The sequence below is a fragment of the Ovis canadensis genome, chromosome 25 (genome assembly GCF_042477335.2).
Source record: "Ovis canadensis isolate MfBH-ARS-UI-01 breed Bighorn chromosome 25, ARS-UI_OviCan_v2, whole genome shotgun sequence".
In the NCBI taxonomy this organism is placed as follows: domain Eukaryota; kingdom Metazoa; phylum Chordata; class Mammalia; order Artiodactyla; family Bovidae; genus Ovis; species Ovis canadensis.
This window is the reverse complement of record NC_091269.1, coordinates 17,082,949-17,155,037: the sequence shown is the minus strand read 5'-3', so window position 1 is coordinate 17,155,037 and position 72,089 is coordinate 17,082,949.

The window sequence follows — 72,089 nt, the reverse complement described above, 5'->3', positions numbered from 1 at the left end:
CCCCACGGGGAAATCACGAGAGCCCCCAGGGGAAATCACGTGGGACCCCAGGGGAAATCACGTGGGCCCCACGGGGAAATCACGTGGGCCCTCAGGGGAAATCACGTGGGCTCCACGGGGAAATCACGTGGGCCCCACGGGGAAATCACGTGGGCCCCACGGGGAATTCACGTGTGCCCCCAGGGGAAATCACGTGGGCCCCACGGGGAAATCACGTGTGCCCCCAGGGGAAATCACGTGGGCCCCCTGGGGAAATCACGTGGGCCCCACGTGGAAATCACGTGGGCCCCCAGGGGAAATCACGTGGGCCCCCAGCGGAAATCACGTGGGCCCCAGGGGAAATCACGTGGGCCCCACGGGGAAATCACGCGGGCCCTCAGTTGAAATCACGTGGACCCCACGGGGAAATCACGTGGGCCCCACCCGGAAATCACGTGGGCCCCACGGGGAAATCACGTGGGCCCCACGGGGAAATCACGTGGGCCCCACGGGGAAATCACGTGGGCCCCACCCGGAAATCACGTGGGCCCCACGGGGAAATCACGTGTGCCCCCAGGGGAAATCACTTGGGCCCCCTGGGGAAATCACGTGGGCCCCACGGGGAAATCACGTGGGCCCCCCGGGGAAATCACGTGGGCCCCCAGCGGAAATCACGTGGGCCCCCGGGGAAATCTCGTGGGCCCCCCGGGGAAATCACGTGGGCCCTCAGTTGAAATCACGTGGACCCCACGGGGAAATCACGTGGGCCCCACGGGGAATTCACGTGGGCCCCACGGGGAAATCACGTGGGACCCCAGGGGAAATCACGTGGGCACCATGGGAAAATCACGTGGGCCCCATGGGGAAATCATGTGGGCCACACGGGGAAATCACGTGGGACCCCAGGGGAAATCACGTGGGCCCCACCCGGAAATCACGTGGGACCCACGGGGAAATCACGTGGGCCCAACGGGGAAATCACGTGGGCCCCACGGGGAAATCACGTGAGCCCCCAGGGGAAATCACGTGGGCCCCACGGGGAAATCACGTGGGCCCCACCCGGAAATCACGTGGGCCCCACTGGGAAATCACGTGGGACCCACCCGGAAATCACGTGGGCCGCACGGGGAAATCACTTGGGCCCCCAGGGGAAATCACGTGGGCCCTCAGGGGAAATCACTTGGGCCCCACGGGTAAATCACGTGGGCCCCACCCGGAAATCACGTGGGCCCCACGGGGAAATCACGTGGGCCCCACCCGGAAATCACGTGGGCCCCACGGGGAAAACACGTGGGCCCCCAGGGGAAATCACGTGGGCCCCACGGGGAAATCACGTGGGCCCCACGGGGAAACCACGTGGGCCCCACGTGAAAATCACGTGGGCCCCACCCTGAAATCACGTGGGCCCCACGGGGAAATCACGTGGGCCCCCAGGGCAAATCACGTGGGCCCCACGGGGAAATCACGTGGGCCCCACCCGGAAATCAGTTGGGTCCCACGGGGAAATCACGTGGGCCCCACCCGGAAATCACGTGGGCCCCACGGGGAAATCACGTGGGCCCCCAGGGGAAATCACGTGGGCCCCCAGGGGAAACCACGTGGACCCACGGGGAAATCACGTGGGCCCCCAGGGGAAATCACGTGGGCCCCCATTGGAAATCACGTGGGCCCCACGGGGAAATCACCTGGGCCCCCAGGGGAAATCACGTGGGCCCCACGGGGAAATCACGTCGGCCCCCAGGGGAAATCACGTGGGCCCCACGGGAAAATCACGTGGGCCCCCAGGGGAAATCACGTGGGCCCCATGGGGAAATCACGTGGGCCCCACGGGGAAATCACGTGGGCCCCACGGGGAAATCACGTCGGCCCCCAGGGGAAATCACGTCGGCCCCCAGGGGAAATCACGTGGGTCCCCAGGGGAAATCACGTGGGCCCCACGGGGAAATCACGTGGGCCCCACGGGGAAATCACGTGGGCCCCACGGGGAAATCACGTGGGCCCCCTGGGGAAATCACGTGGGCCCCATGGGGAAATCACGTGGCCCCTCAGGGGAAATCACGTGGGCCCCCAGGGGAAATCACGTGGGCCCCACGGGGAAATCACGTGGGACCTCAGGGGAAATCACGTGGGCCCCACGGGGAAATCACGTGGGCCCCACCGGGAAATCACGTGGGCCCCACGCGGAAATCACATGGGCCCCACGGGGAAATCACGTGGGCCACACCCGGCAATCACGTGGGCCCCACGGGGAAATCACGTGGGCCCCCAGGGGAAATCACGTGCGCCCCCAGGGGAAATCACGTGGGCCCCCAGGGGAAATCACGTGGGCCTGCAGGGGAAATCACGTGGGCCCCACGGGGAAATCACGTGGGCCCCCAGGGGAAATCACCGGGGCCCCCAGGGGAAATCACGTGGGCCCCACGGGGAAATAACGTGGGCCCCCAGGGGAAATCACGTGGGCCCCCTGGGGAAATCACGTGGGCCCCATGGGGAAATCACGTGGGCCCCACGGGGAAATCACGTGGGCCCCCAGGGGAAATCACGTGGGGCCCCAGAGGAAATCACGTCGGCCCCACCCGGAAATCACATGGGCCCCACCCGGAAATCAGGTGGGCCCCACGGGGAAATCACGTGGGCCCCACGGGGAAATCACGTGGGCCCCCAGGGGAAATCACGTGGGCCCCACGGGGAAATCACGTGGGCCCCCAGTGGAAATCACGTGGCCCCCACCCGGAAATCACGTGGGCCCCACGGGGAAATCACGTGGGACCCACCTGGAAATCACGTGGGTCCCACGGGGAAATCACGTGGGCCCCCAGGGGAAATCACGTGGGCCCCACGGGGAAGTCACGTGGGCCCCGAGGGGAAATCACGTGGGCCCCCGGGGGAAATCACGTGGGCCCCACGGGGAAATCACGTGGGCCCCACGGGGAAATCACGTGGGCCCCACGGGGAAATCACGTGGGCCCCACACGGAAATCACGAGGCCCCACCCGGAAATCACGTGGGCCCCACGGGGAAATCACGTGTGCCCCCAGGGGAAATCACGTGGGCCCCACGGGGAAATGACGTGGGCCCTCAGGGGAAAAGACGTGGGCCCCACGGGAAAAACACGGGGGCCCCCAGGGGAAATCACGTGGGCCACACGGGGAAATCACGTGGGCCCCACGGGGAAATCACGTGGGCCCCACCCGGAAATCACGTGGGCCCCACGGGGAAATCACGTAGGCCCCACGGGGAAATCACGTGGGCCCCACGGGGAAATCACGTAGGCCCCACGGGGAAATCACGTGGGCCCCACCCGGAAATCACGTGGGCCCCACGGGGAAATCACGTGGGCCCCCAGGGGAAATCACGTGGGCCCCACGGGGAAATCACGAGGGCCCCACCCGGAAATCACGTGGGCCCCCAGGAGAAATCACGTGGGCCCCCAGGGGAAATCACGTGGGCCCCCAGGGGAAATCACGTGGGCCCCACGGGGAAATCACGTGGCCCCTCAGGGGAAATAACGTGGGCCCCCAGGGGAAATCACGTGGGCCCCACGGGAAAAACACGGGGGCCCCCAGGGGAAATCACGTGGGCCACACGGGGAAATCACGTGGGCCCCACGGGGAAATCACGTGGGCCCCACCCGGAAATCACGTGGGCCCCACGGGGAAATCACGTAGGCCCCACGGGGAAATCACGTGGGCCCCACGGGGAAATCACGTGGGCCCCACGGGGAAATCACGTGGGCCCCACGGGGAAATCACGTGGGCCCCCGGGGGAAATCACGTGGGCCCCAGGGGGAAATCACGTGGGCCCCCGGGGGAAATCACGTGGGCCCCACCCGGAAATCAGGTGGGCCCCACGGGGAAATCACGTGGGCGCCACCCGGAAATCACGTGAGCCCCACCCGGAAATTACGTGGGCCCCACGGGGAAATCAGGTGGGCCCCACGGGGAAATCACGTGGGCCCCCAGGGGAAATCACGTGGGCCCCCTGGGGAAATCACGTGGGCCCGCAGGGGAAATCACGTGGGCCCCACGGGGAAATCACGAGAGCCCCAAGGGGAAATCACGTGGGACCCCAGGGGAAATCACGTGGGCCCCACGGGGAAATCACGTGGGCCCTCAGGGGAAATCACGTGGGCTCCACGGGGAAATCACGTGGGCCCCACGGGGAAATCCCGTGGGCCCCACGGGGAAATCACGTGGGCCCCACCCGGAAATCACGTGGGCCCCACGGGGAAATCACGTGTGCCCCCAGGGGAAATCACGTGGGCCCCCTGGGGAAATCACGTGGGCCCCACGTGGAAATCACGTGGGCCCGCAGGGGAAATCACGTGGGCCCCCAGCGGAAATCACGTGGGCCCCAGGGGACATCACGTGGGCCCCACGGGGAAATCACGCGGGCCCTCAGGGGAAATCACGTGGACCCCACGGGGAAATCACGTGGGCCCCACCCGGAAATCACGTGGGCCCCACGGGGAAATCACGTGGGCCCCACGGGGAAATCACGTGGGCCCCACGGGGAAATCACGTGGGCCCCACCCGGAAATCACGTGGGCCCCACGGGGAAATCACGTGGGCCCCACGGGGAAATCACGTGGACCCCACGGGGAAATCACGTGGGCCCCACGGGGAATTCACGTGTGCCCCACGGGGAAATCACGTGGGACACCAGGGGAAATCACGTCGGCACCACGGGAAAATCACGTGGGCCCCATGGGGAAATCACGTGGGCCACACGGGGAAATCACGTGGGCCCCCAGGGGAAATCACGTGGGCCCCACCCGGAAATCACGTGGGACACACGGGGAAATCACGTGGGCCCCACGGGGAAATCACGTGGGCCCCACGGGGAAATCACGTGAGCCCCCAGGGGAAATCACGTGCGCGCCCAGGGTAAATCACGTGGGCCCCACCCGGAAATCACGTGGGCCCCACCCGGAAATCACGTGGGCCCCACGGGGAAATCACGTGGGCCCCACCCGGAAATCACGTGGGCCGCACGGGGAAATCACTTGGGCCCCCCGGGGAAATCACGTGGGCCCTCAGGGGAAATCACTTGGGCCCCACGGGTAAATCACGTGGGCCCCACCCGGAAATCACTTGGGCCCCACGGGGAAATCACGTGGGCCCCACCCGGAAATCACGTGGGCCCCACGGGGAAATCACGTGGGCCCCCAGGGGAAATCACGTGGGCCCCACGGGGAAATCACGTGGGAACCACGAGGAAACCACGTGGGCCCCACGTGAAAATCACGTGGGCCCCACCCTGAAATCACGTGGGCCCCACGGGGAAATCACGTGGGCCCCCAGGGCAAATCACGTGGGCCCCACGGGGAAATCACGTGGGCCCCACCCGGAAATCAGTTGGGTCCCACGGGAAAATCACGTGGGCCCCACCCGGAAATCACGTGGGCCCCACGGGGAAATCACGTGGGCCCCCAGGGGAAATCACGTGGGCCCCCAGGGGAAACCACGTGGGCCCCACGGGGAAATCACGTGGGCCCCCAGGGGAAAACACGTGGGCCCCCAGGGGAAATCACGTGGGCCCCACGGGGAAATCACGTGGGCCCCCAGGGGAAATCACGTGGGCCCCACGGGGAAATCACGTCGGCCCCCAGGGGAAATCACGTGGGTCCCCAGGGGAAATCACGTGGGCCCCACGGGGAAATCACGTGGGCCCCACGGGGAAATCACGTGGGCCCCACGGGGAAATCACGTGGGCCCCACGGGGAAATCACGTGGGCCCCACGGGGAAATCACGTGGGCCCCCAGGGGAAATCACGTGGGCCCCATGGGGAAATCACGTGGGCCCCACGGGGAAATCACGTGGGCCCCACGGGGAAATCACGTCGGCCCCCAGGGGAAATCACGTGGGTCCCCAGGGGAAATCACGTGGGCCCCACGGGGAAATCACGTGGGCCCCACCCGGAAATCACGTGGGCCCCAAGGGGAAATCACGTGGGCCCCAGGGGGAAATCACGCGGGCCCCCGGGGGAAATCACGTGGGCCCCACCCGGAAATCAGGTGGGCCCCACGGGGAAATCACGTGGGCGCCACCCGGAAATCACGTGAGCCCCACCCGGAAATTACGTGGGCCCCACGGGGAAATCAGGTGGGACCCACGGGGAAATCACGTGGGCCCCCAGGGGAAATCACGTGGGCCCCCTGGGGAAATCACGTGGGCCCGCAGGGGAAATCACGTGGGCCCCACGGGGAAATCACGAGAGCCCCAAGGGGAAATCACGTGGGACCCCAGGGGAAATCACGTGGGCCCCACGGGGAAATCACGTGGGCCCTCAGGGGAAATCACGTGGGCTCCACGGGGAAATCACGTGGGCCCCGCGGGGAAATCACGTGGGCCCCACGGGGAAATCACGTGGGCCCCACCCGGAAATCACGTGGGCCCCACGGGGAAATCACGTGTGCCCCCAGGGGAAATCACGTGGGCCCCCTGGGGAAATCACGTGGGCCCCACGTGGAAATCACGTGGGCCCGCAGGGGAAATCACGTGGGCCCCCAGCGGAAATCACGTGGGCCCCAGGGGAAATCACGTGGGCCCCACGGGGAAATCACGCGGGCCCTCAGTTGAAATCACGTGGACCCCACGGGGAAATCACGTGGGCCCCACCCGGAAATCACGTGGGCCCCACGGGGAAATCACGTGGGCCCCACGGGGAAATCACGTGGGCCCCACGGGGAAATCACGTGGGCCCCACCCGGAAATCACGTGGGCCCCACGGGGAAATCACGTGGGCCCCACGGGGAAATCACGTGGACCCCACGGGGAAATCACGTGGGCCCCACGGGGAATTCACGTGGGCCCCACGGGGAAATCACGTGGGACACCAGGGGAAATCACGTCGGCACCACGGGAAAATCACGTGGGCCCCATGGGGAAATCACGTGGGCCACACGGGGAAATCACGTGGGCCCCCAGGGGAAATCACGTGGGCCCCACCCGGAAATCACGTGGGACCCACGGGGAAATCACGTGGGCCCCACGGGGAAATCACGTGGGCCCCACGAGGAAATCACGTGAGCCCCCAGGGGAAATCACGTGCGCGCCCAGGGTAAATCACGTGGGCCCCACCCGGAAATCACGTGGGCCCCACCCGGAAATCACGTGGGCCCCACGGGGAAATCACGTGGGACCCACCCGGAAATCACGTGGGCTGCACGGGGAAATCACTTGGGCCCCCAGGGGAAATCACGTGGGCCCCAGGGGAAATCACTTGGGCCCCACGGGTAAATCACGTGGGCCCCACCCGGAAATCACGTGGGCCCCACGGGGAAATCACGTGGGCCCCACCCGGAAATCACGTGGGCCCCACGGGGAAATCACGTGGGCCCCCAGGGGAAATCACGTGGGCCCCACGGGGAAATCACGTGGGAACCACGAGGAAACCACGTGGGCCCCACGTGAAAATCACGTGGGCCCCACCCTGAAATCACGTGGGCCCCACGGGGAAATCACGTGGGCCCCCAGGGCAAATCACGTGGGCCCCACGGGGAAATCACGTGGGCCCCACCCGGAAATCAGTTGGGTCCCACGGGAAAATCACGTGGGCCCCACCCGGAAATCACGTGGGCCCCACGGGGAAATCACGTGGGCCCCCAGGGGAAATCACGTGGGCCCCCAGGGGAAACCACGTGGGCCCCACGGGGAAATCACGTGGGCCCCCAGGGGAAAACACGTGGGCCCCCAGGGGAAATCACGTGGGCCCCACGGGGAAATCACGTGGGCCCCCAGGGGAAATCACGTGGGCCCCACGGGGAAATCACGTGGGCCCCACGGGGAAATCACGTGGGCCCCACGGGGAAATCACGTGGGCCCCACGGGGAAATCACGTGGGCCCCCAGGGGAAATCACGTGGGCCCCATGGGGAAATCACGTGGGCCCCACGGGGAAATCACGTGGGCCCCACGGGGAAATCACGTCGGCCCCCAGGGGAAATCACGTGGGTCCCCAGGGGAAATCACGTGGGCCCCACGGGGAAATCACGTGGGCCCCACCCGGAAATCACGGGGGCCCCACCCGGAAATCACGTGGGCCCCAGGGGGAAATCACGCGGGCCCCCGGGGGAAATCACGTGGGCCCCACCCGGAAATCAGGTGGGCCCCACGGGGAAATCACGTGGGCGCCACCCGGAAATCACGTGAGCCCCAACCGGAAATTACGTGGGCCCCACGGGGAAATCAGGTGGGCCCCACGTGGAAATCACGTGGGCCCCCAGGGGAAATCACGTGGGCCCCCTGGGGAAATCACGTGGGCCCGCAGGGGAAATCACGTGGGCCCCACGGGGAAATCACGAGAGCCCCCAGGGGAAATCACGTGGGACCCCAGGGGAAATCACGTGGGCCCCACGGGGAAATCACGTGGGCCCTCAGGGGAAATCACGTGGGCTCCACGGGGAAATCACGTGGGCCCCACGGGGAAATCACCTGGGCCCCACGGGGAAATCACGTGGGCCCCACCCGGAAATCACGTGGGCCCCACGGGGAAATCACGTGTGCCCCCAGGGGAAATCACGTGGGCCCCCTGGGGAAATCACGTGGGCCCCACGTGGAAATCACGTGGGCCCCCAGGGGAAATCACGTGGGCCCCCAGCGGAAATCACGTGGGCCCCAGGGGAAATCACGTGGGCCCCACGGGGAAATCACGCGGGCCCTCAGTTGAAATCACGTGGACCCCACGGGGAAATCACGTGGGCCCCACCCGGAAATCACGTGGGCCCCACGGGGAAATCACGTGGGCCCCACGGGGAAATCACGTGGGCCCCACGGGGAAATCACGTGGGCCCCACCCGGCAATCCCGTGGGCCCCACGGGGAAATCACGTGTGCCCCCAGGGGAAATCACTTGGGCCCCCTGGGGAAATCACGTGGGCCCCACGGGGAAATCACGTGGGCCCCCAGGGGAAATCACGTGGGCCCCCAGCGGAAATCACGTGGGCCCCAGGGGAAATCTCGTGGGCCCCACGGGGAAATCACGTGGGCCCTCAGTTGAAATCACGTGGACCCCACGGGGAAATCACGTGGGCCCCACGGGGAATTCACGTGGGCCCCACGGGGAAATCACGTGGGACCCCAGGGGAAATCACGTGGGCACCATGGGAAAATCACGTGGGCCCCATGGGGAAATCATGTGGGCCACACGGGGAAATCACGTGGGACCCCAGGGGAAATCACGTGGGCCCCACCCGGAAATCACGTGGGACCCACGGGGAAATCACGTGGGCCCAACGGGGAAATCACGTGGGCCCCACGGGGAAATCACGTGAGCCCCCAGGGGAAATCACGTGGGCCCCACGGGGAAATCACGTGGGCCCCACCCGGAAATCACGTGGGCCCCACTGGGAAATCACGTGGGACCCACCCGGAAATCACGTGGGCCGCACGGGGAAATCACTTGGGCCCCCAGGGGAAATCACGTGGGCCCTCAGGGGAAATCACTTGGGCCCCACGGGTAAATCACGTGGGCCCCACCCGGAAATCACGTGGGCCCCACGGGGAAATCACGTGGGCCCCACCCGGAAATCACGTGGGCCCCACGGGGAAAACACGTGGGCCCCCAGGGGAAATCACGTGGGCCCCACGGGGAAATCACGTGGGCCCCACGGGGAAACCACGTGGGCCCCACGTGAAAATCACGTGGGCCCCACCCTGAAATCACGTGGGCCCCACGGGGAAATCACGTGGGCCCCCAGGGCAAATCACGTGGGCCCCACGGGGAAATCACGTGGGCCCCACCCGGAAATCAGTTGGGTCCCACGGGGAAATCACGTGGGCCCCACCCGGAAATCACGTGGGCCCCACGGGGAAATCACGTGGGCCCCCAGGGGAAATCACGTGGGCCCCCAGGGGAAACCACGTGGACCCACGGGGAAATCACGTGGGCCCCCAGGGGAAATCACGTGGGCCCCCATTGGAAATCACGTGGGCCCCACGGGGAAATCACCTGGGCCCCCAGGGGAAATCACGTGGGCCCCACGGGGAAATCACGTCGGCCCCCAGGGGAAATCACGTGGGCCCCACGGGAAAATCACGTGGGCCCCCAGGGGAAATCACGTGGGCCCCATGGGGAAATCACGTGGGCCCCACGGGGAAATCACGTGGGCCCCACGGGGAAATCACGTCGGCCCCCAGGGGAAATCACGTCGGCCCCCAGGGGAAATCACGTGGGTCCCCAGGGGAAATCACGTGGGCCCCACGGGGAAATCACGTGGGCCCCACGGGGAAATCACGTGGGCCCCACGGGGAAATCACGTGGGCCCCCAGGGGAAATCACGTGGGCCCCATGGGGAAATCACGTGGCCCCTCAGGGGAAATCACGTGGGCCCCCAGGGGAAATCACGTGGGCCCCACGGGGAAATCACGTGGGACCTCAGGGGAAATCACGTGGGCCCCACGGGGAAATCACGTGGGCCCCACGGGGAAATCACGTGGGCCCCACGCGGAAATCACGTGGGCCCCACGGGGAAATCTCGTGGGCCCCACCCGGAAATCACGTGGGCCCCACGGGGAAATCACGTGGGCCCCCAGGGGAACTCACGTGCGCCCCCAGGGGAAATCACGTGGGCCCCCAGGGGAAATCACGTGGGCCTGCAGGGGAAATCACGTGGGCCCCACGGGGAAATCACGTGGGCCCCCAGGGGAAATCACCGGGGCCCCCAGGGGAAATCACGTGGGCCCCACGGGGAAATAACGTGGGCCCCCAGGGGAAATCACGTGGGCCCCCTGGGGAAATCACGTGGGCCCCATGGGGAAATCACGTGGGCCCCACGGGGAAATCACGTGGGCCCCCAGGGGAAATCACGTGGGGCCCCAGAGGAAATCACGTCGGCCCCACCCGGAAATCACATGGGCCCCACCCGGAAATCAGGTGGGCCCCACGGGGAAATCACGTGGGCCCCACGGGGAAATCACGTGGGCCCCCAGGGGAAATCACGTGGGACCCACGGGGAAATCACGTGGGCCCCCAGTGGAAATCACGTGGCCCCCACCCGGAAATCACGTGGGCCCCACGGGGAAATCACGTGGGACCCACCTGGAAATCACGTGGGTCCCACGGGGAAATCACGTGGGCCCCCAGGGGAAATCACGTGGGCCCCACGGGGAAGTCACGTGGGCCCCGAGGGGAAATCACGTGGGCCCCCTGGGGAAATCACGTGGGCCCCACGGGGAAATCACGTGGGCCCCACGGGGAAATCACGTGGGCCCCACGGGGAAATCACGTGGGCCCCACACGGAAATCACGAGGCCCCACCCGGAAATCACGTGGGCCCCACGGGGAAATCACGTGTGCCCCCAGGGGAAATCACGTGGGCCCCTCGGGGAAATGACGTGGGCCCTCAGGGGAAAAGACGTGGGCCCCACGGGGAAATCACGTGGGCCCCCGGGGGAAATCACGTGGGCCCCCAGGGGAAATCACGTGGGCCCCACGGGGAAATCACGTGGGCCCCACCCAGAAATCACGTGGGCCCCTCGGGGAAATCACCTGGTCCCCCAGGGGAAATCACGTGGGCCCCCAGGGTAAATCACTTGGGCCCCCAGGGGAAATCACGTGGGCCCCACAGGGAAATGACGTGGGCCCCCAGGGGAAATCACGTGGGCCCCACCCGGAAATCACGTGGGCCCCCAGGGGAAATCACGTGGGCCCCACGGGGAAATCAGGTGGGCCCCCAGGGGAAATCACGTGGGCCCCACGGGGAAATCACTTGGGCCCCCAGGGGAAATCACGTGGGCCCCCAGGGGAAATCACGTGGGCCCCACGGGGAAATCACGTGGGCCCCCAGGGGAAATCACGTGGGCCCCACGGGGAAATCACGTGGGCACCACGACGAAATCACGTGGGCCCCACGGGGAAATCACGTCGGCCCCCAGGGGAATTCAAGTGGGCCCCACCCGGAAATCACGTGGGCCCCACCCGGAAATCACGTGGGCCCCACGGGGAAATCACGTGGGCCCCCAGGGGAAATCACGTGGGCCCCCAGGGGAAATCACGTGGACCCCACGGGGAAATCACGTGGGCCCCACCCGGAAATCACGTGGGCCCCACGGGGAAATCACGTGGGCCCCCAGGGGAAATCACGTGGGCCCCCAGGGGAAATCACGAGAGCCCCCAGGGGAAATCACGTGGGACCCCAGGGGAAATCACGTGGGCCCCACGGGGAAATCACGTGGGCCCTCAGGGGAAATCACGTGGGCTCCACGGGGAAATCACGTGGGCCCCACGGGGAAATCACGTGGGCCCCACGGGGAAATCACGTGGGCCCCACCCGGAAATCACGTGGGCCCCACGGGGAAATCACGTGTGGCCCCAGGGGAAATCACGTGGGCCCCCTGGGGAAATCACGTGGGCCCCACGGGGAAATCACGTGGGCCCCCAGGGGAAATCACGTGGGCCCCCAGCGGAAATCACGTGGGACCCAGGGGAAATCACGTGGGCCCCACGGGGAAATCACGTGGGCCCTCAGTTGAAATCACGTGGACCCCACGGGGAAATCACGTGGGCCCCACGGGGAATTCACGTGGGCCCCACGGGGAACTCACGTGGGCCCCCAGGGGAAATCACGTGGGCCCCACGGGGAAATCACGTGGGCCCCACGGGGAAATCACGTGGGCCACACGGGGAAATCACGTGGGCCCCCAGGGGAAATCACGTGGGCCCCACCCGGAAATCACGTGGGACCCACGGGGAAATCACGTGGGCCCCACGGGGAAACCACGTGGGCCCCACGGGGAAATCACGTGAGCCCCCAGGGGAAATCACGTGGGCCCCACGGGGAAATCACGTGGGCCCCACCCGGAAATCACGTGGGCCCCACGGGGAAATCAAGTGGGCCCCACCCGGAAATCACGTGGGCCGCACGGGGAAATCTCTTGGGCCCCCAGGGGAAATCACGTGGGCCCTCAGGGGAAATCACTTGGGCCCCACGGGGAAATCACGTGGGCCCCACCCGGAAATCACGTGGGCCCCACGGGGAAATCACGTGGGCCCCCAGGGGAAATCACGTGGGCCCCACGGGGAAATCACGTGGACCCCACGGGGAAACCACGTGGGCCCCACGTGAAAATCACGTGGGCCCCACCCTGAAATCACGTGGGCCCCACGGGGAAATCACGTGGGCCCCCAGGGCAAATCACGTGGGCCCCACGGGGAAATCACGTGGGCCCAACCCGGAAATCACGTGGGTCCCACGGGGAAATCACGTGGGCCCCCAGGGGACATCACGTGGGCCCCCAGGGGAAATCACGTGGGCCCCACGGGGAAATCACGTGGGCCCCACGGGGAAATCACGTGGGCCCCCAGGGGAAATCACGTGGGCCCCACGGGGAAATCACGTGGGCCCCACGGGGAAATCACATGGGCCCCACGGGGAAATCACGTCGGCCCCCAGGGGAAATCACGTGGGTCCCCAGGGGAAATCACGTGGGCCCCACGGGGAAATCACGTGGGACCCACGGGGAAATCACGTGGGCCCCACGGGGAAATCATGTGGGCCCCACCCGGAAATCACGTGGGCCCCATGGGGAAATCACGTGGGCCCCCAGGGGAAATCACGTGGGCCCCACGGGGAAATCACGTGGGCCCCACGGGGAAACCACGTGGGCCCCACGTGAAAATCACGTGGGCCCCACCCTGAAATCACGTGGGCCCCACGGGGAAATCACGTGGGCCCCACCCGGAAATCACGTGGGCCCCACCCGGAAATCACGTGGGCCTCACGGGGAAATCACGTGGGCCCCCAGGGGAAATCACGTGGGCCCCCAGGGGAAACCACGTGGGCCCCACGGGGAAATCACGTGGGCCCCCAGGGGAAATCACGTGGGCCCCCAAGGGAAATCACGTGGGCCCCACGGGGAAATCACGTGGGCCCCCAGGGGAAATCACGTGGGCCCCACGGGGAAATCACGTGGGCCCCACTGGGAAATCACGTGGGCCCCACGGGGAAATCACGTGGGCCCCATGGGGAAATCACGTGGGCCCCACGGGGAAATCACGTCGGGCCCCAGGGGAAATCACGTGGGTCCCCAGGGGAAATCACGTGGGCCCCACGGGGAAATCACGTGGGCCCCACGGGGAAATCACGTGGGCCCCACGCGGAAATCACGTGGGCCCCACGGGGAAATCACGTGGGCCCCCAGGGGAAATCACGTGGGCCCCATGGGGAAATCACGTGGCCCCTCAGGGGAAATCACGTGGGCCCCCAGGGGAAATCACGTGGGCCCCACGGGGAAATCACGTGGGACCTCAGGGGAAATCACGTGGGCCCCACCCGGAAATCACGTGGGCCCCACGGGGAAATCACGTGGGCCCCCAGGGGAAATCACGTGCGCCCCCAGGGGAAATCACGTGGGCTCCCAGGGGAAATCACGTGGGCCTGCAGGGGAAATCACGTGGGCCCCACGGGGAAATCACGTGGACCCCCAGGGGAAATCACCGGGGCCCCCAGTGGAAATCACGTGGGCCCACGGGGAAATAACGTGGGCCCCCAGGGGAAATCACGTGGGCCCCCTGGGGAAATCACGTGGGCCCGATGGGGAAATCACGTGGGCCCCACGGGGAAATCACGTGGGCCCCCAGGGGAAATCACGTGGGGCCCCAGAGGAAATCACGTCGGCCCCACCCGGAAATCACATGGGCCCCACCCGGAAATCAGGTGGGCCCCACGGGGAAATCACGTGGGCCCCACGGGGAAATCACGTGGGCCCCCAGGGGAAATCACGTGGGCCCCACGGGGAAATCACGTGGGCCCCCAGTGGAAATCACGTGGCCCCCACCCGGAAATCACGTGGGCCCCACGGGGAAATCACGTGGGACCCACCTGGAAATCACGTGGGCCCCACGGGGAAATCACGTGGGCCCCCAGGGGAAATCACGTGGGCCCCTCGGGGAAGTCACGTGGGCCCCGAGGGGAAATCACGTGGGCCCCCTGGGGAAATCACGTGGGCCCCACGGGGAAATCACGTGGGCCCCACGGGGAAATCACGTGGGCCCCACCCGGAAATCACGAGGCCCCACCCGGAAATCACGTGGGCCCCACGGGGAAATCACGTGTGCCCCCAGGGGAAATCACGTGGGCCCCACGGGGAAATGACGTGGGCCCTCAGGGGAAAAGACGTGGGTCCCACGGGGAAATCACGTGGGCCCCCAGGGGAAATCACGTGGGCCCCACGGGGAAATCACGTGGGCCCCACCCGGAAATCACGTGGGCCCCTCGGGGAAATCACCTGGGCCCCCAGGGGAAATCACGTGGGCCCCCAGGGGAAATCACGTGGGCCCCCAGGGGAAATCACGTGGGCCCAACGGGGAAATCACGTGGGCCCCCAGGGGAAATCACGTGGGCCCCACGGGGAAATCACGTGGGCCCCACCCGGAAATCACGTGGGTCCCACGGGGAAATCACGTGGGCCCCACCCGGAAATCACGTGGGCCCCACGGGGAAATCACGTGGGCCCCCAGGGGAAATCACGTGGGCCCCCAGGGGAAACCACGTGGGCCCCCAGGGGAAATCACGTGGGCCCCCAGGGGAAATCACGTGGGCCCCCAGGGGAAATCACGTGGGCCCCACGGGGAAATCACGTGGGCCCCCAGGGGAAATCACGTGGGCCCCACGGGGAAATCACGTGGGCCCCACTGGGAAATCACGTGGGCCACACGGGGAAATCACGTGGGCCCCCAGGGGAAATCACGTGGGCCCCCAGGGGAAATCACGTGGGCCCCCAGGGGAAATCACGTGGGCCCCCAGGGGAAACCACGAGGGCCCCACGGGGAAATCACGTGGGCCCCATGGGGAAATCACGTGGGCCCCCAGTGGAAATCACGTGGGCCCCACCCGGAAATCACGTGGGCCCCACGGGGAAATCACGTGGGCCCCCAGGGGAAATCACGTGGGCCCCTTGGGGAAATCACGTGGCCCCTCAGGGGAAATCACGTGGGCCCCCAGGGGAAATCACGTGGGCCCCACGGGGAAATCACGTGGGACCTCAGGGGAAATCACCGGGGCCCCCGGGGAAATCACGTGGGCCACACGGGGAAATCACGTCGGCCCCCAGGGGAAATCACGTGGGCACCACCCGGAAATCACGTGGGCCCCACGGGGAAATCACGTGGGCCCCCAGGGAAAATCACTTGGGCCCCCAGGGGAAATCACGTGGGACCAACGGGGAAATCACGTGGGCCCCATGGGGGAATCACGTGGGCCCCACGGGGAAATCACGTGGGCCCCCAAGGGGAAATCACGTGGGCACCACGGGAAAATCACGTGGGCCCCCTGGGGAAATCACGTGGGCCCCACGGGGAAATCACGTGGGCCCCCAGGGGAAATCACGTGGGCCCCCAGGGGAAATCACGTGGGCCCAACGGGGAAATCACGTGGGCCCCCAGGGGAAATCACGTGGGCCCCACGGGGAAATCACGTGGGCCCCACCCGGAAATCACGTGGGCCCCACGGGGAAATCACGTGGGCCCCCAGGGGAAATCACGTGGGCCCCACGGGGAAATCACGAGGGCCCCACCCGGAAATCACGTGGGCCCCCAGGTGAAATCACGTGGGCCCCCAGGGGAAATCACGTGGGCCCCCAGGGGAAATCACGTGGGCCCCACGGGGAAATCACGTGGCCCCTCAGGGGAAATAACGTGGGCCCCCAGGGGAAATCACGTGGGCCCCACGGGAAAAACAAGGGGGCCCCCAGGGGAAATCACGTGGGCCACACGGGGAAATCACGTGGGCCCCACGGGGAAATCACGTGGGCCCCACCCGGAAATCACGTGGGCCCCACGGGGAAATCACGTAGGCCCCACGGGGAAATCACGTGGGCCCCACGGGGAAATCACGTAGGCCCCACGGGGAAATCACGTGGGCCCCACCCGGAAATCACGTGGGCCCCAAGGGGAAATCACGTCGGCCCCAGGGGGAAATCACGTGGGCCACCGGGGGAAAACACGTGGGCCCCACCCGGAAATCAGGTGGGCCCCACGGGGAAATCACGTGGGCGCCACCCGGAAATCACGTGAGCCCCACCCGGAAATTACGTGGGCCCCACGGGGAAATCAGGTGGGCCCCACGGTGAAATCACGTGGGCCCCCAGGGGAAATCACGTGGGCCCCCTGGGGAAATCACGTGGGCCCCCAGGGGAAATCACGTGGGCCCCCAGGGGAAATCACGAGAGCCCCCAGGGGAAATCACGTGGGACCCCAGGGGAAATCACGTGGGCCCCACGGGGAAATCACGTGGGCCCTCAGGGGAAATCACGTGGGCTCCACGGGGAAATCACGTGGGCCCCACGGGGAAATCACGTGGGCCCCACGGGGAAATCACGTGGGCCCCACCCGGAAATCACGTGGGCCCCACGGGGAAATCACGTGTGGCCCCAGGGGAAATCACGTGGGCCCCCTGGGGAAATCACGTGGGCCCCACGGGGAAATCACGTGGGCCCCCAGGGGAAATCACGTGGGCCCCCAGCGGAAATCACGTGGGACCCAGGGGAAATCACGTGGGCCCCACGGGGAAATCACGTGGGCCCTCAGTTGAAATCACGTGGACCCCACGGGGAAATCACGTGGGCCCCACGGGGAATTCACGTGGGCCCCACGGGGAAATCACGTGGGCCCCCAGGGGAAATCACGTGGGCACCACGGGAAAATCACGTGGGCCCCATGGGGAAATCACGTGGGCCACACGGGGAAATCACGTGGGCCCCCAGGGGAAATCACGTGGGCCCCACCCGGAAATCACGTGGGACCCACGGGGAAATCACGTGGGCCCCACGGGGAAATCACGTGGGCCCCACGGGGAAATCACGTGAGCCCCCAGGGGAAATCACGTGGGCCCCACGGGGAAATCACGTGGGCCCCACCCGGAAATCACGTGGGCCCCACGGGGAAATCAAGTGGGCCCCACCCGGAAATCACGTGGGCCGCACGGGGAAATCACTTGGGCCCCCAGGGGAAATCACGTGGGCCCTCAGGGGAAATCACTTGGGCCCCACGGGGAAATCACGTGGGCCCCACCCGGAAATCACGTGGGCCCCACGGGGACATCACGTGGGCCCCCAGGGGAAATCACGTGGGCCCCACGGGGAAATCACGTGGACCCCACGGGGAAACCACGTGGGCCCCACGTGAAAATCACGTGGGCCCCACCCTGAAATCACGTGGGCCCCACGGGGAAATCACGTGGGCCCCCAGGGCAAATCACGTGGGCCCCACGGGGAAATCACGTGGGCCCAACCCGGAAATCACGTGGGTCCCACGGGGAAATCACGTGGGCCCCCAGGGGAAATCACGTGGGCCCCCCGGGGAAATCACGTGGGCCCCACGGGGAAATCACGTGGGCCCCACGGGGAAATCACGTGGGCCCCCAGGGGAAATCACGTGGGCCCCACGGGGAAATCACGTGGGCCCCACGGGGAAATCACATGGGCCCCACGGGGAAATCACGTCGGCCCCCAGGGGAAATCACGTGGGTCCCCAGGGGAAATCACGTGGGCCCCACGGGGAAATCACGTGGGACCCACGGGGAAATCACGTGGGCCCCACGGGGAAATCACGTGGGCCCCACGGGGAAATCACGTGGGCCCCCAGGGGAAATCACGTGGGCCCCCTGGGGAAATCACGTGGGCCCGCAGGGGAAATCACGTGGGCCCCACGGGGAAATCTCGAGAGCCCCCAGGGGAAATCACGTGGGACCCCAGGGGAAATCACGTGGGCCCCACGGGGAAATCACGTGGGCCCTCAGGGGAAATCACGTGGGCCCCACCGGGAAATCACGTGGGCCCCACGGGGAAATCAAGTGGGCCCCACGGGGAAATCACGTGGGCCCCCAGGGGAAATCACGTGGGCCCCATGGGGAAATCACGTGGCCCCTCAGGGGAAATCACGTGGGCCCCCAGGGGAAATCACGTGGGCCCCACGGGGAAATCACGTGGGACCTCAGGGGAAATCACGTGGGCCCCACCCGGAAATCACGTGGGCCCCACGGCGAAATCACGTGGGCCCCCAGGGGAAATCACGTGCGCCCCCAGGGGAAATCACGTGGGCCCCCAGCGGAAATCACGTGGGACCCAGGGGAAATCACGTGGGCCCCACGGGGAAATCACGTGGGCCCTCAGTTGAAATCACGTGGACCCCACGGGGAAATCACGTGGGCCCCACGGGGAATTCACGTGGGCCCCACGGGGAAATCACGTGGGCCCCCAGGGGAAATCACGTGGGCACCACGGGAAAATCACGTGGGCCCCATGGGGAAATCACGTGGGCCACACGGGGAAATCACGTGGGCCCCCAGGGGAAATCACGTGGGCCCCACCCGGAAATCACGTGGGACCCACGGGGAAATCACGTGGGCCCCACGGGGAAATCACGTGGGCCCCACGGGGAAATCACGTGAGCCCCCAGGGGAAATCACGTGGGCCCCACGGGGACATCACGTGGGCCCCACCCGGAAATCACGTGGGCACCACGGGGAAATCAAGTGGGCCCCACCCGGAAATCACGTGGGCCGCACGGGGAAATCTCTTGGGCCCCCAGGGGAAATCACGTGGGCCCTCAGGGGAAATCACTTGGGCCCCACGGGGAAATCACGTGGGCCCCACCCGGAAATCACGTGGGCCCCACGGGGAAATCACGTGGGCCCCCAGGGGAAATCACGTGGGCCCCACGGGGAAATCACGTGGACCCCACGGGGAAACCACGTGGGCCCCACGTGAAAATCACGTGGGCCCCACCCTGAAATCACGTGGGCCCCACGGGGAAATCACGTGGGCCCCCAGGGCAAATCACGTGGGCCCCACGGGGAAATCACGTGGGCCCAACCCGGAAATCACGTGGGTCCCACGGGGAAATCACGTGGGCCCCCAGGGGAAATCACGTGGGCCCCCAGGGGAAATCACGTGGGCCCAACGGGGAAATCACGTGGGCCCCACGGGGAAATCACGTGGGCCCCCAGGGGAAATCACGTGGGCCCCACGGGGAAATCACGTGGGCCCCACGGGGAAATCACATGGGCCCCACGGGGAAATCACGTCGGCCCCCAGGGGAAATCACGTGGGTCCCCAGGGGAAATCACGTGGGCCCCACGGGGAAATCACGTGGGACCCACGGGGAAATCACGTGGGCCCCACGGGGAAATCACGTGGGCCCCACGGGGAAATCACGTGGGCCCCCAGGGGAAATCACGTGGGCCCCCTGGGGAAATCACGTGGGCCCGCAGGGGAAATCACGTGGGCCCCACGGGGAAATCTCGAGAGCCCCCAGGGGAAATCACGTGGGACCCCAGGGGAAATCACGTGGGCCCCACGGGGAAATCACGTGGGCCCTCAGGGGAAATCACGTGGGCCCCACCCGGAAATCACGTGGGCCCCACGGGGAAATCAAGTGGGCCCCACGGGGAAATCACGTGGGCCCCCAGGGGAAATCACGTGGGCCCCATGGGGAAATCACGTGGCCCCTCAGGGGAAATCACGTGGGCCCCCAGGGGAAATCACGTGGGCCCCACGGGGAAATCACGTGGGACCTCAGGGGAAATCACGTGGGCCCCACCCGGAAATCACGTGGGCCCCACGGCGAAATCACGTGGGCCCCCAGGGGAAATCACGTGCGCCCCCAGGGAAAATCACGTGGGCCCCCAGGGGAAATCACGTGGGCCTGCAGGGGAAATCACGTGGGCCCCACGGGGAAATCACGTGGGCCCCCAGGGGAAATCACCGGGGCCCCCAGGGGAAATCACGTGGGCCCCACGGGGAAATAACGTGGGCCCCCAGGGGAAATCACGTGGGCCCCCAGGGGAAATCACGTGGGCCCCATGGGGAAATCACGTGGGCCCCACGGGGAAATCACGTGGGCCCCCAGGGGAAATCACGTGGGGCCCCAGGGGAAATCACGTCGGCCCCACCCGGAAATCACATGGGCCCCACCCGGAAATCAGGTGGGCCCCACGGGGAAATCACGTGGGCCCCACGGGGAAATCACGTGGGCCCCCCGGGGAAATCACGTGGGCCCCACGGGGAAATCACGTGGGCCCCCAGTGGAAATCACGTGGCCCCCACCCGGAAATCACGTGGGCCCCACGGGGAAATCACGTGGGACCCACCTGGAAATCACGTGGGCCCCACGGGGAAATCACGTGGGCCCCCAGGGGAAATCACGTGGGCCCCACGGGGAAGTCACGTGGGCCCCGAGGGGAAATCACGTGGGCCCCCTGGGGAAATCACGTGGGCCCCACGGGGAAATCACGTGGGCCCCACGGGGAAATCACGTGGGCCCCACCCGGAAATCACGAGGCCCCACCCGGAAACCACGTGGGCCCCACGGGGAAATCACGTGTGCCCCCAGGGGAAATCACGTGGGCCCCACGGGGAAATGACGTGGGCCCTCAGGGGAAAAGAGGTGGGCCCCACGGGGAAATCACGTGGGCCCCCAGGGGACATCACGTGGGCCCCCAGGGGAAATCATGTGGGCCCCACGGGGAAATCACGTGGGCCCCACCCGGAAATCACGTGGGCCCCTCGGGGAAATCACCTGGGCCCCCAGGGGAAATCACGTGGGCCCCCAGGGTAAATCACGTGGGCCCCCAGGGGAAATCACGTGGGCCCCACAGGGAAATGACGTGGGCCCCCAGGGGAAATCACGTGGGCCCCACCCGGAAATCACGTGGGCCCCCAGGGGAAATCACGTGGGCCCCACGGGGAAATCAGGTGGGCCCCCAGGGGAAATCACGTGGGCCCCACGGGGAAATCACTTGGGCCCCCAGGGGAAATCACGTGGGCCCCCAGGGGAAATCATGTGGGCCCCACGGGGAAATCACGTGGGCCCCCAGGGGAAATCACGTGGGCCCCACGGCGAAATCACGTGGGCACCACGACGAAATCACGTGAGCCCCACCCGGAAATCAGGTGGGCCCCACGGGGAAATCACGTGGGCGCCACCCGGAAATCACGTGAGCCCCACCCGGAAATTACGTGGGCCCCACGGGGAAATCAGGTGGGCCCCACGGGGAAATCACGTGGGCCCCCAGGGGAAATCACGTGGGCCCCCTGGGGAAATCACGTGGGCCCGCAGGGGAAATCACGTGGGCCCCACGGGGAAATCACGAGAGCCCCCAGGGGAAATCACGTGGGACCCCAGGGGAAATCACGTGGGCCCCACGGGGAAATCACGTGGGCCCTCAGGGGAAATCACGTGGGCTCCACGGAGAAATCACGTGGGCCCCACGGGGAAATCACGTGGGCCCCACGGGGAAATCACGTGGGCCCCACCCGGAAATCACGTGGGCCCCACGGGGAAATCACGTGTGCCCCCAGGGGAAATCACGTGGGCCCCCTGGGGAAATCACGTGGGCCCCACGGGGAAATCACGTGGGCCCCCAGGGGAAATCACGTGGGCCCTCAGCGGAAATCACGTGGGCCCCAGGGGAAATCACGTGGGCCCCACGGGGAAATCACGCGGGCCCTCAGTTGAAATCACGTGAACCCCACGGGGAAATCACGTGGGCCCCACCCGGAAATCACGTGGGCCCCACGGGGAAATCACGTGGGCCCCACGGGGAAATCACGTGGGCCCCACGGGGAAATCACGTGGGCCCCACCCGGAAATCACGTGGGCCCCACGGGGAAATCACGTGTGCCCCCAGGGGAAATCACTTGGGCCCCCTGGGGAAATCACGTGGGCCCCACGGGGAAATCACGTGGGCCCCCAGGGGAAATCACGTGGGCCCCACCCGGAAATCACGTGGGCCCCACGGGGAAATCACGTGGGCCCCCAGGGGAAATCACGTGGGGCCACAGAGGAAATCACTTCGGCCCCACCCGGAAATCACATGGGCCCCACCCGGAAATCAGGTGGGCCCCACGGGGAAATCACGTGTGCCCCCAGGGGAAATCACGTGGGCCCCCTGGGGAAATCACGTGGGCCCCACGGGGAAATCACGTGGGCCCCCAGGGGAAATCACGTGGGCCCCCAGCGGAAATCACGTGGGCCCCAGGGGAAATCACGTGGGCCCCACGGGGAAATCACGTGGGCCCTCAGTTGAAATCACGTGGACCCCACGGGGAAATCACGTGGGCCCCACGGGGAAGTCACGTGGGCCCCACGGGGAAGTCACGTGGGACCCCAGGGGAAATCACGTGGGCACCACGGGAAAATCACGTGGGCCCCATGGGGAAATCACGTGGGCCACACGGGGAAATCACGTGGGCCCCCAGGGGAAATCACGTGGGCCCCACCCGGAAATCACGTGGGACCCACGGGGAAATCACGTGGGCCCCACGGGGAAATCACGTGGGCCCCACGGGGAAATCACGTGAGACCCCAGGGGAAATCACGTGGGCCCCACGGGGAAATCACGTGGGCCCCACCCGGAAATCACGTGGGCCGCACGGGGAAATCACTTGGGCCCCCAGGGGAAATCACGTGGGCCCTCAGGGGAAATCACTTGGGCCCCACGGGTAAATCACGTGGGCCCCACCCGGAAATCACGTGGGCCCCACGGGGAAATCACGTGGGCTCCACCCGGAAATCACGTGGGCCCCACGGGGAAATCACGTGGGCCCCCAGGGGAAATCACGTGGGCCCCACATGGAAATCACGTGGGCCCCACGGGGAAACCACGTGGGCCCCACGTGAAAATCACGTGGGCCACACGGGGAAATCACGTGGGCCCCCAGGGGAAATCACGTGGGCCCCCAGGGGAAATCACGTGGGCCCCCAGGGGAAATCACGTGGTCCCCCAAGGGAAACAACGTGGGCCCCACGGGGAAATCACGTGGGCCCCCAGGTGAAATCACGTGGGCCCCCAGGGGAAATCACGTGGGCCCCACGGGGAAATCACGTGGGCCCCCAGTGGAAATCACGTGGGCCCCACGGGGAAATCACGTGGGCCCCCAGGGGAAATCACGTGGGCCCCACCCGGAAATCACGTGGGCCCCACGGGGAAATCACGTGTGCCCCCAGGGGAAATCACGTGGGCCCCCTGGGGAAATCACGTGGGCCCCACGGGGAAATCACGTGGGCCCCCAGGGGAAATCACGTGGGCCCTCAGCGGAAATCACGTGGGCCCCAGGGGAAATCACGTGGGCCCCACGGGGAAATCACGCGGGCCCTCAGTTGAAATCACGTGGACCCCACGGGGAAATCACGTGGGCCCCACCCGGAAATCACGTGGGCCCCACGGGGAAATCACGTGGGCCCCACGGGGAAATCACGTGGGCCCCACGGGGACATCACGTGGGCCCCACCCGGCAATCCCGTGGGCCCCAAGGGGAAATCACGTGTGCCCCCAGGGGAAATCACTTGGGCCCCCTGGGGAAATCACGTGGGCCCCACGGGGAAATCACGTGGGCCCCCAGGGGAAATCACGTGGGCCCCCAGCGGAAATCACGTGGGCCCCAGGGGAAATCACGTGGGCCCCACGGGGAAATCACGTGGGCCCTCAGTTGAAATCACGTGGACCCCACGGGGAAATCACGTGGGCCCCACGGGGAATTCACGTGGGCCCCACGGGGAAATCACGTGGGACCCCAGGGGAAATCACGTGGGCACCACGGGAAAATCACGTGGGCCCCATGGGGAAATCACGTGGGCCACACGGGGAAATCACGTGGGCCCCCAGGGGAAATCACGTGGGCCCCACCCGGAAATCACGTGGGACCCACGGGGAAATCACGTGGGCCCCACGGGGAAATCACGTGGGCCCCACGGGGAAATCACGTGAGACCCCAGGGGAAATCACGTGGGCCCCACGGGGAAATCACGTGGGCCCCACCCGGAAATCACGTGGGCCGCACGGGGAAATCACTTGGGCCCCCAGGGGAAATCACGTGGGCCCTCAGGGGAAATCACTTGGGCCCCACGGGTAAATCACGTGGGCCCCACCCGGAAATCACGTGGGCCCAAGGGGAAATCACGTGGGCTCCACCCGGAAATCACGTGGGCCCCACGGGGAAATCACGTGGGCCCCCAGGGGAAATCACGTGGGCCCCACGGGGAAATCACGTGGGCCCCACGGGGAAACCACGTGGGCCCCACGTGAAAATCACGTGGGCCACACGGGGAAATCACGTGGGCCCCCAGGGGAAATCACGTGGGCCCCCAGGGGAAATCACGTGGGCCCCCAGGGGAAATCACGTGGTCCCCCAAGGGAAACAACGTGGGCCCCACGGGGAAATCACGTGGGCCCCCAGGTGAAATCACGTGGGCCCCCAGGGGAAATCACGTGGGCCCCACGGGGAAATCACGTGGGCCCCCAGTGGAAATCACGTGGGCCCCACGGGGAAATCACGTGGGCCCCCAGGGTAAATCACGTGGGCCCCCAGGGGAAATCACGTGGGCCCCTTGGGGAAATCACGTGGCCCCTCAGGGGAAATCACGTGGGCCCCCAGGGGAAATCACGTGGGCCCCACGGGGAAATCACGTGGGACCTCAGGGGAAATCACGTGGGCCCCACGGGGAAATCACGTGGGCCCCACGGGGAAATCACGTGGGCCCCACGCGGAAATCACGTGGGCCCCACGGGGAAATCACGTGGGCCCCAACCGGAAATCACGTGGGCCCCACGGGGAAATCACGTGTGCCCCCAGGGGAAATCACGTGCGCCCCCAGGGGAAATCACGTGGGCCCCCAGGGGAAATCACGTGGGCCTGCAGGGGAAATCACGTGGGCCCCACGGGGAAATCACGTGGGCCCCCAGGGGAAATCACCGGGGCCCCCGGGGAAATCACGTGGGCCCCACGGGGAAATCACGTGGGCCACACGGGGACATCACGTCGGCCCCCAGGGGAAATCACGTGGGCACCACCCGGAAATCACGTGGGCCCCACGGGGAAATCACGTGGGCCCCCAGGGAAAATCACGTGGGCCCCCAGGGGAAATCACGTGGGACCTACGGGGAAATCACGTGGGCCCCACGGGGGAATCACGTGGGCCCCACGGGGAAATCACGTGGGCCCCCAGGGGAAATCACGTGGGCACCACGGGAAAATCACGTGGGCCCCCTGGGGAAATCACGGGGGCCCCACGGGGAAATCACGTGGGCCCCCAGGGGAAATCACGTGGGCCCCCAGGGGAAATCACGTGGGCCCAACGGGAAAATCACGTGGGCCCCCAGGGGAAATCACGTGGGCCCCACGGGGAAATCACGTGGGCCCCACCCGGAAATCACGTGGGCCCCACGGTGAAATCACGTGGGCCCCCAGGGGAAATCACGTGGGCCCCACGGGGAAATCACGAGGGCCCCACCCGGAAATCACGTGGGCCCCCAGGTGAAATCACGTGGGCCCCCAGGGGAAATCACGTGGGCCCCCAGGGGAAATCACGTGGGCCCCACGGGGAAATCACGTGGCCCCTCAGGGGAAATAACGTGGGCCCCCAGGGGAAATCACGTGGGCCCCACGGGAAAAACACGGGGGCCCCCAGGGGAAATCACGTGGGCCCCCAGGGGAAATCACGTGGGCCCCACGGGGAAATCACGAGGGCCCCACCCGGAAATCACGTGGGCCCCCAGGTGAAATCACGTGGGCCCCCAGGGGAAATCACGTGGGCCCCACGGGGAAATCACCTAGGCCCCACGGGGAAATCACGTGGGCCCCACGGGGAAATCACGTAGGCCCCACGGGGAAATCACGTGGGCGCCACCCGGAAATCACGTGGGCCCCAAGGGGAAATCACGTGTGCCCCCAGGGGAAATCACTTAGGCCCCCTGGGGAAATCACGTGGGCCCCACGGGGAAATCACGTGGGCCCCCAGGGGAAATCACGTGGGCCCCCAGCGGAAATCACGTGGGCCCCAGGGGAAATCACTTGGGCCCCACGGGGAAATCACGTGGGCCCTCATTTGAAATCACGTGGACCCCACGGGGAAATAACGTGGGCCCCACGGGGAATTCACGTGGGCCCCACGGGGAAATCACCTGGGACCCCAGGGGAAATCACGTGGGCAGCACGGGAAAATCACGTGGGCCCCATGGGGAAATCACGTGGGCCACACGGGGAAATCACGTGGGCCCCCAGGGGAAATCACGTGGGCCCCACCCGGAAATCACGTGGGACCCACGGGGAAATCACGTGGGCCCCACGGGGAAATCACGTGGGCCCCACGGGGAAATCACGTGAGCCCCCAGGGGAAATCACGTGGGCCCCACGGGGAAATCACGTGGGCCCCACCCGGAAATCACGTGGGCCCCACGGGGAAACCACGTGGGACCCACCCGGAAATCACGTGGGCCGCACGGGGAAATCACTTGGGCCCCCAGGGGAAATCACGTGGGCCCTCAGGGGAAATCACTTGGGCCCCACGGGTAAATCACGTGGGCCCCACCCGGAAATCACGTGGGCCCCACGGGGAAATCACGTGGGCCCCACCCGGAAATCACGTGGGCCCCACGGGGAAATCACGTGGGCCCCCAGGGGAAATCACGTGGGCCCCACGGGGAAATCACGTGGGCCCCACTGTGAAACCACGTGGGCCCCAGGTGAAAATCACGTGGGCCCCACCCTGAAATCACGTGGGCCCCACGGGGAAATCACGTGGGCCCCCAGGGCAAATCACGTGGGCCCCACGGGGAAATCACGTGGGCCCCACCCGGAAATCAGGTGGGTCCCACGGGGAAATCACGTGGGCCCCACCCGGAAATCACGTGGGCCCCACGGGGAAATCACGTGGGCCCCCAGGGGAAATCACGTGGGCCCCCAGGGGAAACCACGTGGGCCCCACGGGGAAATCACGTGGGCCCCCAGGGGAAATCACGTGGGCCCCCAGGGGAAATCACGTGGGCCCCACGGGGAAATCACGTGGGCCCCCAGGGGAAATCACGTGGGCCCCACGGGGAAATCACGTCGGCCCCCAGGGGAAATCACGTGGGTCCCCAGGGGAAATCACGTGGGCCCCACGGGGAAATCACGTGGGCCCCACGGGGAAATCACGTGGGCCCCACGCGGAAATCACGTGGGCCCCACGGGGAAATCAAGTGGGCCCCCAGGGGAAATCACGTGGGCCCCACGGGGAAATCACGTGGGCCCCATGGGGAAATCACGTGGGCCCCATGGGGAAATCACGTGGGCCCCACGGGGAAATCACGTGGGCCCCACGGGGAAATCACGTGGGCCCCACCCGAAAATCACGAGGCCCCACCCGGAAATCACGTGGGCCCCACGGGGAAATCACGTGTGCCCCCAGGGGAAATCACGTGGGCCCCACGGGGAAATGACGTGGGCCCTCAGGGGAAAAGACGTGGGCCCCACGGGGAAATCACGTGGGCCCCACCCGGAAAGCACGTCGGCCCCATGGGGAAATCACGTGGGCCCCCAGGGGAAATCACGGGGGCCCCCAGGGGAAATCACGTGGGCGCCACGGGGAAATAACGTGGGCCCCCAGGGAAAATCACGTGGGCCCCCTGGGGAAATCACGTGGGCCCCATGGGGAAATCACGTGCTCCCCACGGGGAAATCACGTGGGCCACACGGGGAAATCACGTGGGCCCCCAGGGGAAATCACGTGGGCCCCCAGGGGAAATCACGTGGGCCCCCAGGGGAAATCACGTGGGCCCCCAGGGGAAACCACGTGGGCCCCACGGGGAAATCACGTGGGCCCCCAGGTGAAATCACGTGGGCCCCCAGGGGAAATCACGTGGGCCCCACGGGGAAATCACGTGGGCCCCCAGGGGAAATCACGTGGGCCCCACGGGGAAATCACGTGGGCCCCCGGGGGAAATCACGTGGGCCCCACCCGGAAATCAGGTGGGCCCCACGGGGAAATCACGTGGGCGCCACCCGGAAATCACGTGAGCCCCACCCGGAAATTACGTGGGCCCCACGGGGAAATCAGGTGGGCCCCACGGGGAAATCACGTGGGCCCCACGGGGAAATCACGTGGGCCCCACCCAGAAATCACGTGGGCCCCACGGGGAAATCACGTGTGCCCCCAGGGGAAATCACGTGGGCCCCCTGGGGAAATCACGTGGGCCCCACGGGGAAATCACGTGGGCCCCCAGGGGAAATCACGTGTGCCCCCAGCGGAAATCACGTGGGCCCCAGGGGAAATCACGTGGGCCCCACGGGGAAATCACGCGGGCCCTCAGTTGAAATCACGTGGACCCCACGGGGAAATCACGTGGGCCCCACGGGGAATTGACGTGGGCCCCACGGGGAAATCACGTGGGCCCCCAGGGGAAATCACGTGGGCACCACGGGAAAATCACGTGGGCCCCATGGGGAAATCACGTGGGCCACACGGGGAAATCACGTGGGCCCCCAGGGGAAATCACGTGGGCCCCACCCGGAAATCACGTGGGCCCCACGGGGAAATCACGTGGGCCCCCAGGGGAAATCACGTGGGCCCCACGGGGAAATCACGTGGGCCCCACGGGGAAACCACGTGGGCCCCACGTGAAAATCACGTGCGCCCCACCCTGAAATCACGTGGGCCCCACGGGGAAATCACGTGGGCCCCCAGGGCAAATCACGTGGGCCCCACGGGGAAATCACGTGGGCCCCACCCGGAAATCACGTGGGACTCACGGGAAAATCACGTGGGCCCCCAGGGGAAATCACGTGGGCCCCCAGGGGAAACCACGTGGGCCCCACGGGGAAATCACGTGGGCCCCCAGGGGAAATCACGTGGGCCCCACGGGGAAATCACGTGGGCCCCACGGGGAAATCACGTGGGCCCCATGGGGAAATCACGTGGGCCCCACGGGGAAATCACGTCGGCCCCCAGGGGAAATCACGTGGGTCCCCAGGGAAATCACGTGGGCCCCACGGGGACATCACGTGGGCCCCACGGGGAAATCACGTGGGCCCCACGCGGAAATCACGTGGGCCCCACGGGGAAATCACGTGGGCCCCCAGGGGAAATCACGTGGGCCCCATGGGGAAATCACGTGGCCCCTCAGGGGAAATCACGTGGGCCCCCAGGGGAAATCACGTGGGCCCCACGGGGAAATCACGTGGGACCTCAGGGGAAATCACGTGGGCCCCACCCGGAAATCACGTGGGCCCCACGGGGAAATCACGTGGGCCCCCAGGGGAAATCACGTGGGCCCCCAGGGGAAATCACGTGGGCCCCCAGGGGATATCACGTGGGCCCCACGGGGAAATCACGTGGGCCCCCAGGGGAAATCACGTGGGGCCACAGAGGAAATCACTTCGGCCCCACCCGGAAATCACATGGGCCCCACCCGGAAATCAGGTGGGCCCCACGGGGAAATCACGTGTGCCCCCAGGAGAAATCACGTGGGCCCCCTGGGGAAATCACGTGGGCCCCACGGGGAAATCACGTGGGCCCCCAGGGGAAATCACGTGGGCCCCCAGCGGAAATCACGTGGGCCCCAGGGGAAATCACGTGGGCCCCACGGGGAAATCACGTGGGCCCTCAGTTGAAATCACGTGGACCCCACGGGGAAATCACGTGGGCCCCACGGGGAATTCACGTGGGCCCCACGGGGAAATCACGTGGGACCCCAGGGGAAATCACGTGGGCACCACGGGAAAATCACGTGGGCCCCATGGGGAAATCACGTGGGCCACACGGGGAAATCACGTGGGCCCCCAGGGGAAATCACGTGGGCCCCACCCGGAAATCACGTGGGACCCACGGGGAAATCACGTGGGCCCCACGGGGAAATCACGTGGGCCCCACGGGGAAATCACGTGAGACCCCAGGGGAAATCACGTGGGCCCCACGGGGAAATCACGTGGGCCCCACCCGGAAATCACGTGGGCCACACGGGGAAATCACTTGGGCCCCCAGGGGAAATCACGTGGGCCCTCAGGGGAAATCACTTGGGCCCCACGGGTAAATCACGTGGGCCCCACCCGGAAATCACGTGGGCCCCACGGGGAAATCACGTGGGCTCCACCCGGAAATCACGTGGGCCCCACGGGGAAATCACGTGGGCCCCCAGGGGAAATCACGTGGGCCCCACGGGGAAATCACGTGGGCCCCACGGGGAAACCACGTGGGCCCCACGTGAAAATCACGTGGGCCACACGGGGAAATCACGTGGGCCCCCAGGGGAAATCACGTGGGCCCCCAGGGGAAATCACGTGGGCCCCCAGGGGAAATCACGTGGTCCCCCAAGGGAAACAACGTGGGCCCCACGGGGAAATCACGTGGGCCCCCAGGTGAAATCACGTGGGCCCCCAGGGGAAATCACGAGGGCCCCACGGGGAAATCACGTGGGCCCCCAGTGGAAATCACGTGGGCCCCACGGGGAACTCACGTGGGCCCCCAGGGGAAATCACGTGGGCCCCACCCGGAAATCACGTGGGCCCCACGGGGAAATCACGTGTGCCCCCAGGGGAAATCACGTGGGCCCCCTGGGGAAATCACGTGGGCCCCACGGGGAAATCACGTGGGCCCCCAGGGGAAATCACGTGGGCCCTCAGCGGAAATCACGTGGGCCCCAGGGGAAATCACGTGGGCCCCACGGGGAAATCACGCGGGCCCTCAGTTGAAATCACGTGGACCCCACGGGGAAATCACGTGGGCCCCACCCGGAAATCACGTGGGCCCCACGGGGAAATCACGTGGGCCCCACGGGGAAATCACGTGGGCCCCACGGGGAAATCACGTGGGCCCCACCCGGAAATCACGTGGGCCCCACGGGGAAATCACGTGTGCCCCCAGGGGAAATCACTTGGGCCCCCTGGGGAAATCACGTGGGCCCCACGGGGAAATCACGTGGGCCCCCAGGGGAAATCACGTGGGCCCCCAGCGGAAATCACGTGGGCCCCAGGGGAAATCACGTGGGCCCCACGGGGAAATCACGTGGGCCCTCAGTGGAAATCACGTGGACCCCACGGGGAAATCACGTGGGCCCCACGGGGAATTCACGTGGGCCCCACGGGGAAATCACGTGGGACCCCAGGGGAAATCACGTGGGCACCACGGAAAAATCACGTGGGCCCCATGGGGAAATCACGTGGGCCACCCGGGGAAATCACGTGGGCCCCCACCCGGAAATCACGTGGGCCCCACCCGGAAATCACGTGGGACCCACGGGGAAATCACGTGGGCCCCACGGGGAAATCACGTGGGCCCCACGGGGAAATCACGTGAGACCCCAGGGGAAATCACGTGGGCCCCACGGGGAAATCACGTGGGCCCCACCCGGAAATCACGTGGGCCGCACGGCTAAATCACTTGGGCCCCCAGGGGAAATCACGTGGGCCCTCAGGGGAAATCACTTGGGCCCCACGGGTAAATCACGTGGGCCCCACCCGGAAATCACGTGGGCCCAAGGGGAAATCACGTGGGCTCGACCCGGAAATCACGTGGGCCCCACGGGGAAATCACGTGGGCCCCCAGGGGAAATCACGTGGGCCCCACGGGGAAATCACGTGGGCCCCACGGGGAAACCACGTGGGCCCCACGTGAAAATCACGTGGGCCACACGGGGAAATCACGTGGGCCCCCAGGGGAAATCACGTGGGCCCCCAGGGGAAATCACGTGGGCCCCCAGGGGAAATCACGTGGTCCCCCAAGGGAAACAACGTGGGCCCCACGGGGAAATCACGTGGGCCCCCAGGTGAAATCACGTGGGCCCCCAGGGGAAATCACGTGGGCCCCCCGGGGAAATCACGTGGGCCCCCAGTGGAAATCACGTGGGCCCCACGGGGAAATCACGTGGGCCCCCAGGTGAAATCACGTGGGCCCCCAGGGGAAATCACGTGGGCCCCTTGGGGAAATCACGTGGCCCCTCAGGGGAAATCACGTGGGCCCCCAGGGGAAATCACGTGGGCCCCACGGGGAAATCACGTGGGACCTCAGGGGAAATCACGTGGGCCCCACGGGGAAATCACGTGGGCCCCACGGGGAAATCACGTGGGCCCCACGCGGAAATCACGTGGGCCCCACGGGGAAATCACGTGGGCCCCAACCGGAAATCACGTGGGCCCCACGGGGAAATCACGTGTGCCCCCAGGGGAAATCACGTGCGCCCCCAGGGGAAATCACGTGGGCCCCCAGGGGAAATCACGTGGGCCTGCAGGGGAAATCACGTGGGCCCCACGGGGAAATCACGTGGGCCCCCAGGGGAAATCACCGGGGCCCCCGGGGAAATCACGTGGGTCCCACGGGGAAATCACGTGGGCCACACGGGGAAATCACGTCGGCCCCCAGGGGAAATCACGTGGGCACCACCCGGAAATCACGTGGGCCCCACGGGGAAATCACGTGGGCCCCCAGGGAAAATCACGTGGGCCCCCAGGGGAAATCACGTGGGACCTACGGGGAAATCACGTGGGCCCCACGGGGGAATCACGTGGGCCCCACGGGGAAATCACGTGGGCCCCCAGGGGAAATCACGTGGGCACCACGGGAAAATCACGTGGGCCCCCTGGGGAAATCACGGGGGCCCCACGGGGAAATCACGTGGGCCCCCAGGGGAAATCACGTGGGCCCCCAGGGGAAATCACGTGGGCCCAACGGGAAAATCACGTGGGCCCCCAGGGGAAATCACGTGGGCCCCACGGGGAAATCACGTGGGCCCCACCCGGAAATCACGTGGGCCCCACGGTGAAATCACGTGGGCCCCCAGGGGAAATCACGTGGGCCCCACGGGGAAATCACGAGGGCCCCACCCGGAAATCACGTGGGCCCCCAGGTGAAATCACGTGGGCCCCCAGGGGAAATCACGTGGGCCCCCAGGGGAAATCACGTGGGCCCCACGGGGAAATCACGTGGCCCCTCAGGGGAAATAACGTGGGCCCCCAGGGGAAATCACGTGGGCCCCACGGGAAAAACACGGGGGCCCCCAGGGGAAATCACGTGGGCCCCCAGGGGAAATCACGTGGGCCCCACGGGGAAATCACGAGGGCCCCACCCGGAAATCACGTGGGCCCCCAGGTGAAATCACGTGGGCCCCCAGGGGAAATCACGTGGGCCCCACGGGGAAATCACCTAGGCCCCACGGGGAAATCACGTGGGCCCCACGGGGAAATCACGTAGGCCCCACGGGGAAATCACGTGGGCGCCACCCGGAAATCACGTGGGCCCCAAGGGGAAATCACGTGTGCCCCCAGGGGAAATCACTTAGGCCCCCTGGGGAAATCACGTGGGCCCCACGGGGAAATCACGTGGGCCCCCAGGGGAAATCACGTGGGCCCCCAGCGGAAATCACGTGGGCCCCAGGGGAAATCACTTGGGCCCCACGGGGAAATCACGTGGGCCCTCATTTGAAATCACGTGGACCCCACGGGGAAATAACGTGGGCCCCACGGGGAATTCACGTGGGCCCCACGGGGAAATCACCTGGGACCCCAGGGGAAATCACGTGGGCACCACGGGAAAATCACGTGGGCCCCATGGGGAAATCACGTGGGCCACACGGGGAAATCACGTGGGCCCCCAGGGGAAATCACGTGGGCCCCACCCGGAAATCACGTGGGACCCACGGGGAAATCACGTGGGCCCCACGGGGAAATCACGTGGGCCCCACGGGGAAATCACGTGAGCCCCCAGGGGAAATCACGTGGGCCCCACGGGGAAATCACGTGGGCCCCACCCGGAAATCACGTGGGCCCCACGGGGAAATCACGTGGGCCCCACCCGGAAATCACGTGGGCCGCACGGGGAAATCACTTGGGCCCCCAGGGGAAATCACGTGGGCCCTCAGGGGAAATCACTTGGGCCCCACGGGTAAATCACGTGGGCCCCACCCGGAAATCACGTGGGCCCCACGGGGAACTCACGTGGGCCCCACCCGGAAATCACGTGGGCCCCCCGGGGAAATCACGTGGGCCCCCAGCGAAAATCACGTGGGCCCCACGGGGAAATCACGTGGGCCCCACTGTGAAACCACGTGGGCCCCAGGTGAAAATCACGTGGGCCCCACCCTGAAATCACGTGGGCCCCACGGGGAAATCACGTGGGCCCCCAGGGCAAATCACGTGGGCCCCACGGGGAAATCACGTGGGCCCCACCCGGAAATCAGGTGGGTCCCACGGGGAAATCACGTGGGCCCCACCCGGAAATCACGTGGGCCCCACGGGGAAATCACGTGGGCCCCCAGGGGAAATCACGTGGGCCCCCAGGGGAAACCACGTGGGCCCCACGGGGAAATCACGTGGGCCCCCAGGGGAAATCACGTGGGCCCCCAGGGGAAATCACGTGGGCCCCACGGGGAAACCACGTGGGCCCCCAGGGGAAATCACGTGGGCCCCACGGGGAAATCACGTCGGCCCCCAGGGGAAATCACGTGGGTCCCCAGGGGAAATCACGTGGGCCCCACGGGGAAATCACGTGGGCCCCACGGGGAAATCACGTGGGCCCCACGCGGAAATCACGTGGGCCCCACGGGGAAATCACGTGGGCCCCCAGGGGAAATCACGTGGGCCCCACGGGGAAATCACGTGGGCCCCATGGGGAAATCACGTGGGCCCCATGGGGAAATCACGTGGGCCCCACGGGGAAATCACGTGGGCCCCACGGGGAAATCACGTGGGCCCCACCCGAAAATCACGAGGCCCCACCCGGAAATCACGTGGGCCCCACGGGGAAATCACGTGTGCCCCCAGGGGAAATCACGTGGGCCCCACGGGGAAATGACGTGGGCCCTCAGGGGAAATGACGTGGGCCCCACGGGGAAATCACGTGGGCCCCACCCGGAAATCACGTCGGCCCCATGGGGAAATCACGTGGGCCCCCAGGGGAAATCACGGGGGCCCCCAGGGGAAATCACGTGGGCCCCACGGGGAAATAACGTGGGCCCCCAGGGAAAATCACGTGGGCCCCCTTGGGAAATCACGTGGGCCCCATGGGGAAATCACGTGCTCCCCACGGGGAAATCACGTGGGCCACACGGGGAAATCACGTGGGCCCCCAGGGGAAAGCACGTGAGCCCCCAGGGGAAATCACGTGGGCCCCCAGGGGAAATCACGTGGGCCCCCAGGGGAAACCACGTGGGCCCCACGGGGAAATCACGTGGGCCCCCAGGTGAAATCACGTGGGCCCCCAGGGGAAATCACGTGGGCCCCACGGGGAAATCACGTGGGCCCCCAGGGGAAATCACGTGGGCCCCACGGGGAAATCACGTGGGCCCCCGGGGGAAATCACGTGGGCCCCACCCGGAAATCAGGTGGGCCCCACGGGGAAATCACGTGGGCGCCACCCGGAAATCACGTGAGCCCCACCCGGAAATTACGTGGGCCCCACGGGGAAATCAGGTGGGCCCCACGGGGAACTCACGTGGGCCCCCCGGGGAAATCACGTGGGCCCCACCCAGAAATCACGTGGGCCCCACGGGGAAATCACGTGTGCCCCCAGGGGAAATCACGTGGGCCCCCTGGGGAAATCACGTGGGCCCCACGGGGAAATCACGTGGGCCCCCAGGGGAAATCACGTGTGCCCCCAGCGGAAATCACGTGGGCCCCAGGGGAAATCACGTGGGCCCCACGGGGAAATCACGCGGGCCCTCAGTTGAAATCACGTGGACCCCACGGGGAAATCACGTGGGCCCCACGGGGAATTGACGTGGGCCCCACGGGGAAATCACGTGGGCCCCCAGGGGAAATCACGTGGGCACCACGGGAAAATCACGTGGGCCCCATGGGGAAATCACGTGGGCCACACGGGGAAATCACGTGGGCCCCCAGGGGAAATCACGTGGGCCCCACCCGGAAATCACGTGGGCCCCACGGGGAAATCACGTGGGCCCCCAGGGGAAATCACGTGGGCCCCACGGGGAAATCACGTGGGCCCCACGGGGAAACCACGTGGGCCCCACGTGAAAATCACGTGCGCCCCACCCTGAAATCACGTGGGCCCCACGGGGAAATCACGTGGGCCCCCAGGGCAAATCACGTGGGCCCCACGGGGAAATCACGTGGGCCCCACCCGGAAATCACGTGGGACTCACGGGAAAATCACGTGGGCCCCCAGGGGAAATCACGTGGGCCCCCAGGGGAAACCACGTGGGCCCCACGGGGAAATCACGTGGGCCCCCAGGGGAAATCACGTGGGCCCCACGAGGAAATCACGTGGGCCCCACGGGGAAATCACGTGGGCCCCATGGGGAAATCACGTGGGCCCCACGGGGAAATCACGTGGGCCCCCAGGGGAAATCACGTGGGTCCCCAGGGAAATCACGTGGGCCCCACGGGGAAATCACGTGGGCCCCACGGGGAAATCACGTGGGCCCCACACGGAAATCACGTGGGCCCCCAGGGGAAATCACGTGGGCCCCCAGGGGAAATCACGTGGGCCCCATGGGGAAATCACGTGGCCCCTCAGGGGAAATCACGTGGGCCCCCAGGGGAAATCACGTGGGCCCCACGGGGAAATCACGTGGGACCTCAGGGGAAATCACGTGGGCCCCACGGGGAAATCACGTGGGCCCCACGGGGACATCACGTGGGCCCCCAGGGGAAATCACGTGGGCCCCCAGGGGAAATCACGTGGGCCCCCAGGGGATATCACGTGGGCCCCACGGGGAAATCACGTGGGCCCCCAGGGGAAATCACGTGGGGCCACAGAGGAAATCACTTCGGCCCCACCCGGAAATCACATGGGCCCCACCCGGAAATCAGGTGGGCCCCACGGGGAAATCACGTGGGCCCCACGGGGAAATCACGTGGGCCCCCAGGGGAAATCACGTGGGCCCCACGGGGAAATCACGTGGGCCCCCAGTGGAAATCACGTGGCCCCCACCCGGAAATCACGTGGGCCCCACGGGGAAATCACGTGGGACCCACCTGGAAATCACGTGGGCCCCACGGGGAAATCACGAGGGCCCCCAGGGGAAATCACGTGGGCCCCACGGGGAAGTCACGTGGGCCCCGAGGGGAAATCACGTGGGCCCCCTGGGGAAATCACGTGGGCCCCACGGGAAAATCACGTGGGCCCCACGGGGAAATCACGTGGGCCCCACGGGGAAATCACGTGGGCCCCACCCGGAAATCACGAGGCCCCACCCGGAAATCACGTGGGCCCCACGGGGAAATCACGTGTGCCCCCAGGGGAAATCACGTGGGCCCCACGCGGAAATCACGTGGGCCCCACGGGGAAATCATGTGGGCCCCACCCGGAAATCACGTGGGCCCCACGGGGAAATCACGTGGGCCCCAAGGGGAAATCACGTGGGCCCCACGCGGAAATCACGTGGGCCCCACGGGGAAATCATGTGGGCCCCACCCGGAAATCACGTGGGCCCCACGGGGAAATCACGTGGGCCCCCAGGGGAAATCACGTGCGCCCCCAGGGGAAATCACGTGGGCCCCCAGGGGAAATCACGTGGGCCTGCAGGGGAAATCACGTGGGCCCCACGGGGAAATCACGTGGGCCCCCAGGGGAAATCACCGGGGCCCCCGGGGAAATCACGTGGGCCCCACGGGGAAATCACGTGGGCCACACGGGGAAATCACGTCGGCCCCCAGGGGAAATCACGTGGGCCCCACCCGGAAATCACGTGGGCCCCACGGGGAAATCACGTGGGCCCCCAGGGAAAATCACGTGGGCCCCCAGGGGAAATCACGTGGGACCAACGGGGAAATCACGTGGGCCCCACGGGGGAATCACGTGGGCCCCACGGGGAAATCACGTGGGCCCCCAGGGGAAATCACGTGGGCACCACGGGAAAATCACGTGGGCCCCCTGGGGAAATCACGTGGGCCCCACGGGGAAATCACGTGGGCCCCCAGGGGAAATCACGTGGGCCCCCAGGGGAAATCACGTGGGCCCAACGGGGAAATCACGTGGGCCCCCAGGGGAAATCACGTGGGCCCCACGGGGAAATCACGTGGGCCCCACCCGGAAATCACGTGGGCCCCACGGGGAAATCACGTGGGCCCCCAGGGGAAATCACGTGGGCCCCACGGGGAAATCACGAGGGCCCCACCCGGAAATCACGTGGGCCCCCAGGTGAAATCACGTGGGCCCCCAGGGGAAATCACGTGGGCCCCTCGGGGAAATCACCTGGGCCCCCAGGGGAAATCACGTGGGCCCTCAGGGGAAATAACGTGGGCCCCCAGGGGAAATCACGTGGGCCCCACGGGAAAAACACGGGGGCCCCCAGGGGAAATCACGTGGGCCACACGGGGAAATCACGTGGGCCCCAGGGGGAAATCACGTGGGCCCCCGGGGGAAATCACGTGGGCCCCACCCGGAAATCAGGTGGGCCCCACGGGGAAATCACGTGGGCGCCACCCGGAAATCACGTGAGCCCCACCCGGTAATTACGTGGGCCCCACGGGGAAATCAGGTGTGCCCCACGGGGAAATCACGTGGGCCCCCAGGGGAAATCACGTGGGCCCCCTGGGGAAATCACGTGGGCCCGCAGGGGAAATCACGTGGGCCCCACGGGGAAATCACGAGAGCCCCCAGGGGAAATCACGAGGAACCCCAGGGGAAATCACGTGGGCCCCACGGGGAAATCACGTGGGCCCTCAGGGGAAATCACGTGGGCTCCACGGGGAAATCACGTGGGCCCCACGGGGAAATCACGTGGGCCCCACGGGGAAATCACGTGGGCCCCACACGGAAATCACGTGGGCCCCACGGGGAAATCACGTGTGCCCCCAGGGGAAATCACGTGGGCCCCCTGGGGAAATCACGTGGGCCCCACGGGGAAGTCACGTGGGCCCCACCCGGAAATCACGTGGGCCCCACGGGGAAATCACGTGTGCCCCCAGGGGAAATCACGTGGGCCCCCAGCGGAAATCACGTGGGCCCCAGGGGAAATCACGTGGGCCCCACGGGGAAATCACGTGGGCCCTCAGTTGAAATAACGTGGACCCCACGGGGAAATCACGTGGGCCACACGGGGAATTCACGTGGGCCCCACGGGGAAATCACGTGGGCCCCCAGGGGACATCACGTGGGCACCACGGGAAAATCACGTGGGCCCCACGGGGAAATCACGTGGGCCCCACGGGGAAATCACGTGGGCCCCACGGGGAAATCACGTGGGCCCCACGCGGAAATCACGTGGGCCCCACGGGGAAATCACCTGGGCCCCCAGGGGAAATCACGTGGGCCCCATGGGGAAATCACGTGGCCCCTCAGGGGAAATCACGTGGGCCCCCAGGGGAAATCACGTGGGCCCCACGGGGAAATCACGTGGGACCTCAGGGGAAATCACGTGGGCCCCACCCGGAAATCACGTGGGCCCCACGGGGAAATCACGTGCGCCCCCTGGGGAAATCACGTGGGCCCCACGTGGAAATCACGAGGGCCCCACGCGGAAATCACGTGGGCCCCCAGCGGAAATCACGTGGGCCCCCACGGGGAAATCACGTGGGCCCCCAGGGGAAATCACGTGGGCCCCACGGGGAAATCACGTGGCCCCTCAGGGGAAATAACGTGGGCCCCCAGGGGAAATCACCTGGGCCCCACGGGAAAAACACGGGGGCCCCCAGGGGAAATCACGTGGGCCACACGGGGAAATCACGTGGGCCCCACGGGGAAATCACGTGGGCCCCACCCGGAAATCACGTGGGCCCCACGGGGAAATCACGTGGGCCCCACCCGGAAATCACGTGGGCCCCACAGGGAAATCACGTGGGCCCCACGGAGAAATCACGTAGGCCCCACGGGGAAATCACGTGGGCCCCACCGGGAAATCACGTGGGCCCCACGGGAAATCACGTGGGCCCCAGGGGGAAATCACGTGGGCCCCCGGGGGAAATCACGTGGGCCCCACCCGGAAATCAGGTGGGCCCCACGGGGAAATCATGTGGGCCCCACCCAGAAATCACGTGAGCCCCACCCGGAAATTACGTGGGCCCCACGGGGAAATCAGGTGGGCCCCACGGGGAAATCACGTGGGCCACCAGGGGAAATCACGTGGGCCCCCTGGGGAAATCACGTGGGCCCGCAGGGGAAATCACGTGGGCCCCACGGGGAAATCACGAGAGCCCCCAGGGGAAATCACGTGGGCCCCCAGGGGAAATCACGTGGGCCCCACCCGGACATCACGTGGGCCCCTCGGGGAAATCACCTGGGCCCCCAGGGGAAATCACGTGGGCCCCCAGGGGAAATCACGTGGGCCCCCAGGGGAAATCACGTGGGCCCAACGGGGAAATCACGTGGGCCCCCAGGGGAAATCACGTGGGCCCCACGGGGAAATCACGTGGGCCCCACCCGGAAATCACGTGGGCCCCACGGGGAAATCACGTGGGCCCCCAGGGGAAATCACGTGGGCCCCACGGGGAAATCACGAGGGCCCCACCCGGAAATCACGTGGGCCCCCAGGTGAAATCACGTGGGCCCCCAGGGGAAATCACGTGGGCCCCCAGGGGAAATCACGTGGGCCCCACGGGGAAATCACGTGGCCCATCAGGGGAAATAACGTGGGCCCCCAGGGGAAATCACGTGGGCCCCACGGGGAAAACACGGGGGCCCCCAGGGGAAATCACGTGGGCCACACGGGGAAATCACGTGGGCCCCACGGGGAAATCACGTGGGCCCCACCCGGAAATCACGTGGGAACCACGGGGAAATCACGTGGGCCCCACGGAGAAATCACGTAGGCCCCACGGGGAAATCACGTGGGCCCTCAGGGGAAATCACGTGGGCTCCACGGGGAAATCACGTGGACCCCACGGGGAAATCACGTGGGCCCCACGGGGAAGTCACGTGGGCCCCACGGGGAAATCACGTGGGCCCCCAGGGGAAATCACGTGGGCACCACGGGAAAATCACGTGGGCCCCATGGGGAAATCACGTGGGCCACACGGGGAAATCACGTGGGCCCCCAGGGGAAATCACGTGGGCCCCACCCGGAAATCACGTCGGACCCACGGGGAAATCACGTGGGCCCCACGGGGAAATCACGTGGGCCCCACCCGGAAATCACGTGGGCCCCACGGGGAAATCACGTGGGCCCCACCCGGAAATCACGTGGGCCGCACGGGGAAATCACTTGGGCCCCCAGGGGAAATCACGTGGGCCCCACGGGGAAATCACGTGGGCCCCACCCGGAAATCACGTGGGCCCCACGGGGAAATCACGTGGGCCCCCAGGGGAAATCATGTGGGCCCCACGGGGAAATCACGTGGGCCCCACGGGGAAACCACGTGGGCCCCACGTGAAAATCACGTGGGCCCCACCCTGAAATCACGTGGGCCCCACGGGGAAATCACGTGGGCCCCACCTGGAAATCACGTGGGCCCCACGGGGAAATCACGTGGGCCCCCAGGTGAAATCACGTGGGCCCCACGGGGAAATCACGTGGGCCCCCAGGGGAAATCACGTGGGCCCCCAGGGGAAATCACGTGGGCCCCCAGGGGATATCACGTGGGCCCCACGGGGAAATCACGTGGGCCCCCAGGGGAAGCACGTGGGGCCCAAAGGAAATCACTTCGGCCCCACCCGGAAATCACATGGGCCCCACCCTTAAATCAGGTGGGCCCCACGGGGAAATCACGTGGGCCCCACGGGGAAATCACGTGGGCCCCCAGGGGAAATCACGTGGGCCCCACGGGGAAATCACGTGGGCCCCCAGTGGAAATCACGTGGCCCCCACCCGGAAATCACGTGGGCCCCACGGGGAAATCACGTGGGACCCACCTGGAAATCACGTGGGCCCCACGGGGAAATCACGTGGGCCCGCAGGGGAAATCACGTGGGCCCCACGGGGAAGTCACGTGGGCCCCGAGGGGAAATCACGTGGGCCCCCTGGGGAAATCACGTGGGCCCCACGGGGAAATCACGTGGGCCCCACGGGGAAATCACGTGGGCCCCACGGGGAAATCACGTGGGCCCCACCCGGAAATCACGAGGCCCCACCCGGAAATCACGTGGGCCCCACGGGGAAATCACGTGTGCCCCCAGGGGAAATCACGTGGGCCCCACGGGGAAATCACGTGGGCCCCGAGGGGAAATCGCGTGGGCCCCACGGGGAAATCACGTGGGACCTCAGGGGAAATCACGTGGGCCCCACCCGGAAATCACGTGGGCCCCACGGGGAAATCACGTGGGCCCCCAGGGGAAATCACGTGCGCCCTCAGGGGAAATCACGTGGGCCCCCAGGGGAAATCACGTGGGCCTGCAGGGGAAATCACGTGGGCCCCACGGGGAAATCACGTGGGCCCCAAGGGGAAATCACCGGGGCCCCCAGGGGAAATCACGTGGGCCCCACGGGGAAATAACGTGGGCCCCCAGGGGAAATCACGTGGGCCCCCTGGGGAAATCACGTGGGCCCCATGGGGAAATCACGTGGGCCCCACGGGGAAATCACGTGGGCCCCCAGGGGAAATCACGTGGGCCCCACGGGGAAATCACGTGGGCACCACGACGAAATCACGTGGGCCCCACGGGGAAATCACGTGGGCCCCCAGGGGTATTCAAGTGGGCCCCACCCGGAAATCACGTGGGCCCCACCCGGAAATCACGTGGGCCCCACGGGGAAATCACGTGGGCCCCCAGGGGAAATCACGTGGGCCCCCAGGGGAAATCACGTGGACCCCACGGGGAAATCACGTGGGCCCCACCCGGAAATCACGTGGGCCCCACGGGGAAATCACGTGGGCCCCCAGGGGAAATCAGGTGGGCCCCCAGGGGAAATCACGTGGGCCCCACGGGGAAATCACGTGGGCCCCACGGGGAAATCACGTGGGCCCCACGCGGAAATCACGTGGGCCCCACGGGGAAATCACGTGGGCCCCACCCGGAAATCACGTGGGCCCCACGGGGAAATCTCGTGGGCCCCCATGGGAAATCACGTGCGCCCCCAGGGGAAATCACGTGGGCCCCACGGGGAAACCACGTGGGCCCCCAGGGGAACTCACGTGGGCCCCACGGGGAAATCACGTGGGCCCCATGGGGAAATCACGTGGGCCCCCAGGGGAAATCACGGGGGCCCCCAGGGGAAATCACGTGGGCCCCACGGGGAAATAACGTGGGCCCCCAGGGAAAATCACGTGGGCCCCCTGGGAAAATCACGTGGGCCCCATGGGGAAATCACGTGCTCCCCACGGGGAAATCACGTGGGCCACACGGGGAAATCACGTGGGCCCCCAGAGGAAATCACGTGGGCCCCCAGGGGAAATCACGTGGGCCCCCAGGGGAAATCACGTGGGCCCCCAGGGGAAAACACGTGGGCCCCACGGGGAAATCACGTCTGCCCCCAGGTGAAATCACGTGGGCCCCCAGGGGAAATCACCTGGGCCCCACGGGGAAATCACGTGGGCCCCCAGGGGAAATCACGTGGGCCCCACGGGGAAATCACGTGGGCCCCCGGGGGAAATCACATGGGCCCCACCCGGAAATCAGGTGGGCCCCACGGGGAAATCACGTGGGCGCCACCCGGAAGTCACGTGAGCCCCACCCGGAAATTACGTGGGCCCCACGGGGAAATCAGGTGGGCCCCACGGGGAAATCACGTGGGCCCCCAGGGGAAATCACGTGGGCCCCCTGGGGAAATCACGTGGGCCCGCAGGGGAAATCACGTGGGCCCCACGGGGAAATCACGAGAGCCCCCAGGGGAAATCACGTGGGACCCCAGGGGAAATCACGTGGGCCCCACGGGGAAATCACGTGGGCCCTCAGGGGAAATCACGTGGGCCCCACCCGGAAATCACGTGGGCCCCACGGGGAAATCAAGTGGGCCCCACCCGGAAATCACGTGGGCCGCACGGGGAAATCACTTGGGCCCCCAGGGGAAATCACGTGGGCCCTCAGGGGATATCACTTGGGTCCCACGGGGAAATCACGTGGGCCCCACCCGGAAATCACGTGGGCCCCACGGGGAAATCACGTGGGCCCCACCCGGAAATCACGTGGGACCCACGGGGAAATAACGTGGGCCCCCAGGGGAAATCACGTGGGCCCCACGGGGAAATCACGTGTGCCCCACGGGGAATCCACGTGGGCCCCACGTGAAAATCACGTGGGCCCCACCCTGAAATCACGTGGGCCCCACGGGGAAATCACGTGGGCCCCCAGGGCAAATCACGTGGGCCACACGGGGAAATCACGTGGGCCCCACCCGGAAATCACGTGGGTCCCACGGGGAAATCACGTGGGCCCCACCCGGTAATCACGTGGGCCCCACGGGGAAATCACGTGGGCCCCCAGGGGAAATCACGTGGGCCCCCAGGGGAAACCACGTGGGCCCCCAGGGGAAATCACGTGGGCCCCACGGGGAAATCACGTGGGCCCCCAGGGGAAATCACGTGGGCCCCACGGGGAAATCACGTGGGCCCCCAGGGGAAATCACGTGGCCCCCACCCGGAAATCACGTGGGCCCCACTGGGAAATCACGTGGGACCCACCTGGAAATCACGTGGGCCCCACGGGGAAATCACGTGGGCCCCCAGGGGAAATCACGTGGGCCCCACGGGGAAGTCATGTGGGCCCCGAGGGGAAATCACGTGGGCCCCACGGGGAAATCACGTGGGCCCCACGGGGAAATCACGTGGGCCCCACGGGGAAATCACGTGGGCACCACCCGGAAATCACATGGGACCCACGGGGAAATCACGTGGGCCCCACGGGGAAATCACGTGGGCCCCACGGGGAAATCACGTGAGCCCCCAGGGGAAATCACGTGGGCCCCACGGGGAAATCACGTGGGCCCCACCCGGAAATCACGTGGGCCCCACGGGGAAAGCAAGTGGGCCCCACCCGGAAATCACGTGGGCCGCACGGGGAAATCACTTGGGCCCCCAGGGGAAATCACGTGGGCCCTCAGGGGAAATCACTTGGGCCCCACGGGGAAATCACGTGGGCCCCACCCGGAAATCACGTGGGCCCCGCGGGGAAATCACGTGGGCCCCCAGGGGAAATCACGTGGGCCCCACGGGGAAATCACGTGGGCCCCACGGGGAAATCACGTGGGCCCCCAGGGGAAATCACGTGGGCCCCACGGGGAAATCACGTGGGCCCCACGGAGAAATCACGTCGGCCCCCAGGGGAAATCACGTCGGTCCCCAGGGGAAATCACGTGGGCCCCACGGGGAAATCACGTGGGCCCCACGCGGAAATCACGTCGGCCCCCAGGGGAAATCACGTGGGCCCCCAGGGGAAATCACGTGGGCCCCATGGGGAAATCACGTGGCCCCTCAGGGGAAATCACGTGGGCCCCCAGGGGAAATCACGTGGGCCCCACCGGGAAATCACGTGGGACCTCAGGGGAAATCACGTGGGCCCCCCGGGGAAATCACGTGGGCCCCACGCGGAAATCACGTGGGCCCCTCGGGGAAATCACGTGGGCCCCACCCGGAAATCACGTGGGCCCCACGGGGAAATCACGTGGGCCCCCAGGGGAAATCACGTGCGCCCCCAGTGGAAATCACGTGGGCCCCCAGGGGAAATCACGTGGGCCTGCAGGGGAAATCACGTGGGCCCCACGGGGAAATCACGTGGGCCCCCAGGGGAAATCACCGGGGCCCCCAGGGGAAATCACGTGGGCCCCACGGGGAAATAACGTGGGCCCCCAGGGGAAATCACGTGGGCCCCCTGGGGAAATCACGTGGGCCCCCCGGGGAAATCACGTGGGCCCCACGGGGAAATCACGTGGGCCCCCAGGGGAAATCACGTGGGGCCCCAGAGGAAATCACGTCGGCCCCACCCGGAAATCACATGGGCCCCACCCGGAAATCAGGTGGGACCCACGGGGAAATCACGTGGGCCCCACGGGGAAATCACGTGGGCCCCCAGGGGAAATCACGTGGGCCCCACGGGGAAATCACGTGGGCCCCCAGTGGAAATCACGTGGCCCCCACCCGGAAATCACGTGGGCCCCACGGGGAAATCACGTGGGCCCCCAGGGGAAATCACGTGGTCCCCACGGGGAAGTCACGTGGGCCCCGAGGGGAAATCACGTGGGCCCCCTGGGGAAATCACGTGGGCCCCACAGGGAAATGCCGTGGGCCCCCAGGGGAAATCACGTGGGCCCCACGGGGAAATCACGTGGGCCCCACCCGGAAATCACGTGGGCCCCAACCGAAAATCACGAGGCCCCACCCGGAAATCACGTGGGCCCCACGGGGAAATCACGTGTGCCCCCAGGGGAAATCACGTGGGCCCCACGGGGAAATGACGTGGGCCCTCAGGGGAAATGACGTGGGCCCCACGGGGAAATCACGTGGGCCCCCAGGGGAAATCACGTGGGCCCCCAGGGGAAATCACGTGGGCCCCACGGGGAAATCACGTGGGCCCCACCCGGAAATCACGTGGGCCCCTCGGGGAAATCACCTGGGCCCCCAGGGGAAATCACGTGGGCCCCCAGGGTAAATCACGTGGGCCCCCAGGGGAAATCACGTGGGCCCCACAGGGAAATGACGTGGGCCCCCAGGGGAAATCACGTGGGCCCCACCCGGAAATCACGTGGGCCCCCAGGGGAAATCACGTGGGCCCCACGGGGAAATCAGGTGGGCCCCCAGGGGAAATCACGTGGGCCCCACGGGGAAATCACTTGGGCCCCCAGGGGAAATCACGTGGGCCCCCAGGGGAAATCACGTGGGCCCCACGGGGAAATCACGTGGGCCCCCAGGGGAAATCACGTGGGCCCCACGGGGAAATCACGTGGGCACCACGACGAAATCACGTGGGCCCCACGGGGAAATCACGTGGGCCCCCAGGGGAATTCAAGTGGGCCCCACCCGGAAATCACGTGGGCCCCACCCGGAAATCACGTGGGCCCCACGGGGAAATCACGTGGGCCCCCAGGGGAAATCACGTGGGCCCCCAGGGGAAATCACGTGGACCCCACGGGGAAATCACGTGGGCCCCACCCGGAAATCACGTGGGCCCCACGGGGAAATCACGTGGGCCCCCAGGGGAAATCACGTGGGCCCCCAGGGGAAATCACGTGGGCCCCACGGGGAAATCACGTGGGCCCCACGGGGAAATCACGTGGGCCCCACGCGGAAATCACGTGGGCCCCACGGGGAAATCACGTGGGCCCCACCCGGAAATCACGTGGGCCCCACGGGGAAATCACGTGGGCCCCCAGGGGAAATCACGTGCGCCCCCAGGGGAAATCACGTGGGCCCCACGGGGAAACCACGTGGGCCCCCAGGGGAAATCACGTGGGTCCCCAGGGGAAATCACGTGGGCCCCATGGGGAAATCACGTGGGCCCCCAGGGGAAATCACGGGGGCCCCCAGGGGAAATCACGTGGGCCCCACGGGGAAATAACGTGGGCCCCCAGGGAAAATCACGTGGGCCCCCTGGGAAAATCACGTGGGCCCCATGGGGAAATCACGTGCTCCCCACGGGGAAATCACGTGGGCCACACGGGGAAATCACGTGGGCCCCCAGGGGAAATCACGTGGGCCTCCAGGGGAAATCACGTGGGCCCCCAGGGGAAATCACGTGGGCCCCCAGGGGAAACCACGTGGGCCCCACGGGGAAATCACGTCTGCCCCCAGGTGAAATCACGTGGGCCCCCAGGGGAAATCACGTGGGCCCCCCGGGGAAATCACGTGGGCCCCCAGGGGAAATCACGTGGGCCCCACGGGGAAATCACGTGGGCCCCCGGGGGAAATCACATGGGCCCCACCCGGAAATCAGGTGGGCCCCACGGGGAAATCACGTGGGCGCCACCCGGAAGTCACGTGAGCCCCACCCGGAAATTACGTGGGCCCCACGGGGAAATCAGGTGGGCCCCACGGGGAAATCACGTGGGCCCCCAGGGGAAATCACGTGGGCCCCCTGGGGAAATCACGTGGCCCCTCAGGGGAAATCACGTGGGCCCCCCGGGGAAATCACGTGGGCCCCACGGGGAAATCACGTGGGACCTCAGGGGAAATCACGTGGGCCCCACCCGGAAATCACGTGGGCCCCACGGGGAAATCACGTGGGCCCCCAGGGGAAATCACGTGCGCCCCCAGGGGAAATCACGTGGGCCCCCAGGGGAAATCACGTGGGCCGCAGGGAAAATCACGTGGGCCCCACGGGGAAATCACGTGGGCCCCCAGGGGAAATCTCCGGGGCCCCCAGGGGAAATCACGTGGGCCCCACGGGGAAATAACGTGGGCCCCCAGGCGAAATCACGTGGGCCCCCTGGGGAAATCACGTGGGCCCCATGGGGAAATCACGTGGGCCCCACGGGGAAATCACGTGGGCCCCCAGGGGAAATCACGTGGGGCCCCAGAGGAAATCACGTCGGCCCCACCCGGAAATCACATGGGCCCCACCCGGAAATCAGGTGGGCCCCACGGGGAAATCACGTGGGCCCCACGGGGAAATCACGTGGGCCCCCAGGGGAAATCACGTGGGACCCACGGGGAAATCACGTGGGCCCCCAGTGGAAATCACGTGGCCCCCACCCGGAAATCACGTGGGCCCCACGGGGAAATCACGTGGGACCCACCTGGAAATCACGTGGGCCCCACGGGGAAATCACGTGGGCCCCCAGGGGAAATCACGTGGGCCCCACGGGGAAGTCATGTGGGCCCCGAGGGGAAATCACGTGGGCCCCCTGGGGAAATCACGTGGGTCCCACGGGGAAATCACGTGGGCCCCACGGGGAAATCACGTGGGCCCCACGGGGAAATCACGTGGGCCCCACCCGGAAATCACGAGGCCCCACCCGGAAATCACGTGGGCCCCACGGGGAAATCACGTGTGCCCCCAGGGGAAATCACGTGGGCCCCACGGGGAAATGACGTGGGCCCTCAGGGGAAAAGACGTGGGCCCCACGGGGAAATCACGTGGGCCCCCAGGGGAAATCACGTGGGCCCCCAGGGGAAATCACGTGGGCCCCACGGGGAAATCACGTGGGCCCCACCCGGAAATCACGTGGGCCCCTCGGGGAAATCACCTGGGCCCCCAGGGGAAATCACGTGGGCCCCCAGGGTAAATCTTGTGGGCCCCCAGGGGAAATCACGTGGGCCCCACAGGGAAATGACGTGGGCCCCCTGGGGAAATCACGTGGGCCCCACCCGGAAATCACATGGGCCCCACGGGGAAATAACGTGGGCCCCCAGGGGAAATCACGTGCGCCCCCAGGGGAAATCACGTGGGCCCCACGGGGAAACCAGGTGGGCCCCCAGGGGAAATCACGTGGGTCCCCAGGGGAAATCACGTGGGCCCCATTGGGAAATCACGTGGGCCCCCAGGGGAAATCACGGGGGCCCCCAGGGGAAATCACGGGGGCCCCACGGGGAAATAACGTGGGCCCCCAGGGAAAATCACGTGGGCCCCCTGGGAAAATCACGTGGGCCCCATGGGGAAATCACGTGCTCCCCACGGGGAAATCACGTGGGCCAAACGGGGAAATCACGTGGGCCCCCAGGGGAAATCACGTGGGCCCCCAGGGGAAATCACGTGGGCCCCCAGGGGAAATCACGTGGGCCCCCAGGGGAAACCACGTGGGCCCCACGGGGAAATCACGTCTGCCCCCAGGTGAAATCACGTGGGCCCCCAGGGGAAATCACGTGGGCCCCACGGGGAAATCACGTGGGCCCCCAGGGGAAATCACGTGGGCCCCACGGGGAAATCACGTGGGCCCCCGGGGGAAATCACGTGGGCCCCACCCGGAAATCAGGTGGGCCCCACGGGGAAATCACGTGGGCGCCACCCGGAAATCACGTGAGCCCCACCCGGAAATTACGTGGGCCCCACGGGGAAATCAGGTGGGCCCCACGGGGAAATCACGTGGGCCCCCAGGGGAAATCACGTGGGCCCCCTGGGGAAATCACGTGGGCCCGCAGGGGAAATCACGTGGGACCCCAGGGGAAATCACGTGGGCCCCACGGGGAAATCACGTGGGCCCTCAGGGGAAATCACGTGGGCCCCACCCGGAAATCATGTGAGCCCCACGGGGAAATCAAGTGGGCCCCACCCGGAAATCACGTGGGCCGCACGGGGAAATCACTTGGGCCCCCAGGGGAAATCACGTGGGCCCTCAGGGGAAATCACTTGGGCCCCACGGGGAAATCACGTGGGCCCCACCCAGAAATCACTTGGGCCCCACGGGGAAATCACGTGGGCCCCACCCGGAAATCACGTGGGCCCCACGGGGAAATCACGTGGGCCCCCAGGGGAAATCACGTCGGCCCCACGGGGAAATCACGTGGGCCCCACGGGGAAACCACGTGGGCCCCACGTGAAAATCACGTGGGCCCCACCCTGAAATCACGTGGGCCCCACGGGGAAATCACGTGGGCCCCCAGGGCAAATCACGTGGGCCCCACGGGGAAATCACGTGGGCCCCACCCGGAAATCACGTGGGTCCCACGGGGAAATCACGTGGGCCCCACCAGGAAATCACGTGAGCCCCACGGGGAAATCACGTGGGCCCCCAGGGGAAATCACGTGGGCCCCCAGGGGAAACCACGTGGGCCCCCAGGGGAAATCACGTGGGCCCCCAGGGGAAATCACGTGGGCCCCCAGGGGAAATCACGTGGGCCCCACGGGGAAATCACGTGGGCCCCCAGGGGAAATCACGTGGGCCCCACGGGGAAATCACGTGGGCCCCACTGGGAAATCACGTGGGCCCCACGGGGAAATCACGTGGGCCCCATGGGGAAATCACGTGGGCCCCACGGGGAAATCACGTCGGCCCCCAGGGGAAATCACGTGGGTCCACAGGGGAAATCACGTGGGCCCCACGGGGAAATCTCGTGGGCCCCACGGGGAAGTCACGTGGGCCCCACGGGGAAATCACGTGGGCCCCACGCGGAAATCACGTGGGCCCCACGGGGAAATCACGTGGGCCCCCAGGGGAAATCACGTGGGCCCCATGGGGAAATCACGTGGCCCCTCAGGGGAAATCACGTGGGCCCCCAGGGGAAATCACGTGGTCCCCACGGGGAAATCACGTGGGACCTCAGGGGAAATCACGTGGGCCCCACCCGGAAATCACGTGGGCCCCACGGGGAAATCACTTGGGCCCCCAGGGGAAATCACGTGCGCCCCCAGGGGAAATCACGTGGGCCCCCAGGGGAAATCACGTGGGCCTGCAGGGGAAATCACGTGGGCCCCACGGGGAAATCACGTGGGCCCCCAGGGGAAATCACCGGGGCCCCCAGGGGAAATCACGTGGGCCCCACGGGGAAATAACGTGGGCCCCCAGGGGAAATCACGTGGGCCCCCTGGGGAAATCACGTGGGCCCCATGGGGAAATCACGTGGGCCCCACGGGGAAATCACGTGGGCCCCCAGGGGAAATCACGTGGGGCCCCAGAGGAAATCACGTCGGCCCCACCCGGAAATCACATGGGCCCCACCCGGAAATCAGGTGGGCCCCACGGGGAAATCACGTGGGCCCCACGGGGAAATCACGTGGGCCCCCAGGGGAAATCACGTGGGCCCCACGGGGAAATCACCTGGGCCCCCAGTGGAAATCACGTGGCCCCCACCCGGAAATCACGTGGGCCCCACGGGGAAATCACGTGGGACCCACCTGGAAATCACGTGGGCCCCACGGGGAAATCACGTGGGCCCCCAGGGGAAATCACGTGGGCCCCACGGGGAAGTCACGTGGGCCCCGAGGGGAAATCACGTGGGCCCCCTGGGGAAATCACGTGGGCCCCACGGGGAAATCACGTGGGCCCCACGGGGAAATCACGTGGGCCCCACGGGGAAATCACGTGGGCCCCACCCGGAAATCACGAGGCCCCACCCGGAAATCACGTGGGCCCCACGGGGAAATCACGTGTGCCCCCAGGGGAAATCACGTGGGCCCCACGGGGAAATGACGTGGGCCCTCAGGGGAAAAGACGTGGGCCCCACGGGGAAATCACGTGGGCCCCCAGGGGAAATCACGTGGGCCCCCAGGGGAAATCACGTGGGCCCCACGGGGAAATCACGTGGGCCCCACCCGGAAATCACGTGGGCCCCTCGGGGAAATCACCTGGGCCCCCAGGGGAAATCACGTGGGCCCCCAGGGTAAATCACGTGGGCCCCCAGGGGAAATCACGTTGGCCCCACAGGGAAATGACGTGGGCCCCCAGGGGAAATCACGTGGGCCCCACCCGGAAATCACGTGGGCCCCCAGGGGAAATCACGTGGGCCCCACGGGGAAATCAGGTCGGCCCCCAGGGGAAATCACGTGGGCCCCACGGGGAAATCACTTGGGCCCCTAGGGGAAATCGCGTGGGCCCCCAGGGGAAATCATGTGGGCCCCACGGGGAAATCACGTGGGCCCCCAGGGGAAATCACGTGGGCCCCACGGGGAAATCACGTGGGCACCACGACGAAATCACGTGGGCCCCACGGGGAAATCACGTGGGCCCCCAGGGGAATTCAAGTGGGCCCCACCCGGAAATCACGTGGGCCCCACCCGGAAATCACGTGGGCCCCACGGGGAAATCACGTGGGCCCCCAGGGGAAATCACGTGGGCCCCCAGGGGAAATCACGTGGGCCCCACGGGGAAATCACGTGGGCCCCCAGGTGAAATCACGTGGGCCCCCAGGGGAAATCACGTGGGCCCCACGGGGAAATCACGTGGGCCCCCAGGGGAAATCACGTCGGCCCCACGGGGAAATCACGTGGGCCCCACGGGGAAACCACGTGGGCCCCACGTGAAAATCACGTGGGCCCCACCCTGAAATCACGTGGGCCCCACGGGGAAATCACGTGGGCCCCCAGGGCAAATAACGTGGGCCACACGGGGAAATCACGTGGGCCCCACCCGGAAATCACGTGGGTCCCACGGGGAAATCACGTGGGCCCCACCCGGTAATCACGTGGGCCCCACGGGGAAATCACGTGGGCCCCCAGGGGAAATCACGTGGACCCCCAGGGGAAACCACGTGGGCCCCCAGGGGAAATCACGTGGGCCCCCAGGGGAAATCACGTGGGCCCCCAGGGGAAATCACGTGGGCCCCACGGGGAAATCACGTGGGCCCCCAGGGGAAATCACGTGGGCCCCACGGGGAAATCACGTGGGCCCCACTGGGAAATCAAGTGGGCCCCACCCGTAAATCACGTGGGCCCCACCCGGAAATCACGTGGGCCCCACGGGGAAATCACGTGGGCCCCCAGGGGAAATCACGTGGGCCCCCAGGGGAAATCACGTGGGCCCCACGGGGAAATCACGTGGGCCCCCAGGTGAAATCACGTGGGCCCCCAGGGGAAATCACGTGGGCCCCACGGGGAAATCACGTGGGCCCCCAGGGGAAATCACGTCGGCCCCACGGGGAAATCACGTGGGCCCCACGGGGAAACCACGTGGGCCCCACGTGAAAATCACGTGGGCCCCACCCTGAAATCACGTGGGCCCCACGGGGAAATCACGTGTGCCCCCAGGGCAAATCACGTGGGCCACACGGGGAAATCACGTGGGCCCCACCCGGAAATCACGTGGGTCCCACGGGGAAATCACGTGGGCCCCACCCGGTAATCACGTGGGCCCCACGGGGAAATCACGTGGGCCCCCAGGGGAAATCACGTGGGCCCCCAGGGGAAACCACGTGGGCCCCCAGGGGAAATCACGTGGGCCCCCAGGGGAAATCACGTGGGCCCCCAGGGGAAATCACGTGGGCCCCACGGGGAAATCACGTGGGCCCCCAGGGGAAATCACGTGGGCCCCACGGGGAAATCACGTGGGCCCCACTGGGAAATCACGTGGGCCCCACGGGGAAATCACGTGGGCCCCACGGGGAAATCACGTGGGCCCCACGGGGAAATCACGTCGGCCCCCAGGGGAAATCACGTGGGTCCCCAGGGGAAATCACGTGGGCCCCACGGGGAAATCACGTGGGCCCCACGGGGAAATCACGTGGGCCCCACGGGGAAATCACGTGGGCCCCCAGGGGAAATCACGTGGGCCCCATGGGGAAATCACGTGGCCCCTCAGGGGAAATCACGTGGGCCCCCAGGGGAAATCACGTGGGCCCCACGGGGAAATCACGTGGGCCCCCAGGGGAAATCACGTGGGCCCCCAGGGGAAATCACGTGGGCCCCACGGGGAAATCACGTGCGCCCCCAGGGGAAATCACGTGGGCCCCCAGGGGAAATCACGTGGGCCTGCAGGGGAAATCACGTGGGCCCCCAGGGGAAATCACGTGGGCCCCACGGGGAAATCACGTGGGCCCCACCCGGAAATCACGTGGGCCCCACGGGGAAATCACGTGGGCCCCACCCGGAAATCACGTGGGCCGCACGGGGAAATCACTTGGGCCCCCAGGGAAAATCACGTGGGCCCTCAGGGGAAATCACTTGGGCCCCACGGGGAAATCACGTGGGCCCCACCCGGAAATCACGTGGGCCCCACGGGGAAATCACGTGGGCCCCACCCGGAAATCACGTGGGCCCCACGGGGAAATCACGTGGGCCCCACGGGGAAATCACGTGGGCCCCACGGGGAAACCACGTGGGCCCCACGTGAAAATCACGTGGGCCCCACCCTGAAATCACGTGGGCCCCACGGGGAAATCACGTGGGCCCCCAGGGCAAATCACGTGGGCCCCACGGGGAAATCACGTGGGCCCCACCCGGAAATCACGTGGGTCCCACGGGGAAATCACGTGGGCCCCACCCGGAAATCACGTGGGCCCCACGGGGAAATCACGTGGGCCCCCAGGGGATATCACGTGGGCCCCCAGGGGAAACCACGTGGGCCCCACGGGGAAATCACGTGGGCCCCCAGGGGAAATCACGTGGGCCCCACGGGGAAATCACGTGGGCCCCCAGGGGAAATCACGTGGGCCCCACGGGGAAATCACGTCGGCCCCCAGGGGAAATCACGTGGGTCCCCAGGGGAAATCACGTGGGCCCCACGGGGAAATCACGTGGGCCCCACGGGGAAATCACGTGGGCCCCACGCGGAAATCACGTGGGCCGCAAGGGGAAATCACGTGGGCCACAAGGGGAAATCACGTGGGCCCCCAGGGGAAATCACGTGGGCCCCCAGGGGAAATCACGTGGACCCCCAGGGGAAATCACGTGGGCCCCATGGGGAAATCACGTGGGCCCCATGGGGAAATCACGTGGGCCCCACGGGGAAATCACGTCGGCCCCCAGGGGAAATCACGTGGGTCCCCAGGGGAAATCACGTTGGTCCCACGGGGAAATCACGTGGGCCCCACGGGGAAATCACGTGGGCCCCACGCGGAAATCACGTGGGCCCCACGGGGAAATCACGTGGGCCCCCAGGGGAAATCACGTGGGCCCCATGGGGAAATCACGTGTCCCCTCAGGGGAAATCACGTGGGCCCCCAGGGGAAATCACGTGGGCCCCACGGGGAAATCACGTGGGACCTCAGGGGAAATCACGTGGGCCCCACGGGGAAATCACGTGGGCCCCACGGGGAAATCACGTGGGCCCCACGCGGAAATCACGTGGGCCCCAAGGGGAAATCACGTGGGACCCACCCGGAAATCACCTGGGCCCCACGGGGAAATCACGTGGGCCCCCAGGGGAAATCACGTGCGCCCCCAGGGGAAATCACGTGGGCCCCCAGGGGAAATCACGTGGGCCTGCAGGGGAAATCACGTGGGCCCCACGGGGAAATCACGTGGGCCCCCAGGGGAAATCACCGGGGCCCCCAGGGGAAATCACGTGGGCCCCACGGGGAAATAACGTGGGCCCCTAGGGGAAATCACGTGGGCCCCCTGGGGAAATCACGTGGGCCCCATGGGGAAATCACGTGGGCCCCACGGGGAAATCACGTGGGCCCCCACGGGAAATCACGTGGGGCCCCAGAGGAAATCACGTCGGCCCCACCCGGAAATCACATGGGCCCCACCCGGAAATCAGGTGGACCCCACGGGGAAATCACGTGGGCCCCACGGGGAAATCACGTGGGCCCCCAGGGGAAATCACGTGGGACCCACGGGGAAATCACGTGGGCCCCCAGTGGAAATCACGTGGCCCCCACCCGGAAATCACGTGGGCCCCACGGGGAAATCACGTGGGACCCACCTGGAAATCACGTGGGCCCCACGGGGAAATCACGTGGGCCCCCAGGGGAAATCACGTGGGCCCCACGGGGAAGTCACGTGGGCCCCGAGGGGAAATCACGTGGGCCCCCTGGGGAAATCACGAGGGCCCCACGGGGAAATCACGTGGGCCCCACGGGGAAATCACGTGGGCCCCACGGGGAAATCACGTGGGCCCCACCCGGAAATCACGAGGCCCCACCCGGAAATCACGTGGGCCCCACGGGGAAATCACGTGTGCCCCCAGGGGAAATCACGTGGGCCCCACGGGGAAATGACGTGGGCCCTCAGGGGAAAAGACGTGGGCCCCACGGGGAAATCACGTGGGCCCCCAGGGGAAATCACGTGGGCCCCCAGGGGAAATCACGTGGGCCCCACGGGGAAATCACGTGGGCCCCACCCGGAAATCACGTGGGCCCCTCGGGGAAATCACCTGGGCCCCCAGGGGAAATCACGTGGGCCCCCAGGGTAAATCACGTGGGCCCCCAGGGGAAATCACGTGGGCCCCACAGGGAAATGACGTGGGCCCCCAGGGGAAATCACGTGGGCCCCACCCGGAAATCACGTGGGCCCCCAGGGGAAATCACGTGGGCCCCACGGGGAAATCAGGTGGGCCCCCAGGGGAAATCACGTGGGCCCCACGGGGAAATCACTTGGGCCCCCAGGGGAAATCACGTGGGCCCCCAGGGGAAATCACGTGGGCACCACGACGAAATCACGTGGGCCCCACGGGGAAATCACGTGGGCCCCCAGGGGAATTCAAGTGGGCCCCACCCGGAAATCACGTGGGCCCCACCCGGAAATCACGTGGGCCCCACGGGGAAATCACGTGGGCACCACGACGAAATCACGTGGGCCCCACGGGGAAATCACGTGGGCCCCCAGGGGAATTCAAGTGGGCCCCACCCGGAAATCACGTGGGCCCCACCCGGAAATCACGTGGGCCCCACGGGGAAATCACGTGGGCCCCCAGGGGAAATCACGTGGGCCCCCAGGGGAAATCACGTGGACCCCACGGGGAAATCACGTGGGCCCCACCCGGAAATCACGTGGGCCCCACGGGGAAATCACGTGGGCCCCCAGGGGAAATCAGGTGGGCCCCCAGGGGAAATCACGTGGCCCCCACGGGGAAATCACGTGGGCCCCACGGGGAAATCACGTGGGCCCCACGCGGAAATCACGTGGGCCCCACGGGGAAATCACGTGGGCCCCACCCGGAAATCACGTGGGCCCCACGGGGAAATCACGTGGGCCCCCAGGGGAAATCACGTGCGCCCCCAGGGGAAATCACGTGGGCCCCACGGGGAAACCACGTGGGCCCCCAGGGGAAATCACGTGGGTCCCCAGGGGAAATCACGTGGGCCCCATGGGGAAATCACGTGGGCCCACAGGGGAAATCACGGGGGCCCCCAGGGGAAATCACGTGGGCCCCACGGGGAAATAACGTGGGCCCCCATTGAAAATCACGTGGGCCCCCTGGGAAAATCACGTGGGCCCCATGGGGAAATCACGTGCTCCCCACGGGGAAATCACGTGGGCCACACGGGGAAATCACGTGGGCCCCCAGGTGAAATCACGTGGGCCCCCAGGGGAAACCACGTGGGCCCCACGGGGAAATCACGTGGGCCCCCGGGGGAAATCACGTGGGCCCCACCCGGAAATCAGGTGGGCCCCACGGGGAAATCACGTGGGCGCCACCCGGAAATCACGTGAGCCCCACCCGGAAATTACGTGGGCCCCACAGGGAAATCAGGTGGGCCCCACGGGGAAATCACGTGGGCCCCCAGGGGAAATCACGTGGGCCCCCTGGGGAAATCACGTGGGCCCGCAGGGGAAATCACGTGGGCCCCACGGGGAAATCACGAGAGCCCCCAGGGGAAATCACGTGGGACCCCAGGGGTAATCACGTGGGCCCCACGGGGAAATCACGTGGGCCCTCAGGGGAAATCACGTGGGCCCCACCCGGAAATCACGTGGGCCCCACGGGGAAATCAAGTGGGCCCCAACCAGAAATCACGTGGGCCGCACGGGGAAATCACTTGGGCCCCCAGGGGAAATCACGTGGGCCCTCAGGGGATATCACTTGGGCCCCACGGGGAAATCACGTGGGCCCCACCCGGAAATCACGTGGGCCCCACGGGGAAATCACGTGGGCCCCACCCGGAAATCACGTGGGACCCACGGGGAAATAACGTGGGCCCCCAGGGGAAATCACGTGGGCCCCACGGGGAAATCACGTGGGCCCCACGGGGAAACCACGTGGGCCCCACGTGAAAATCACGTGGGCCCCACCCTGAAATCACGTGGGCCCCACGGGGAAATCACGTGGGCCCCCAGGGCAAATCACGTGGGCCCCCTGGGGAAATCACGTGGGCCCCACGGGGAAATCACGTGGGCCCCCAGGTGAAATCACGTGGGCCCCCAGGGGAAATCACGTGGGCCCCACGGGGAAATCACGTGGGCCCCCAGGGGAAATCACGTCGGCCCCACGGGGAAATCACGTGGGCCCCACGGGGAAACCACGTGGGCCCCACGTGAAAATCACGTGGGCCCCACCCTGAAATCACGTGGGCCCCACGGGGAAATCACGTGGGCCCCCAGGGCAAATCACGTGGGCCACACGGGGAAATCACGTGGGCCCCACCCGGAAATCACGTGGGTCCCACGGGGAAATCACGTGGGCCCCACCCGGTAATCACGTGGGCCCCACGGGGAAATCACGTGGGCCCCCAGGGGAAATCACGTGGGCCCCCAGGGGAAACCACGTGGGCCCCCAGGGGAAATCACGTGGGCCCCCAGGGGAAATCACGTGGGCCCCCAGGGGAAATCACGTGGGCCCCACGGGGAAATCACGTGGGCCCCCAGGGGAAATCACGTGGGCCCCACGGGGAAATCACGTGGGCCCCACTGGGAAATCACGTGGGCCCCACGGGGAAATCACGTGGGCCCCACGGGGAAATCACGTGGGCCCCACGGGGAAATCACGTCGGCCCCCAGGGGAAATCACGTGGGTCCCCAGGGGAAATCACGTGGGCCCCACGGGGAAATCACGTGGGCCCCACGGGGAAATCACGTGGGCCCCACGGGGAAATCACGTGGGCCCCCAGGGGAAATCACGTGGGCCCCATGGGGAAATCACGTGGCCCCTCAGGGGAAATCACGTGGGCCCCCAGGGGAAATCACGTGGGCCCCACGGGGAAATCACGTGGGCCCCCAGGGGAAATCACGTGCGCCCCCAGGGGAAATCACGTGGGCCCCCAGGGGAAATCACGTGGGCCTGCAGGGGAAATCACGTGGGCCCCCAGGGGAAATCACGTGAGCCCCTCGGGGAAATCACGTGGGCCCCACCCGGGAATCACGTGGGCCCCACGGGGAAATCACGTGGGCCCCACCCGGAAATCACGTGGGCCGCACGGGGAAATCACTTGGGCCCCCAGGGGAAATCACGTGGGCCCTCAGGGGAAATCACTTGGGTCCCACGGGGAAATCACGTGGGCCCCACCCGGAAATCACGTGGGCCCCCCGGGGAAATCACGTGGGCCCCACCCGGAAATCACGTGGGCCCCACGGGGAAATCACGTGGGCCCCCAGGGGAAATCACGTGGGCCCCACGGGGAAATCACGTGGGCCCCACGGGGAAACCACGTGGGCCCCACGTGAAAATCACGTGGGCCCCACCCTGAAATCACGTGGGCCCCACGGGGAAATCACGTGGGCCCCCAGGGCAAATCACGTGGGCCCCACGGGGAAATCACGTGGGCCCCACCCGGAAATCACGTGGGTCCCACGGGGAAATCACGTGGGCCCCACCCGGAAATCACGTGGGCCCCACGGGGAAATCACGTGGGCCCCCAGGGGAAATCACGTGGGCCCCCAGGGGAAACCACGTGGGCCCCATGGGGAAATCACGTGGGCCCCCAGGGGAAATCACGTGGGCCCCCAGGGGAAATCACGTGGGCCCCACGGGGAAATCACGTGGGCCCCCAGGGGAAATCACGTGGGCCCCACGGGGAAATCACGTCGGCCCCCAGGGGAAATCACGTGGGTCCCCAGGGGAAATCACGTGGGCCCCACGGGGAAATCACGTGGGCCCCACGGGGAAATCACGTGGGCCCCACGCGGAAATCACGTGGGCCGCAAGGGGAAATCACGTGGGCCACAAGGGGAAATCACGTGGGCCCCCAGGGGAAATCACGTGGGCCCCCAGGGGAAATCACGTGGACCCCCAGGGGAAATCACGTGGGCCCCATGGGGAAATCACGTGGGCCCCATGGGGAAATCACGTGGGCCCCACGGGGAAATCACGTCGGCCCCCAGGGGAAATCACGTGGGTCCCCAGGGGAAATCACGTTGGTCCCACGGGGAAATCACGTGGGCCCCACGGGGAAATCACGTGGGCCCCACGCGGAAATCACGTGGGCCCCACGGGGAAATCACGTGGGCCCCCAGGGGAAATCACGGGGGCCCCATGGGGAAATCACGTGTCCCCTCAGGGGAAATCACGTGGGCCCCCAGGGGAAATCACGTGGGCCCCACGGGGAAATCACGTGGGACCTCAGGGGAAATCACGTGGGCCCCAAGGGGAAATCACCTGGGCCCCACGGGGAAATCACGTGGGCCCCACGCGGAAATCACGTGGGCCCCAAGGGGAAATCACGTGGGCCCCACCCGGAAATCACGTGGGCCCCACGGGGAAATCACGTGGGTCCCCAGGGGAAATCACGTGCGCCCCCAGGGGAAATCACGTGGGCCCCCAGGGGAAATCACGTGGGCCTGCAGGGGAAATCACGTGGGCCCCACGGGGAAATCACGTGGGCCCCCAGGGGAAATCACCGGGGCCCCCAGGGGAAATCACGTGGGCCCCACGGGGAAATAACGTGGGCCCCTAGGGGAAATCACGTGGGCCCCCTGGGGAAATCACGTGGGCCCCATGGGGAAATCACGTGGGCCCCACGGGGAAATCACGTGGGCCCCCAGGGGAAATCACGTGGGGCCCCAGAGGAAATCACGTCGGCCCCACCCGGAAATCACATGGGCCCCACCCGGAAATCAGGTGGACCCCACGGGGAAATCACGTGGGCCCCACGGGGAAATCACGTGGGCCCCCAGGGGAAATCACGTGGGACCCACGGGGAAATCACGTGGGCCCCCAGTGGAAATCACGTGGCCCCCACCCGGAAATCACGTGGGCCCCACGGGGAAATCACGTGGGACCCACCTGGAAATCACGTGGGCCCCACGGGGAAATCACGTGGGCCCCCAGGGGAAATCACGTGGGCCCCACGGGGAAGTCACGTGGGCCCCGAGGGGAAATCACGTGGGCCCCCTGGGGAAATCACGTGGGCCCCCCGGGGAAATCACGTGGGCCCCACGGGGAAATCACGTGGGCCCCACGGGGAAATCACGTGGGCCCCACCCGGAAATCACGAGGCCCCACCCGGAAATCACGTGGGCCCCACGGGGAAATCACGTGTGCCCCCAGGGGAAATCACGTGGGCCCCACGGGGAAATGACGTGGGCCCTCAGGGGAAAAGACGTGGGCCCCACGGGGAAATCACGTGGGCCCCCAGGGGAAATCACGTGGGCCCCCAGGGGAAATCACGTGGGCCCCACGGGGAAATCACGTGGGCCCCACCCGGAAATCACGTGGGCCCCTCGGGGAAATCACCTGGGCCCCCAGGGGAAATCACGTGGGCCCCCAGGGTAAATCACGTGGGCCCCCAGGGGAAATCACGTGGGCCCCACAGGGAAATGACGTGGGCCCCCCGGGGAAATCACGTGGGCCCCACCCGGAAATCACGTGGGCCCCCAGGGGAAATCACGTGGGCCCCACGGGGAAATCAGGTGGGCCCCCAGGGGAAATCACGTGGGCCCCACGGGGAAATCACTTGGGCCCCCAGGGGAAATCACGTGGGCCCCCAGGGGAAATCACGTGGGCACCACGACGAAATCACGTGGGCCCCACGGGGAAATCACGTGGGCCCCCAGGGGAATTCAAGTGGGCCCCACCCGGAAATCACGTGGGCCCCACCCGGAAATCACGTGGGCCCCACGGGGAAATCACGTGGGCACCACGACGAAATCACGTGGGCCCCACGGGGAAATCACGTGGGCCCCCAGGGGAATTCAAGTGGGCCCCACCCGGAAATCACGTGGGCCCCACCCGGAAATCACGTGGGCCCCACGGGGAAATCACGTGGGCCCCCAGGGGAAATCACGTGGGCCCCCAGGGGAAATCACGTGGACCCCACGGGGAAATCACGTGGGCCCCACCCGGAAATCACGTGGGCCCCACGGGGAAATCACGTGGGCCCCCAGGGGAAATCAGGTGGGCCCCCAGGGGAAATCACGTGGCCCCCACGGGGAAATCACGTGGGCCCCACGGGGAAATCACGTGGGCCCCACGCGGAAATCACGTGGGCCCCACGGGGAAATCACGTGGGCCCCACCCGGAAATCACGTGGGCCCCACGGGGAAATCACGTGGGCCCCCAGGGGAAATCACGTGCGCCCCCAGGGGAAATCACGTGGGCCCCACGGGGAAACCACGTGGGCCCCCAGGGGAAATCACGTGGGTCCCCAGGGGAAATCACGTGGGCCCCATGGGGAAATCACGTGGGCCCCCAGGGGAAATCACGGGGGCCCCCAGGGGAAATCACGTGGGCCCCCAGGTGAAATCACGTGGGCCCCCAGGGGAAACCACGTGGGCCCCACGGGGAAATCACGTGGGCCCCCGGGGAAATCACGTGGGCCCCACCCGGAAATCAGGTGGGCCCCACGGGGAAATCACGTGGGCGCCACCCGGAAATCACGTGAGCCCCACCCGGAAATTACGTGGGCCCCACAGGGAAATCAGGTGGGCCCCACGGGGAAATCACGTGGGCCCCCAGGGGAAATCACGTGGGCCCCCTGGGGAAATCACGTGGGCCCGCAGGGGAAATCACGTGGGCCCCACGGGGAAATCACGAGAGCCCCCAGGGGAAATCACGTGGGACCCCAGGGGTAATCACGTGGGCCCCACGGGGAAATCACGTGGGCCCTCAGGGGAAATCACGTGGGCCCCACCCGGAAATCACGTGGGCCCCACGGGGAAATCAAGTGGGCCCCACCCAGAAATCACGTGGGCCGCACGGGGAAATCACTTGGGCCCCCAGGGGAAATCACGTGGGCCCTCAGGGGATATCACTTGGGCCCCACGGGGAAATCACGTGGGCCCCACCCGGAAATCACGTGGGCCCCACGGGGAAATCACGTGGGCCCCACCCGGAAATCACGTGGGACCCACGGGGAAATAACGTGGGCCCCCAGGGGAAATCACGTGGGCCCCACGGGGAAATCACGTGGGCCCCACGGGGAAACCACGTGGGCCCCACGTGAAAATCACGTGGGCCCCACCCTGAAATCACGTGGGCCCCACGGGGAAATCACGTGGGCCCCCAGGGCAAATCACGTGGGCCCCCTGGGGAAATCACGTGGGCCCCATGGGGAAATCACGTGGGCACCACGGGGAAATCACGTGGGCCCCCAGGGGAAATCACGTGGGGCCCCAGAGGAAATCACGTCGGCCCCACCCGGAAATCACATGGGCCCCACCCGGAAATCAGGTGGGCCCCACGGGGAAATCACGTGGGCCCCACGGGGAAATCACGTGGGCCCCCAGGGGAAATCACGTGGGCCCCACGGGGAAATCACGTGGGCCCCCAGTGTAAATCACGTGGCCCCCACCCGGAACTCACGTGGGCCCCACGGGGAAATCACGTGGGACCCACCTGGAAATCACGTGGGCCCCACGGGGAAATCACGTGGGCCCCCAGGGGAAATCACGTGGGCCCCACGGGGAAGTCACGTAGGCCCCGAGGGGAAATCACGTGGGCCCCCTGGGGAAATCACGTGGGCCCCACGGGGAAATCACGTGGGCCCCACGGGGAAATCACGTGGGCCCCACGGGGAAATCACGTGGGCCCCACCCGGAAATCACGAGGCCCCACCCGGAAATCACGTGGGCCCCACGGGGAAATCACGTGTGCCCCCAGGGGAAATCACGTGGGCCCCACGGGGAAATGACGTGGGCCCTCAGGGGAAAAGACGTGGGCCCCACGGGGAAATCACGTGGGCCCCCAGGGGAAATCACGTGGGCCCCCAGGGGAAATCACGTGGGCCCCACGGGGAAATCACGTGGGCCCCACCCGGAAATCACGTGGGCCCCTCGGGGAAATCACCTGGGCCCCCAGGGGAAATCACGTGGGCCCCCAGGGTAAATCTTGTGGGCCCCCAGGGGAAATCACGTGGGCCCCACAGGGAAATGACGTGGGCCCCCTGGGGAAATCACGTGGGCCCCACCCGGAAATCACGTGGGCCCCACGGGGAAATCACGTGGGCCCCCAGGGGAAATCACGTGCGCCCCCAGGGGAAATCACGTGGGCCCCACGGGGAAACCACGTGGGCCCCCAGGGGAAATCACGTGGGTCCCCAGGGGAAATCACGTGGGCCCCATTGGGAAATCACGTGGGCCCCCAGGGGAAATCACGGGGGCCCCCAGGGGAAATCACGGGGGCCCCACGGGGAAATAACGTGGGCCCCCAGGGAAAATCACGTGGGCCCCCTGGGAAAATCACGTGGGCCCCACGGGGAAATCACGTGCTCCCCACGGGGAAATCACGTGGGCCACACGGGGAAATCACGTGGGCCCCCAGGTGAAATCACGTGGGCCCCCAGGGGAAATCACGTGGGCCCCCAGGGGAAATCACGTGGGCCCCCAGGGGAAACCACGTGGGCCCCACGGGGAAATCACGTCTGCCCCAAGGTGAAATCACGTGGGCCCCCAGGGGAAATCACGTGGGCCCCACGGGGAAATCACGTGGGCCCCCAGGGGAAATCACGTGGGCCCCACGGGGAAATCACGTGGGCCCCCGGGGGAAATCACGTGGGCCCCACCCGGAAATCAGGTGGGCCCCACGGGGAAATCACGTGGGCGCCACCCGGAAATCACGTGAGCCCCACCCGGAAATTACGTGGGCCCCACGGGGAAATCAGGTGGGCCCCACGGGGAAATCACGTGGGCCCCCAGGGGAAATCACGTGGGCCCCCTGGGGAAATCACGTGGGCCCCCAGGGGAAATCACGTGGGCCCCACGGGGAAATCACGAGAGCCCCCAGGGGAAATCACGTGGGACCCCAGGGGAAATCACGTGGGCCCCACGGGGAAATCACGTGGGCCCTCAGGGGAAATCACGTGGGCCCCACCCGGAAATCACGTGGGCCCCACGGGGAAATCAAGTGGGCCCCACCCGGAAATCACGTGGGCCGCACGGGGAAATCACTTGGGCACCCAGGGGAAATCACGTGGGCCCTCAGGGGATATCACTTGGGCCCCACGGGGAAATCACGTGGGCCCCACCCGGAAATCACGTGGGCCCCACGGGGAAATCACGTGGGCCCCACCCGGAAATCACGTGGGACCCACGGGGAAATAACGTGGGCCCCCAGGGGAAATCACGTGGGCCCCACGGGGAAATCACGTGGGCCCCACGGGGAAACCACGTGGGCCCCACGTGAAAATCACGTGGGCCCCCAGGGGAAATCACGTGGGCCCCACGGGGAAATCACGTGGGCCCCCAGGGGAAATCACGTGGGCCCCATGGGGAAATCACGTGGCCCCTCAGGGGAAATCACGTGGGCCCCCAGGGGAAATCACGTGGGCCCCACAGGGAAATCACGTGGGACCTCAGGGGAAATCACGTGGGCCCCACCCGGAAATCACGTGGGCCCCACGGGGAAATCACGTGGGCCCCACCCGGAAATCACGTGGGCCCCACGGGGAAATCACGTGTGCCCCCAGGGGAAATCACGTGGGCACCCTGGGGAAATCACGTGGGCCCCACGTGGAAATCACGTGGGCCCGCAGGGGAAATCACGTGGGCCCCCAGCGGAAATCACGTGGGCCCCAGGGGAAATCACGTGGGCCCCACGGGGAAATCACGCGGGCCCTCAGTTGAAATCACGTGGACCCCACGGGGAAATCACGTGGGCCCCACCCGGAAATCACGTGGGCCCCACGGGGAAATCACGTGGGCCCCACGGGGAAATCACGTGGGCCCCACGGGGAAATCACGTGGGCCCCACCCGGAAATCACGTGGGCCCCACGGGGAACTCACGTGGGCCCCACGGGGAAATCCCGTGGACCCCACGGGGAAATCACGTGGGCCCCACGGGGAATTCACGTGGGCCCCACGGGGAAATCACGTGGGACACCAGGGGAAATCACGTCGGCACCACGGGAAAATCACGTGGGCCCCATGGGGAAATCACGTGGGCCACACGGGGAAATCACGTGGGCCCCCAGGGGAAATCACGTGGGCCCCACCCGGAAATCACGTGGGACCCACGGGGAAATCACGTGGGCCCCACGGGGAAATCACGTGGGCCCCACGGGGAAATCACGTGAGCCCCCAGGGGAAATCACGTGCGCGCCCAGGGTAAATCACGTGGGCCCCACCCGGAAATCACGTGGGCCCCACCCGGAAATCACGTGGGCCCCACGGGGAAATCACGTGGGACCCACCCGGAAATCACGTGGGCCGCACGGGGAAATCACTTGGGCCCCCAGGGGAAATCACGTGGGCCCTCAGGGGAAATCACTTGGGCCCCACGGGTAAATCACGTGGGCCCCACCCGGAAATCACGTGGGCCCCACGGGGAAATCACGTGGGCCCCACCCGGAAATCACGTGGGCCCCACGGGGAAATCACGTGGGCCCCCAGGGGAAATCACGTGGGCCCCACGGGGAAATCACGTGGGAACCACGAGGAAACCACGTGGGCCCCACGTGAAAATCACGTGGGCCCCACCCTGAAATCACGTGGGCCCCACGGGGAAATCACGTGGGCCCCCAGGGCAAATCACGTGGGCCCCACGGGGAAATCACGTGGGCCCCACCCGGAAATCAGTTGGGTCCCACGGGAAAATCACGTGGGCCCCACCCGGAAATCACGTGGGCCCCACGGGGAAATCACGTGGGCCCCCAGGGGAAATCACGTGGGCCCCCAGGGGAAACCACGTGGGCCCCACGGGGAAATCACGTGGGCCCCCAGGGGAAAACACGTGGGCCCCCAGGGGAAATCACGTGGGCCCCACGGGGAAATCACGTGGGCCCCCAGGGGAAATCACGTGGGCCCCACGGGGAAATCACGTCGGCCCCCAGGGGAAATCACGTGGGTCCCCAGGGGAAATCACGTGGGCCCCACGGGGAAATCACGTGGGCCCCACGGGGAAATCACGTGGGCCCCACGGGGAAATCACGTGGGCCCCACGGGGAAATCACGTGGGCCCCACGGGGAAATCACGTGGGCCCCCAGGGGAAATCACGTGGGCCCCATGGGGAAATCACGTGGGCCCCACGGGGAAATCACGTGGGCCCCACGGGGAAATCACGTCGGCCCCCAGGGGAAATCACGTGGGTCCCCAGGGGAAATCACGTGGGCCCCACGGGGAAATCACGTGGGCCCCAACCGGAAATCACGTGGGCCCCACGGGGAAATCACGTGGGCCCCAGGGGGAAATCACGCGGGCCCCCGGGGGAAATCACGTGGGCCCCACCCGGAAATCAGGTGGGCCCCACGGGGAAATCACGTGGGCGCCACCCGGAAATCACGTGAGCCCCACCCGGAAATTACGTGGGCCCCACGGGGAAATCAGGTGGGACCCACGGGGAAATCACGTGGGCCCCCAGGGGAAATCACGTGGGCCCCCTGGGGAAATCACGTGGGCCCGCAGGGGAAATCACGTGGGCCCCACGGGGAAATCACGAGAGCCCCAAGGGGAAATCACGTGGGACCCCAGGGGAAATCACGTGGGCCCCACGGGGAAATCACGTGGGCCCTCAGGGGAAATCACGTGGGCTCCACGGGGAAATCACGTGGGCCCCACGGGGAAATCACGTGGGCCCCACGGGGAAATCACGTGGGCCCCACCCGGAAATCACGTGGGCCCCACGGGGAAATCACGTGTGCCCCCAGGGGAAATCACGTGGGCCCCCTGGGGAAATCACGTGGGCCCCACGTGGAAATCACGTGGGCCCGCAGGGGAAATCACGTGGGCCCCCAGCGGAAATCACGTGGGCCCCAGGGGAAATCACGTGGGCCCCACGGGGAAATCACGCGGGCCCTCAGTTGAAATCACGTGGACCCCACGGGGAAATCACGTGGGCCCCACCCGGAAATCACGTGGGCCCCACGGGGAAATCACGTGGGCCCCACGGGGAAATCACGTGGGCCCCACGGGGAAATCACGTGGGCCCCACCCGGAAATCACGTGGGCCCCACGGGGAAATCACGTGGGCCCCACGGGGAAATCACGTGGACCCCACGGGGAAATCACGTGGGCCCCACGGGGAATTCACGTGGGCCCCACGGGGAAATCACGTGGGACACCAGGGGAAATCACGTCGGCACCACGGGAAAATCACGTGGGCCCCATGGGGAAATCACGTGGGCCACACGGGGAAATCACGTGGGCCCCCAGGGGAAATCACGTGGGCCCCACCCGGAAATCACGTGGGACCCACGGGGAAATCACGTGGGCCCCACGGGGAAATCACGTGGGCCCCACGAGGAAATCACGTGAGCCCCCAGGGGAAATCACGTGCGCGCCCAGGGTAAATCACGTGGGCCCCACCCGGAAATCACGTGGGCCCCACCCGGAAATCACGTGGGCCCCACGGGGAAATCACGTGGGACCCACCCGGAAATCACGTGGGCTGCACGGGGAAATCACTTGGGCCCCCAGGGGAAATCACGTGGGCCCTCAGGGGAAATCACTTGGGCCCCACGGGTAAATCACGTGGGCCCCACCCGGAAATCACGTGGGCCCCACGGGGAAATCACGTGGGCCCCACCCGGAAATCACGTGGGCCCCACGGGGAAATCACGTGGGCCCCCAGGGGAAATCACGTGGGCCCCACGGGGAAATCACGTGGGAACCACGAGGAAACCACGTGGGCCCCACGTGAAAATCACGTGGGCCCCACCCTGAAATCACGTGGGCCCCACGGGGAAATCACGTGGGCCCCCAGGGCAAATCACGTGGGCCCCACGGGGAAATCACGTGGGCCCCACCCGGAAATCAGTTGGGTCCCACGGGAAAATCACGTGGGCCCCACCCGGAAATCACGTGGGCCCCACGGGGAAATCACGTGGGCCCCCAGGGGAAATCACGTGGGCCCCCAGGGGAAACCACGTGGGCCCCACGGGGAAATCACGTGGGCCCCCAGGGGAAAACACGTGGGCCCCCAGGGGAAATCACGTGGGCCCCACGGGGAAATCACGTGGGCCCCCAGGGGAAATCACGTGGGCCCCACGGGGAAATCACGTCGGCCCCCAGGGGAAATCACGTGGGTCCCCAGGGGAAATCACGTGGGCCCCACGGGGAAATCACGTGGGCCCCACGGGGAAATCACGTGGGCCCCACGGGGAAATCACGTGGGCCCCACGGGGAAATCACGTGGGCCCCACGGGGAAATCACGTGGGCCCCCAGGGGAAATCACGTGGGCCCCATGGGGAAATCACGTGGGCCCCACGGGGAAATCACGTGGGCCCCACGGGGAAATCACGTCGGCCCCCAGGGGAAATCACGTGGGTCCCCAGGGGAAATCACGTGGGCCCCACGGGGAAATCACGTTGGCCCCACCCGGAAATCACGTGGGCCCCAAGGGGAAATCACGTGGGCCCCAGGGGGAAATCACGCGGGCCCCCGGGGGAAATCACGTGGGCCCCACCCGGAAATCAGGTGGGCCCCACGGGGAAATCACGTGGGCGCCACCCGGAAATCACGTGAGCCCCAACCGGAAATTACGTGGGCCCCACGGGGAAATCAGGTGGGCCCCACGTGGAAATCACGTGGGCCCCCAGGGGAAATCACGTGGGCCCCCTGGGGAAATCACGTGGGCCCGCAGGGGAAATCACGTGGGCCCCACGGGGAAATCACGAGAGCCCCCAGGGGAAATCACGTGGGACCCCAGGGGAAATCACGTGGGCCCCACGGGGAAATCACGTGGGCCCTCAGGGGAAATCACGTGGGCTCCACGGGGAAATCACGTGGGCCCCACGGGGAAATCACGTGGGCCCCACGGGGAAATCACGTGGGCCCCACCCGGAAATCACGTGGGCCCCACGGGGAAATCACGTGTGCCCCCAGGGGAAATCACGTGGGCCCCCTGGGGAAATGACGTGGGCCCCACGTGGAAATCACGTGGGCCCCCAGGGGAAATCACGTGGGCCCCCAGCGGAAATCACGTGGGCCCCAGGGGAAATCACGTGGGCCCCACGGGGAAATCACGCGGGCCCTCAGTTGAAATCACGTGGACCCCACGGGGACATCACGTGGGCCCCACCCGGAAATCACGTGGGCCCCACGGGGAAATCACGTGGGCCCCACGGGGAAATCACGTGGGCCCCACGGGGAAATCACGTGGGCCCCACCCGGAAATCACGTGGGCCCCACGGGGAAATCACGTGTGCCCCCAGGGGAAATCACTTGGGCCCCCTGGGGAAATCACGTGGGCCCCACGGGGAAATCACGTGGGCCCCCAGGGGAAATCACGTGGGCCCCCAGCGGAAATCACGTGGGCCCCAGGGGAAATCTCGTGGGCCCCACGGGGAAATCACGTGGGCCCTCAGTTGAAATCACGTGGACCCCCCGGGGAAATCACGTGGGCCCCACGGGGAATTCACGTGGGCCCCACGGGGAAATCACGTGGGACCCCAGGGGAAATCACGTGGGCACCATGGGAAAATCACGTGGGCCCCATGGGGAAATCATGTGGGCCACACGGGGAAATCACGTGGGACCCCAGGGGAAATCACGTGGGCCCCACCCGGAAATCACGTGGGACCCACGGGGAAATCACGTGGGCCCAACGGGGAAATCACGTGGGCCCCACGGGGAAATCACGTGAGCCCCCAGGGGAAATCACGTGGGCCCCACGGGGAAATCACGTGGGCCCCACCCGGAAATCACGTGGGCCCCACTGGGAAATCACGTGGGCCCCACCCGGAAATCACGTGGGCCGCACGGGGAAATCACTTGGGCCCCCAGGGGAAATCACGTGGGCCCTCAGGGGAAATCACTTGGGCCCCACGGGGAAATCACGTGGGCCCCACCCGGAAATCACGTGGGCCCCACGCGGAAATCACGTGGGCCCCACCCGGAAATCACGTGGGCCCCACGGGGAAAACAAGTGGGCCCCCAGGGGAAATCACGTGGGCCCCACGGGGAAATCACGTGGGCCCCACGGGGAAACCACGTGGGCCCCACGTGAAAATCACGTGGGCCCCACCCTGAAATCACGTGGGCCCC